This window comes from Capricornis sumatraensis, chromosome 2, assembly GCF_032405125.1.
Source record: "Capricornis sumatraensis isolate serow.1 chromosome 2, serow.2, whole genome shotgun sequence".
Classification (NCBI taxonomy): domain Eukaryota; kingdom Metazoa; phylum Chordata; class Mammalia; order Artiodactyla; family Bovidae; genus Capricornis; species Capricornis sumatraensis.
In genome coordinates, this window is record NC_091070.1 from 131609159 (window position 1) to 131681247 (window position 72089).

The following is a 72089-nucleotide window of genomic DNA, read 5'->3' on the forward strand; positions in this document are numbered from 1 at the left end:
CCGTCATCTTATATAAATACAAAATTAAAGAAATAGGAAAAAAATGATTTCTTTGTGATGAAACTCTTAGGATTACTCTCATAAGAACTTTCATATATAAATAAAGCAGTGTTAATTATATTTACCATTTTGTACATTACATCCCTAGTACTTATAATTGGAAGTTTGTTCCTTTTGACTGCCTTTGTCTAACTGCCTCTTCTCCAAACACCCTGCCTCTGGTAACTGTAAATCTGATCTCTTTTTCTGAGTTCGTTTTTGAAGTATAATTGACCTAAAACACTATCTTAGTTCCTGTTCTACCACATAGTGATTCAATATTTCTGTACATTTCAAAATAGTCACATGATAAATCTAGTTACTACCTGTCATCATATACAAATACTACATTATTATTGACAATATTTCCCACTCTGTACATTTCATCTCCATGACTCATTTTATTTTGCAGCTGGAAGTTGGTACCTCTTAATCTCCCTCATCTACTTCTCTCCTCCCCACTGGGAACCACATATTTGTTCTTTAAATTTATGTCTCTGTTTCTGTTATGTTTATTTTTTTTAGTTCCACATATAAAAGAAATCATACAGTATCTGTCTTTTTCTGATTTGTTTTACTTGGCATAAGACCCTCTAGGTTTATCTATGTTGTCACAAATGGCGTTATTTCATTCTTCTTTATGACTGGGTAATATTCCATTGTGTGTATACAGTAAGACTCAGTTGTTTTTGAAGATCAAAAATCGCCAAAATTATGGTCCCAGATCAAAGCTTCAATTAATGTTCTGTCTTTTACAGTTTTCCTTTTATCTATCCACAAATAATTTTATAATTATGTTTCACTTTTTAAATCCCAAACCTACCAGTAAATAATTTCAAGACCTTATCCTGAAGCACCTTTTCCATTAACATTTTAATAATGAAATACTCTTAAGGAGACATTAAGACTTCATTAATTTTTTGCATTGAACAGTAATAAATTTTAAACATTGGTAAGCTGGGCTGGAAGAAGCACAAGCTGGAATCAAGATTGCCAGGAGAAACATCAATAACCTCAAATATGCAGATGACACCACCCTTATGGCAGAAAGTGAAGAGGAACTAAATAGCCTCTTGATGAAAGTGAAAGAGGAGAGTGAAAAAGTTAGCTTAAAGCTCAACATTCAGAAAACGAAGATCATGGCATCTGGTCTTATCACTTCATGGGAAATAGATGGGGAAACAGTGGAAACAGTGTCAGACTTTATTTTTTTGGGCTCCAGAATCACTGCAGATGGTGATTGCAGCCATGAAATTAAAAGAGGCTTACTCCTTGGAAGAAAAGTTATGACCAACCTAGACAGCATATTCAAAAGCAGAGACATTACTTTGCCAACAAAGGTCCGTCTAGTCAAGGCTATGGTTTTTCCTGTGGTCATGTATGGATGTGAGAGTTGGACTGTGAAGAAGGCTGAGCACTGAAGAATTGATGCTTTTGAACTGTGGTGTTGGAGAAGACTCTTGAGAGTCCCTTGGACTGCAAGGAGATCCAACCAGTCCATTCTGAAGGAGATCAGCCCTGGGATTTCTTTGGAAGGAATGATACTGAAGCTGAAACTCCAGTACTTTGGCCACCTCATGCGAAGAGTTGACTTATTGGAAAAGACCCTGATGCTGGGAGGGATTGCGGGCAGGAGGAGAAGGGGATGACAGAGGATGAGATGGCTGGATGGCATCACTGACTCGATGGACGTGAGTCTGAGTGAACTCCAGGAGTTGGTGATGGACAGGGAGGCCTGGTGGGCTGCGATTCATGGGGTTGCAAAGAGTTGTGCACGACTGAGCAAATGAACTGAATTGAACTGAACTGAAGCCAATACTGGATCAACTAGAAGAATACACATTGCAGGTGTTCAATTTTTAAATGTACAGCCTCCTAGACTAGATCAAAATTATGATGGCAGAACAGAAATATTACATTCAGGTATTTGACAATATGACTCATTTTATGTGAGTGGATTGGCTACGTAAATAGAAATATAAACACCTTGGAAGTGGCTCCCATCTAGCCATTTCATTAGAACTTTTTGAAAGACAAAACAAAAGGCTTTCAGTGGTCCTGACAAATGTGATGCTCTCTTAGACGCCTCAGAAAAAACACTAAGCTAGAAACAATGGAAACCCACAGAACCCCCTTAGCTGGACTCTGACTTACTGGCCGAGCAGGTTATTGTTGATAGTTTATCATTCCAAAGAACAACCTGTAACACCATGTACAGAATCACAAAGCACATCTTTACATCGTTTATTGCCCTTTTACCTTTTTCTGAGCCTATATAGGTTCTTTCCTGAGCATATATCTACTCTTATTCTCTTTCTTCTTAATTTTTTTGGTTGTTGTTTCATGTGTATATTTATAATTTATTTTTTAAAAAAGGTAGAGGTTTGCGATAATTTTTTGATTCTGTAATAAACAGCACCCTGTTAACTTAAGGAAATCAGTTCAAGGTCTTTTCTGGAGCTTTTTTGGGGGGCTGTGTCGGGTCTTAGTTGTGGCATGTGAGATCTTGCATTGTGATACATGGACTCTCTAGTAGTTGTGGAGCGAGGGCTTGGCTGCTCTGTGGCATGCGGGATCTGAGTTCCCCGACCAGGGATAGAACCCATGTCTTGCATTGCAAAGTGGTTTCTTAGACACTGGAACACCAGGAAGTAATTTCTACTTCCTTATGTTTTTACTATAACTTTAATATTGAAATGTGTTGGTCATAATATTGCATTGAATTTAATGTGCCCAAAGAACAATAAATCTTATACATTAGAAATTGTTAAATGAAAAAAGGAGAAGTGCAGAATAGTATATTACATTATGCTACCATAATATGCATATATTAAAAAAACTATGGGACTTCCCTAGTAGGAATTCAATAAATATGGAGTGAATAAATGGATGAATTAAGTACAGTGAATGTCTTAAACATGCACTTGGATTACTAAAGCTTTGTGGAATCTGTAAGTATAGCAGCGGTATTGCTAAAATGAATGTGCCTAAATGGTAGCAAACTTTCTGTAAACGTCTTCAGAAACAACAGAAGTGTGGAACAGCTAGAAAAAGTGCTTTGGTTAATAGAAGAACAACATTTTTATAATTGGTTCTAGGCTAGTTCTTTAAACATTCCTAAGTAAACAAAGCTAGATTATCTTCCATCCGCCTAAATCTATGAAATTACTACTCATTGGAAAAAACACCTCTTGTGATCTAGAAGAAGATGCATTAACTCTACTATTAAAAAGTCAGGTCCCAAGCTTATCTAATGGCAGTTTTATCAAACTTCCTGTCACTGCTAAATGATGAAATTTCATAACTGCATGAAAACTAAATGGCTTTTTAAGAAGAAAAACAAAGACATTCTGAATTGAAGGAAAAAACTATTGTCATCTTGCTAGATTCTAAATTGAACCAACCCATTACTCTTTATTACAAGTGATAGGGAACTTTTATGTATATAAATATATCAGTTCAGTTCAGTTCAGTTGTGTCCGACTCTTTGCGACCCCATGAATCACAGCATGCCAGGCCTCCCTGTCCATCACCAACTCCCGGAGTTCACTCAAACTCATGTCCATCGAGTCGGTGATGCCATCCAGCCATCTCATCCTCTGTTGTCCCCTTCTCCTCCTGCCCGCAATCCCTCCCAGCATCAGGGTCTTTTCCAATGAGTCAACTCTTCGCATGAGGTGGCCAAAGTATTGGAGTTTCAGCTTCAGCATCAGTCTTTCCAATGAACACCCAGGACTGATCTCCTTTAGGGTGGACTGGTTGGATCTCCTTGCAGTCCAAGGGACTCTCAAGAGTATTCTCAAACACTAGAGTTCAAAAGCATCAATTCTTTGCGCTAAGCTTTCTTCACAGTCCAACTCTCACAACCATACATGACTACTGGAAAAACCATAGTCTTGACTAGACGGACCTTTGTTGGCAAACTAATATCTCTGCTTTTCAATATACTATCTAGGTTGGTCATAACTTTCCTTCCAAGGAGTCAGTGTCTTTTAATTTCATGGCTGCAATCACCATCTGCAGTGATTTTGGAGCCCCCCAAAATAAAGTCTGACACTGTTTCCACTGTTTCCCCATCTATTTCTCATAAAGTGATGGGACCAGATGCCATGGATGGAATTCCAGTTGAGCTATTTCAAATCCTAAAAGATGATGCTGTGAAAGTGCTGCACTCAATATGCCAGCAAATTTGGAAAACTCCGCAGTGGCCACAGGACTGGAAAAGGTCAGTTTTCATTCCAATCCCTAAGAAAGGCAATGCCAAAGAATGCTCAAACTACTGCACAATTGTACTCATCTCATACGCTAGTAAAGTAATACTCAAACTTCTCCAAGCCAGGCTTCAGCAATATGTGAACCATGAACTTCCAGATATTCAAGCTGGTTTTAGAAAAGGCAGAGGAACCAGAGATCAAATTGCCAACATCCGCTGGATCATGGAAAAAGCAAGAGAGTTCCAGAAAAACATCTATTTCTGCTTTATTGACTGTGCCAAAGCCTTTGACTGTCTGGATCACAATACACTGTGGAAAATTCTGAAAGAGATGGGAATACCAGACCACCTGACCTGCCTCTTGAGAAACCTGTATGCAGGTCAGGAAGCAACAGTTAGAACTGGACATGGAACAACACACTGGTTCCAAATAGGAAAAGGAGTAAGTCAAGGCTGTATATTGTCACCCTGCTTATTTAACTTATACACAGAGTACATCATGAGAAATGCTGGGCTGGGTGAAGCACAAGCTGGAATCAAGATTGCCAGGAGAAATATCAATGTCAATATCAATATATAATATACATATCATAGAGCCACAGCTATTGAGCCTGTGTTCTAGCGCCGGTAAAGCCTCTGCCTGCAACACGGGAGACTCGGGTTTGATCCCTGGGTCAGGAAGATCCCCCGGAGAAGGAAATGTCAATTCACTCCAGTACTCTTGCCTGGAAAATTCCATGGGCTACAATCCATGGGGTCGCCAAGAGTCCGAGATGACTGAGCGATGTCACTTTCACTTTGTCATATATATATGGCATATATTTATTGTCCTGGCCAGTATTTTTCCAAAAAATTATCCAAGGTAGAGCAAGCAAAATTCAAATCAACATTTTCATAGTATCTCTTACACAGTGAAACTAATCAAGGATTTATACCAAATACAAAGTTACTTAAGGCTCTGTTTGCCGCTTTATATAGGATAACCTACTGTATTGTGCTATCACTCAGTCATGTCCAACTCTTTCTGACCCCATGGGCCCAGGGCCCTCTGTCCATGGGATTTCCCAGACAGTGGGGTTACCCACTAGAGTGGGTAACCATTCCTTTCTCCAGGGGATCTTCCCAACCTACGGATCAAATCCAGGTCTCCTTCATTCCAGGCAGATTCTTTATCATCTGAGCCAACAGGGAAGCCCAGTTGCATACTCAGGTCAAGTCTTGAGGGCGAGCATGGATCTAAAAAGTGACAGCTTATTGGAGTCAAAATAATAAAGAGAAGACATTGGAATTCTAGTTATTCTTGTTGAGGGAGTGAAGGCTGAATTGTGGAATTTATGGGAACACAAATTTTTAAAGCATTTTACCGGAAAAATACAGTAAGACTCCTATGTATGAACTTTTAAGTCATGCATTTTCACAGATGTGAATCTGTCCAAAATGTTCACATGTCCAAAATAATGCAAATTAGTTCACGTGTCTGGCTTACATTGTCATTGTCACATGTGGACATCCTCTACAAGTGGTGTGCTTTTGTGTACTTTGCCGTACAGTATTGCATAGAGCACAACAGTACCGTAGTACAGTATCTTTTGGGCTTCCCAGGTGGAACCAGTGGTAAATAACCTGCTTGCCAATGCAAGAGACATAAGAGATGCGGGTTCGATCCCCAAGTTGGGAAGATCCCCTGGAGGAAGGCATGGCAACCCTCTCCAGTATTCCTGCCTAGAGAATCCCAATGGAGAGAGGAGCCTGGTGGGCTACAGTCCATAGGGTTTCAAAGAGTCAGAAACGACTGAAGCGACTTAATACACATGCACAGTATCTTTATTTCAAAGCCCAGGATGTTTGGAAGCAAGCATAAAAGCAGCAGGGATATAGCTGATACTACTGTACTTTTCAAGGTATTGTAAGATTTTTAAATGTTTTATTTTTTGAGTTTGTCTTTTATGTATTATTTGTGTGGGAAGTATTATAAATGCATTACAATACAGTACTATATGGTTGAATTGATTGCATTAGTTGAGGACCTAGGCTAACAAACTGGATTTACAAACTCGCTCTCAGAATGGAACTCATTTGTATACCATAAAGACAATCAGATAAAAGTAGTTTTACATTAAGCAACTCTACACAATATGCTAACAACAGTACCTGGCACAGAGGCTGTGTTGTATAAATGTTAGCTGCTTTTACCATCTGACACCACTTTGAAATATCAACCAATCTGTATTAGCCATATACATATAGGTTTATATAAAGCAATCTGTGTGATACCAAGAGAAGAAACAGTCCCTGTTGGGAGAAGTTTATAGAGATACACTATGAAGGAGAAAAGAAAATTAAATTGTTTAAGAAAAAACAATTTCTTTGAGGTAATGTCCTTTGCCAGTTCAGCTTGAGTTCTGCATCAAAGGCTGAGAAAAGTTCATAGCCTATTCTTTCCCAAACAAGCTTAAAACAGAGATTACTGATATTTAAAATAAACAGAAATAAATTATACAGTAATAACGTATTGCTTTTTGACAATTCTCATGTCATAAAACTTAACTGAATCAAAACTCCATAAATAATTTGAATATAAGAATAAAAAATTCACTTTTTGGGATCTTCCCAGCCCAACATTGAACTCATATCTCTTGCACTGGCAGGCGGATTCTTTACTACTGAGCCACAAGGGAAGCCACAGGCTCTCTTAACCTACCTTAAAACATAACCTTTCCTTTCCTCCCCTCAGCTTTGAAACTTAATTTGCTTTGCTGACCTGAGGAAAAGCATTCTATATTAAAAAAAATGTATAAATTACATCACAAAATGTTCATATGGCTATCTAATACTCTCAAGATATTTCCTGAATCCTGCGACTTTTGCATTCTTAATCATAGATAACACATTAGAAGTTTGGAATGCCTGAATTTTAAAGTATAAAGACTGCATGCATTTTTGTTTGAAGTCCTTAAAATTTCAGGAGGGCCACTTACAGCCTAGAAGAGTCCTTCCGTTGGATAGGCAAAGCCTATAAATATGTAATGTTTTAAAGAGAGAGCAGAGCTCTAAGTCTTCCAGAGGAGGGAGAGCAAGATACGGAACCTAATTATCAAGTCAAAGCTTTTTCCAAGATAATCATGTGCCCCTGGGAAGAAAATAGGAAATGAAACATTACACTTAATTTGGATTTGGAGGTGGCCTTCCTAAGCAATTTATTAAAGTGTAAACAATAATTATGTACAAAGAACCTGGTGAATAAATATAATTACGAGACTTATTAATTCACATTAATTAGTGGGGCAGCTAAACTGGATTACATCGAGGTTTGAGTTATATAATAGAAATACTAAAACTAAAAACTCCCTTGTTAGTCTATCTGCTTTTCTTTCATCTCCATGTTACTCTGTATACAGCTCACCTGCTACGTGGCGGAAGCGCTTTCCATGAAGAAACAGCATGTACAATGGCTAAGGCTCAGGGTTGGGACTATAAAACAGCCATCTAGTCCCATCCTGCCTCTTACCTTCCTCATCCCCATCCCTCCCTATGACCTCAAAACTTTAGATAAATGAAATAGTCCAGCACTTAAGAGCACAAAGCTATGAATTAGACTAAGGTTTACATCTCAGCCTTATAGTAATTATTACTATAAAATTACTCACTTTCTGACGAAGCATAAGAATAGCTTAATAACATACATGTAAGTTTGGGGGAATAGGATAAGATTTTCCTAGATTATTGGTGGAAGGTCTTTGTTAAGCTTAGTTGCAGCCAACAAGAACTCTTCCAGTAAGTCCCAGAGTCCTTTACCTCACTTAACCCACCAGATTCCATAAGTGAGCCTGGTAATCAACATAGTCTGCATTATATATTCCCATGTTATGGCTAAAGCATATTTGGGTTGTATTTCATGCATATGTCTCATTTGGGCTGGTCAATGAAATGACTAGCAAACCAGAGGGGACACATATGAAGTTGGAAGGCTCCAAGATTAATTTATCTTTTCATTGGAAACAGGAGCAAAAAACTCATTATTGTAACTTCTTCAGATCCTGGTTCCTGGTGATGTGGTTATGGCAAGCATCCCTGAGACAAAACAATGACGGAGTGGTGGAAAAACAAAACAAAATAGCTGCAGTAGAATGGCATACTCTGAGCTTGGTAAGAGTTAGTGTACTTCTGGTTTGGGGACACTTAGTAGACCAGCTATCCTGGAGGTAGGTATCATGGAACAAAGGATATTCCACTACAAGATATTCCAGTTTCTTTTTTGCTACTAGATTAGAAGTGGTAAACAGTAAGAGGCATTATGTTTATGAAGACTTTTAGGGGGCTCTCTAAAAGCAAGATAAAATTAAAATCCTCAGCCTGAGACCATGAGTTTGAGACACTAGGGAGAAAATAACTCATCTTTAAGCAGTTGGTTTGGACTACAGGGCTGAAGGCTGTCCACTGCAAAGAATGAAACAGACCATTTCAGTTACTGTGGCCATGGTGACTAGGAGAAAACTGTGGATGAAGTTATAAGGCAATCCACAGGGTCTCTTAAACTTGAAGCCTGATCTGCCAAAGATCATAATGGAAGGAGATTCTTCTCATAAGGAAGGGACTGTCAAACCTTTGTCATGAAAACTTTTGTTCTAAGATTTTCCTTGAAGATCTTTCTTAAGTCATCACTGACACCATGGGGAGGATCTTGGGGGCGTGGAAGGAACACTCCCCCTTTTGCCTGCTTCTTAAATACTTCAGCAGAGACCAGGCTGGAACAGACTATCCTGCTGCAATATTTGTTTGCCCTATTCCCCATCTGCCTACCCATTACTTACTTTCTAATCCCCTCCACACACACAATTTTGTTTTCCACTTATTATTAAAAATAGTTTGGAATTTAAAGAATTCTATTTTCTTTGAATTACTGAATAACGTTATGTAGAAATGTCAGGTAAACTTGTACTGTTAGTGCTATATGGGAAAATGTTTCATTCGAAAAACATGAACTCGGATGTCTAGATGGATATGAACTCTTTCTCCATGCTGCTCACCATTTTTCACTATCTTGGTGGTGGCGGTGGTGGTTTAGCTGCTTCAGTTGTGTCCGACTCTTGAGACCCCATGGACTGTAGCCTGCCAGGCTCCTCTGTCCATGGGATTTCCCAGGCAAGAATACTGGAGTGGGTAGCCATTTCCTTCGCCAGGGGATCTTCCCAACCTAAAGGATGGAACCCGGATCTCCTGCATTGCAGGCAGTCTTCACCAGATGAGTTACCCAGGAAAGTCTTTACTATCTTACAGTGAGCTGATTACCTTTTCTTAGTTCTTGAGGGCTTTTCGATTTGAATATGATTTAGATGAAACATGACTGAAGTTCAAGGGTAAGTACAGTGATGTTTCAATAAGCAGACTAACAAAACATGAATATTTACCTTCATTTTGGGGTCTCCAGGAAAACCTCTTTGCCTGATTAATACTAGGAAGCTCCATGGCAGAGGCCATTTCCCCAGCATCAGTGAGGTGGATCCTCAACATTTCTTAACTCCTCTAAGTCCAAACCCTAAGAAGGTAAATCCAGAAGTGCCACCTCACCTGTTCCATGTTCCAGGTTTTCCTTTTTTTTTTTTTTTTCCAGGTTTTCCTGTGTGAGAATTCTCTTCTTCTTTGAGCAACTGATGATGGAAATCATTTACCTTATTTAGGAAAACCTTTATACCCTATCCAAAGGAGTATGGCCTTATTCTACAACCTCAAAAAATAGGCCTGTCGGGGTAAAATACGATAGGCATGACATCTGAACTGGGTGCGGAGAGGCTTCACTTTATTAATACACAGCTCAGAAGTAGTGTTGGTAGCCCCCGGACTTCACCTGGGCACAGGTGTCAGAGGAACTGTATGGTGCAGGGCACTGTGGAAGATTCAGGGTTCTCAGAGGTCACCACAGATTGATTTCTGTGCTTTATTCAAGCCTCATCTTGTTCACCAGTGCAGCAGTATCAAGGTCCAGTTAGAACAACCAGGCCTTGCTCCCCAGCCAAGTGGATACATAAAGCTGATCACTATGACCTAAGAGGCTTCCCTCTCCTTCATGCAACCCTCTCCTGACTCACACTAGGTCTGAGGTACAGATGTTCAGGAGTTCCAACTGCCTGCTGCTGCTGTTGGATGAAGGCTATAAGAAGAGTCCAAGTACTCTTACTGAAGGATCTCACAGCATGGAATGTACGTGCCAGGACACCTAGAACTTTCTGGAATACAGGTGATCTTAAAATTTAGCTGTTCAAAACGATATCCCAACATCTCCACCCCCAATTTAGCTGCCCAGAGAGTCACAACTATTCCAGATTCAGATAAGCAGGGGTTGGTTCTCTTTGAACTTTCTAGCTTCAAAGGCAGCTTTTATGGCCAACAGATTTTTGGTAATGATTGTTTAGCTGAGGTAGAAGCAACTTAGAACATGGTCTTCCTAAGATGACCTTCAAAGTCTATTGATTAGTCTTCTATGGTATTAATAAGTAGCAAATGACCATTTCTACTCATGTATTTATAGCCTAGGCTAAGTCGCTTCAGTCATGTCTGACTCTTTGCAACCCTATGAACCTTAACCTGCTAGGCTCCTAGGTCCATGGGATTCTCCAGGCAAGAATATCGGAGTGGGTTGCTGTGCCCTCCTCCAGGGGATCTTCCCAACCCAGGGGTTGAAACTGCATCTATTTCTCTCCTGCATTAGCAGATGGGTATACTGAGAACCAAATAATAACTATTTTCTGTTAACTCCAGACAATGTTAATTGTGTGACTTTGGGTTACTTAACTTCTCTGTATCTGTTACCTCTGTAACTTTGAAAGTGTTTTATCACTCAGTCGTGTCCAACTCTTTGCAAATCCACGGACTATAGCCTGCCAGGCTCCTCTGTCCATGGGATTTTCCAGGCAAGAATATTGGCATGGATTGCTATTTCCTTCTCCAGGGCATCTTTCCAACCCCAGGATCGAACCCGGGTTTCTTGCATTGCAGGCAGAGTCTTTACCATCTGAGCCACCGGGTCTGTAAAATGGGGATTATAATAGTACCCAGTCCATAGCATTTTTATGAGGAGTAAATGAGTTAATATGAGTAAAGTGCTTAGATCAATCAATGCCTGGCATATAACAAATATCCCCTAAATCATAGCTATCATCACCAATATCATTAATTGGTATTATTATTCCCCTACTCTCAGCTTACCTGCCTAGAAGAGGGAAGGGAGGGAGGGAGAGAGGATAGAAGAAGGGACAGAAGGAGAGAGGAAAAAAGAAGGAAAGAGCAAGCTCAGGGTCAGCCAAGATCAAGAAAGTAGATAGGGCTGGTAAATACGTAGGACCATGCCTAAAACAAATGCTTGCTAGGAAAGATCATAATCAGTGATGGAGATTATGAGGTACATCAGCCCAAATCAGCCTGTGCTGGCAGAGGCAAGAAGGAGACAAGTCACATCAGACCTCTGAATGGGATGACGATATGGGAAAAGGACTTTGGAAAAAAGAGCCTCACCCAATTTGGCTGAAATCAAATTGAATTAAGAGGACAAACAGGTCAAAAAGGAATATTCTTATTCCCCATTTGGATAGTTCTGTAAATTTCTCTTCCTATATTCCCAATTGAAATACTATAAATTTTAAATGGGGGAACGTTTTTAATCTATTAAGTATTCTTGTGTTTTAAAAGAATGCTTTCCTGTTATTTCCTATCTCACAGAAATGATGGAATAACTGAGGGAATGGAAGTGAAGTATGCAGCTGAATTCCAGAAAAAACATGGTAATTTTATTCTTCTTTTCCAGATAAAAAAATTGAGTAGCTTTCTCAGTCTGAATAGTAACTAGTTGTTTTGAACCTTCAAAATTTGCGTTTTCTCATTCTATTACTAATTTGTGAAGTTATAACTCTTACCTTGAAATCTTCAGAGGTTTTGCTCACTTATTAACAAGCTTGCAAACAGTCCATCAACATTTAAGATAGAAAAGTCTACCTGGAAAATTTTGTGATAGTCAAAAGCCACTAGAGAGCACCATACCTTCCTTCTCTGATTTTGCAAGACCCTGTGATGAAATGCTTTTATCTTAAAAATTCCTTGGTACAATAACTTTGAGCCTAGATATCTGGTTCTTCTGATCATGCCATTTATTAGATGGGTGGCCTCGGAAAAGTCTTTTAGCTTCCCTGGACCTTAATTTCCTTTTCTGTAAAATTAGGGAGTTATGCTAAATGATCTTAAACCTCCTCTCAGCTCTAAATTTCTGATCTTACACTTACTAGTTTACCTCTTCAATGTCTCATGGATTAATCAGGAAGAAAACCTGGCAGAAAAGCAAGAATTTAACCTGTATCATTTCATCACTTTTGCCAGCTCACCCACCTGTTTTTACTTTTTCAGCTAAGAATCTTGGAATTGCTTTTTTTTTTAATTGGAGGATAATTGCTTTACACTGTTTTGTTAGTTTCTGCTGTTCAACAATGTGAGTCAGCTGTACGTATACATATCTCTCTCCCTCTAGAACCTCCCTCTCTCTCCCTCCATCCTGCACCTCTAGGTCATCACAGAGCACCAAGCTGAGCTTGCTGTGTTATATAGCAGCTTCCCACTATCTGTTTTACACATGGTAGTGTATATATGTCAATGGAGTTGCTTTTTATCTTTGCCTCTTATAAACTTTGTGGAAAAATTATAATATTAATTCATAAACATTTATAGGGCGCTTTTGAAGTTCCACCAATCACTTTTGCAAATACTATCTTACCTGACTGTCACAACAATTCAGATTGATGGATACTATCTTCAAATTACCTGGTTAAAAAAAACAGGCCCAGAATAGGTCAGTGAATTAATTGCCCAAAGTAACAGGGATAAGTTTTGGGAACAAGTCTTTTGATTCCAAAGCCTGTATTCTTTTCACAACATTAGAAAGCCTACTAGGGGCAGATCCAGATTTTATGGGGCTTGTGGTATATATATTTTTGGTGGACATCTTCAAGAAAAGGAATACAAAAGTACAATCTATCACTAAGTATGATCCTGTGACTACATTGTTAGGACCAAGTGAGGGACCTTTAGAGTTAATCTTCAGCATTCAATTTCACAGTTTCCCCTAGCTATACACTTATTTAGTTCTTACTATATGCCAGACACTAAAGTAAATATTAATTTTATTATTATAACAACCTTATGAGGAAGGTACTGTCCCTGTTTTACAAAGCAGAGAATGAATGAGGCTCAGAGCGTGGGGTGGTGGGGTGGTGGGGGTTATGATTTTACCTAAGGACAAAGACGTGGAAAGTGCCAAGTATTCAAGCTGGAATTCAGATCTGATCCTGGGTCCATATTGTGAATCTACCACACTATGCTCCTCCTACATTCCACTGTTCAGGTCCTGACAGTTCATATCTGAACCAGTCCTAGTCTGTCTTCCTAACACTCCTACCATCTACCCTGAATGCTGCTTATTATACCCATCACAGTCCTGAAGTGCTGCTGAAGTCCTGACCAACTGAAGGACCTGAAGAGCCTTCCTTCTCTGTATTTATCAAAGGTAAAAAACAATTATTGCTCATAAGTGGCACTTGGGTTTAGATTCCATGCTGTTTTCTAACGTGTTGAACTGTTAACTGAAAACTTTTCCTTGCTTGAAACAGAGGCGGAGTGGGTGAGAGGGAGAAAGTATTTGGAAACTTTCAGAATCTTATCCCTCAGGGCCCATTCCACTACAATCTAGGTTCTTCATTTGCAAAACAAAAAGCTGACCACTCGGGATTGTAAAGAGAATTAAGTAAGGAGGGGTCAGGGGAGGAGAGGAGCGCAGGCTTCCAGTGCTGGTCAGTGTTGGTTTGTCTCCATCTGACTCGACCTCCCCCCTAAATCTTTAAGTCAGGCGCCTTGACCCATACATTTTCGGTACTTCTCAAAAGTCTCGGACATCAGAGGCACTCCATGTTTATTCAGTTTGATCACTTCAACATCATAGGGTCCTGAGGATAGTTCAGGTGAACTGCTAAGTATATAATCGGCCCTTCAGAACCGTTAGCTATAATTATATTTTGTCACAAACCCTCAGCGTCCATAAAGATTTGGCCTCTCTGCAGTCTCATTTCTTCATCTTTCCGACACACAGATCCTCTCTTGGGACCAGTGTCGCCACCGTCTGACCAGCTCTTTTATCCTGACTTCTGTGTCCATACCCACCATTCATCAAATGTAAAAAAGTTCCATAAATTCTCTCATCAAAATCACCAAAAGCCCTTATGAGGTGGCCTGTATTACTGTTTCCATTTCAGAGAGCAGGAAGCAGGCCCTGAGGATCTGAGTGACTTCCCCGAGGTCACTGATCTCAAGTAGCGAGGCCGCAGCCCGCGCTCTAAAGTGCCGGCTTTCGGCCTCTTCCCGGGTCCGAGATGCACCCGCATCCATTCAAACCCCGCCCAATCCCTCACTTCCAGTCATTTCCCAGCTTCTCCGCGCACCGTCGCCCCCCACACCTGAGTCAGGCCCCAGGCAGCTCGCCCAATCCATCCTTGGCGGTTTTCCCCTTTTCTCCACCAGAGACTAAGGGTGAGATCGACGTTGGTGTCCCAGATGCGAGTAGATCACCCCGAGGTCCTCCGACGGCGGGCCGAAGGGGAGACTCCGCAGAGGAGCGCGGCTACAAGGTCCCTGCCGCATAGCGGGGGCGCCGCGCGCGGGTCTTGCCGGGCCGCGGGTCACGTGGCGGGGAGGGGGGCGGCAGCGCGCGCCAGCGAGAGAAAGCGAGTGAGCGGGCGCGCGCCTGAGAGCTGTGGAGGCGCGAGTCGCGGTTCGGGTGTAAGTGTAGGGGGGAGGGGGCGGTGGCCGTGAGGGCCAACTCCACCCCTGTGCGCATGCTCCGGCCCTGGGTTATAAGGCAGCCTCGCGGGCCGGGCCCGACAAAGTGCTGGCGAGCTGCTACGTGACTAGCCGGGCGCGTGGGTGCCCGGACGAGCGAACTAGGCAGCCGGCAAAGGACGCGACCTGGACCGTGGGCCCAGCGAAAACTCCAGCCGCGCCGCCGCGTCACGCTCACGCTAGGCGCCGCGAGCCGCGCATAACGGTTAGTTGGTAACGGCCGGTTGCGTGCTTGGCGGAGACCCTGCGGTGTCCTTGCTTCCTCCGCGTGTTTGGAGGGAGGCGTGGGGGAGTGGAGGGCTTGGTCTCCGAGGGAGGGGCGACGGCCGGGCCGGGGCTTAGGACCGCAGCAGCCACGTGGCCTCGGAGCGCAGTGTTGCTGAAGGAGACCTTGAAGCGCTGGGGACAGCGCCTCTCAGCAGAGCTGCGGCCCCGTTGTCAGGTGCGGGCCACCGGCCTGGCCGAGGAGTTGGGTCGTGGTGCCGGTGACCTTGGGAAAGTCGCTTCCCCTCTAGTCTTAAGTAGACTCTTCAGGAGATGCTTTTGATCTAGGAAAGGGACGACGTGAGGTTGACTCACGTGGTGCCTTCAAGCTACTGGCCGCGTTCTCCGAGGGTAGGGATTCAGGGCGGGAGTTATTTTGGACTCGTGGCACGCCCGCCCCAACCTCTTCGGCCAGCCAATCCTTGTCCCACCTGGTGACTTGCGGCAGTGGCTCTGGGGAGCTGCAGTCCCCGTAGCCAAGACGTGACTGCAGGGTTTGAGTGGACTTTGCCGAGGGAACATTGCAGCTGGCAGACTCCCGGAGTGGTGCTGACGGGAACTCTTTGTCATTCAACCTGTGGCTGCGGAACGTCCGCCGCAGCGCCCTCACCCTGGGACTTTAAGGCGGCCCTGAGGAGAGGAGTCTGAAGCATAGCGTTACACTTGGTATGATGCTCGCTTTTTGTTCCAGATACGTACTTTCTCCCCACGTGCGTTTTAACATTTCATTTCTTTGTCACGACTCAAATGCGACAGGCAGTTGCCAAAATTAGTTTGTAATTAATCTTAACCCCTAAAAAAGTACTACTTGAGTCATATTCCTAGTGTGCTATACTTGGCATCTGCTCTGTCATAACTAGTTTTGAAACTTGTTTTTCCAAAAATTATTCTGGTTTTGAAATAAAATGTGGACACCTCAGTGCCCTGATAAATGTGGGTATAGTTACTAGGGGAATATGATACAGTGAACTCTGAATTGTGAGTTTTTTCGAGTGTAAGTAGGAATTAGCCATTAATAAGCAATTTTGATGGCTGTTACCAGCCCAGTGAGGTGATGCAGAGAATATGTATTTTAGTGTAGTTTTTTAGTTAGGCACTAAAAATATCCTTAAGACCAAGTTTTATGCCTTAGGGTACAATTTTGCCTTCAGGTTGCCATAGAGAAAATATATAGTTTAAGACATTTAGCCCTTAAAACAGGTATTGGGTATTATTTAAACACAAGTTGAACTTTAGTAATTAATTCAGGGATTGGATGCTGTTCTTTCATTGGACTGCATTGACCCTTGTTAAAAATGCAAGTTAATGGTCTGGGGATATTTTTAGAGCTGAATAGGTTTAAAGGTTTAGTTGTAAGCTTGACATGATAGGCTATAACATACCTAAACAGATTAAAAAGTAAAAAGATTCATGTTACCATAGGATGAACCAACTGATCAGTGTTTAAATAGTTTACATATCTTTTGGCCTTTTAAATGTTAATTCATATAACTCCGGAGAAGATCTTACTGACCAGCTAGTCAGTTTTCCTTATTTTATAGATTAGGAAACTGTTAGGGAGGTTAAGTGACTTCTGATCTTAGTTCTGAAAACTTTAATGGTTAGGTGAGAATTATGTAACTTTTGACTCCCATTTAATGAGTTCAGCACTCCTGAACTTTCTTTAAAAATTATAAATATAGGTATGAAATGTGTGTGTGTGCGAGAGAGAATCACTCAGTCGTGTCTGACTCTTTGCAACCCCATGGACTGTAGCCCACCAGGCATCTCTGTGGAATTCTCCAGGCCCATTTTCTTCTCCAGGGGACCTTCTCGACCCAGGGATTAGACCCCAGTCTTCTGCATTTCAGGCAGATTCTTTACCATCTGAGCTACCAGGGAAGCCCTAGATATGAATTATCTTATGCCAAAAAAGTTATTTTGAATAATTAGTAACTTCCCAACTTATACCTTCATTCTCACTGTGTTTTCCATCCACTTCATAATATGCCTTCCTATGAAGGATTTAGGTCCCTGCAGATGTCTACATGGCATTTTGTTAGAGAAGAGGATTAGGAAGATGGGACCTGATTTGTTGGCTACCAGCCATTAGGATTCAGAGACACCTAGGATTCAGCAAGAACAAGTTCTAGCCCTGGAACTCCCCTGGTGGTCCAGTAGTTAAGACTCCATGCTTCCAATGCAGGGGGCCCCGGTTCAATCCTTGGTCATGGAACTAGATCCCACATTCTGCAACTACGAGTTATCATGCCACAACTAAGACCTGGTGCAGCCAAATAAATAAAAGTTAAAAAAAAAAAAAAGACACTGTACTCCCAATACAGGAGGCCCAGGTTTGATAAGTTCTAGCCCTATCATTCCTGGAGTTTATAGTCTAACTGGAAAGCATAATATATATTGACATAAATACCAGAACATGTACTCTTTATAAACAATTATTGAGTACGTAATAGAGGAAGTCGAGGTTCCTATGGGAACAAATACTGTATTATGTAGGTGTGAGACAACTCCCAGCTTAGTATAGAAGCAGAGGTAGTCCTCTCTGAGGAAATGCTGTTTAACTTGAGACTTGAAGGATGAATAGGAGTTAGCTAAAGCCAGAGAGTAATAGTGAAAAGAGCATTCCAGATCTGAGTACTGAAGCTACAGTCAGAATACAGGGTACATTAGAAAAACTTAAAAGAGTTTTGCTAAAGCATAAAAATAGAGCACAGAGAACATGGAAAGATAGGAGTTGGAGAGATGGGCAATATCAGATAATGAAAGCCCTTAATTAGTCATTTTAAGGAGTAGAAAAGGGACTAAGTAAAAAGATTTAAGGAAGTGCTCTTGAAGCTAAATGAATCAAGTTCAGTGGTTATAAATGGGGTTGGGAATGGCACGATCAGATTGAATTTTAGAAATAACACTCTGATTACAAAGTGGAGAACAGGTTGGAGGCTTTTGGAATTTTGTGAGATCACAGTGATGGACAAGATGGACAGTAGGGGGAAGATGGAAGAGAGAGGGAAACAGACAGGATTCAATGATAGACCATATGTCGGAGACTGGGAAAGCCAGAGAAGTTAAAAATATTTCCCAGGTTTCTAGCTTGAACAAATAAGAGGTTTTTTTTTTTTTTTTCTCCATCTACCCAATGTGGACATTAAGAGGTTATGCGACTAGCCCAGGGCTGTTCAGCTTGTAAAGACTGGAAATGTCTTTTTGCAGTTATTGATAGTGATTTTTTCCCCTTCTATACAATTTATTATGGCAACTTTCAAAACCCAATTGAAGTTTCAAACAGCCATTAATGTTTCATCTGTACTCCTACCTACTTCTCTCTGCCCCTTTTTAGATTATTGTGAAGCAAAACAGATACAGTAAATATTTCAGTATAATAATATGTAAATATTTCAGTATATCCCTAGAAGATATAACTCTTGGGCTTCCCTGGTAGCTCCGTGATGAATTTGCCTGCCAATGCAGGAGACACAGGTTTGATCCCTGATCTCGGAAGATCCCACGTGCCACAGAGCAGTTAAGTTCTTGTACCACAACTATTGAGCCTGTGCTCTAGAGTCTGGGAGCCGCAACTACTGAAGCAGTTAGGCTCTAGACCAGGTGCTCTGCAACAAGAGAAGCCCCCACAATGAAAAGCCCGAGCACCCAACTAGACAGTAGCCTCTGCCTGCCACAACTAGAGAAAACCGTGGAGCATTGAAGACTCAACACAACAAAAAATAAATTAAAAAAAATTTAAAGTAACTCTTCCTTAAAAAAAAAAACAAGATGATGCTTTAAAGAAACAACCATAACCATTGTTCTGCCTTTAAATATTAACATCACCAAATAACCAAGCAGTATTCACATTTTCCTAAACTGTTTCAAAATAATTGATCAGTTTGATTTGAGATCCAAATAAGGTCACACATTACTTTTGGTTGGTATGTCCTCCTTTTTTTCTTATTTTCCTCTTAAGTTATTTGTTGAAGGTACCATGTCATTTTTATGCAGTTTCCCTCATTCTGGATTTTGTTGAATGTGTCCCGCTGGTATAGATTTAACATGTCCTAGTTTAACATATTTTATTGTATTTTCTGTAAACTGGTAGCTAGATTGAGGTTTGATTTCTGAGAGGAGGTATGGTGCGGTGGAAAGGGCAAATATAATTCATAGGTGATGGTGTGTATTTCCATTGGGGGGCATATGATGTTTGTCCTTCATACTGCTATCTTGATGGCCTAATTCTGTTATTTCATTGATGGTTTGCAAATGGCAGTTTAATTCTAACATTACTTATTAATTAAAAGAAATATACTTATTTATTTATTTGGCTGTGTTGAGTCTTAGTTGTGGCACTTGGGCTTTCTAGTTGTGGCATGCAGGCTCAATTGCTCTGAGGCATGTAGGATCTTTATTCTCTGACCAGGGATCAAATCCATGTCCCCTGCATTGCAAGGTAGATTCTTAACCACTGGACCACAGGGAAGTCCCTTTGTCTTGAGTAGCTAGAATACCTCTATAAAAAAGAGTTAGTTTGAATAGGAAGGGCAAGTTAAAAATTTATGTGCTTAATATAATATCATGAGTGAGAGTGAAGTCGCTCAGTCATGTCCGACTTTTTGTGACCCCGTGGACTGTAGCCTACTAGGGTCCTCCATCCATGGATTTTCCAGGCAAGAGTACTGGAGTGAGTTGCCATTTCCTTCTTCAGGGGATCTTCCCGACCCAGGACTTGAACCCAGGTCTCCTGCATTAGCAGGGAGATTCTTTACCGACTGAGCTACGAGGGAAGCACAATATCATATCATATATCATATGTGATTGCAACACTGTCTTTTTGGAGAAATGTATTTAAATGTACCAAGATACATTTTCTTTGAAAGCCAGTACATATTTTATTAGAATGTTTTTTAGCATTTGTCCTTAATGTTTCAAATGGCTTTTAGTATTAGGAACATTTAGAATTTCTTTTCTTAAATTGGCAGGGATTCTTTTGGTCTTTGTTCTTTCTTGCAGAGCTTATCTGTTACCATAGGTTTGAAGGAATTTCTGGTAGAATCACTTACTACCAAATCTAAACCTCTAGCTGTAACCAGATTACAGGTTTTAAATTCCTTGAGGACAGGGATTGATTACTCCAGGTAGCCAGGCTTAAAATCTGAGTCATTTTAATACTTCTCTAGTGGGTTCCTTCCCTACCAAATGCATTTAAGTGCCAACCCCTTCTTCCCTTGGTTATCTCTTACGTCCACTTTTTCTCATCCCACCCCACCCCTAGTTTAGGCTGTTGTCATTATTAGATTAGTACCATGACCTTTTAAGTTGTATGTTATTCATCTTTTAATTTGCCCTGACAAATTTTTCTCCATTCTTTTTCCCTCTGTAATTTCTTCTCCTCCTCCTCCTTCTCCCTCTTCTTATGCCTCTTCCCCTTCTGCTTCCCCTCTTTCTTTTTGGTTGTAGGATCTATTTCATAATGGATTTATGGCAGAAAGACTAGAATAGGTGACTTGTGAGCTGTGGTGTCTTACAGAGAAGTGATTAAAAGAGCAGTTAGAATCCTATTGAAATGGTGATTTCTCTTCTAGGGGTACATTATGCACAATAACTATATGAGTTCACATCCACAAGTGTTATTGGTTGCATGGGCTGAGTCACTGAAGAGTGCTACTGACCATTTATGCAGAAACAGTGGGATCTAGCCCCTCTGGTTGTCCACACTGCCCTATTGCTGATTACAACTGCTCATAACATTGAATCTGATTTGATTACAGCGATTTAGCCTTCATATAAAGGAGAAATTCCTCAAAATATATAGGCAGTGTAAGCTTCATATTTGATCATTCATTGAAAAATAGTTCTTCCCTCTGATTTTGCTCTTTTTATATAAATCTTCTGAAGATTATTAAATGAATGAAGACCTGATGACACTGTTTTAGTGTGTTGTTTTGGATAATAACAGAGCTTTTGTAAATTTTGAGAACCAAAGCTTTTTACTTTATTAACTTTCTCTTATATTCCCCAATCAGAGCTTTTAACCTGAGATATGCAGGTTGATACTCCATGTTGGATGGAATTCAAGGAGGCTATGAACTTGGTTGGGGAAAAACTTTTCATTGACCTCTATGTAAAATTTAGAATTTAATTTGTGGCACCAAAAAAGCTAAGAACTCCTGCTCCTAACTCCTGTACTTCTGATGTGAGAATGAAGTTAGCCAGAACCTGTGATGCAACACAGCACACAACTCATGGTGTCAGTTAAGTAAATTTTTTGGCCACTGACTTCTGTGTACTAAATCATAAATCCTGACCTCACAAATGAGAAGGGATCAAAGGAGGACTGCAGCTATGAAATTAAAAGACGCTTGCTTCTTGGAAGAAAAGCTCTGACCAACCTAGACAGTGGATCAAAAAGCAGAGACATCACTTTGCCCAAAGAAGGCTGAGTGCCAAAGAATTGATGCTTTTGAATTGTTGTTCTGGAGAAGACTCTTGAGAGTCCCTTGGACTGCAAGGAGATCAAGCTAGTCAATCTAAAAGAAATCAGTCCTGAATATTCATTGGAATATGAATTCCAATTGGAGCTGAAGCTCCAATACTTAGGCACCTGATGTGAAGAGCCGACACATGGAAAAGACCCTGATGCTGGGAAAGATTGAGGGCAAGAAGAGAAGGGGATGACAGGATGAGATGACTGGATGGCATCACTGACTCAATGGACATGAGATTGATCACATTCCTGGAGATCGTGGAGGACAAGGAAGGCTGGCATGCTGCAATCCATGGGGTCACAAAGAGTCGGACATGACTTAAACAACAACAGCTATGCTAAGGGAGAACAAAATGACTTTCACAAATTGAGACAGAATAATTTTCCCTTGTATTCAGGAAGCATATTTTTAAAATTACTGTCTCCATCTCCTAGAGGTACATCTACTTGATGTAGCAGAGGGCAGAGAAATGGCCTAACAATTACCTGTTTCTGGGAAAATAAAACACTCACTTGAAAATTAGGTATTTCTAATAAAGGAACTTATTATTATCTTTTTAATTGTCAGCAATTAAAAAGGCTATTTAAGTTTAATTATAGTATATTTTGAGGTAATAATGCTAACTTTTTTGATACATCTTTAGTGTCTAGTCTTAAAAAGCTTTGTAAACAAACATTTGAGAATGGTGGATAATGCTTTAATGCCAAAGAGTACTCAGTTTTAATACTCTTATGTAGTTTGACAGTACTAATAAGACAAGTAAGAAAATTAAACTTGGTTCTTTGAGATAATGAGGGTCAAAGGTAGCACGTAATGAAGTTCAGACTCAATTCAAAGGATATTTACTAAATAAATATGTATACAAGAACTTACTAAAAGATGAAGAAATACATGTTTTAAAATATGGCTTGAAACTTTCAGGATGAAAATAAAAGCTATGAAATGAAATGTCCACATATTACTTTGTTGCTTCTAAGTTTCAAAACTTTTTTTTTTAATGTGAAACTAAGTATAGTGTTAATTATCACTGTGAGTGAGAAGTTCAACTCAGCCTTTCGAAAGAAAAGGAAAAGCTTTCTTTGCTGTTTATCTGTTAATAATTTGTAATTTTCCCCAGTAAGCTTCAGAATACTGGTAGTGAAGTAGAGTCTAACAGAAATACCATTAATTGTATTCAAATATTCATTTGTATTCAAAGTGTAACATAAATGACACTGTTTCGACAGTATGTCTAATTATAATTTTAATTCAGTCTTTAGATTTTGGAACAAGGTAGGTCATATAATAAACTGAAATGGCCCACTTAGATATTGACTTGTTGAATATGTATTTGTAGTGCTGTAGAAAACAACATATAAAGGTATTCCAAAATATAGCCTGAAATTCTGCCAAGCAAAACCTGCCTTTGGAGGACACAGCCTCCAACTTTCTTAATCTGCTGGAATCAAGTGAAAATGAAGCATTAAAGAAGAGAAAATCTGCTGTAGTAATAACTCAGGAAAGTGAGACTGATCAGGTAAGCTCTATGTGCTGAAGCAAAATACCTTTCTGCCTGTGTTTCTTAACACAGAAAGCATAACAGAAAGCATAACATCACTGGAGGGTTCTTTGTTTCATATTTTTCCCCCACCGTCAAAAACTGGGAAAGTCACGTTCTTTGAATCCTAACATCATTTGATCCTGGTAGAGAGATTAGTTGGCATTTTTTGTTTTGTTTGTTTTGCTTTGCACCCAGCTTAGTTCTCTGACTAGGAACCAAACCCTGTCCCCTGGCACTGAAAAGCATGGAATCCTAACCACTGGACTGCCAGAGAGTTCCTTAGCTTTTTTATAAGTTGAAACAATAGCTTCTGTCTTGAAGATCTAGAAGCACACACTTAAGCTAATGAGGGAAATAGTTACTTACAAAGAAAGAAACAAATATGGGAATTATTCTATTAGTTTTTTCCAGCATGCTATGGCCACCCACTCCAGTATTCTTGCCTGGAGAATCCCAGGGACAGAGGAGCCTGGTGGGCTGCCGTCTGTGGGGTTGCACAGAGTCGGACATGACTGATTGACTTAGCAGCAGCAGCAGCCAAGAAGCATTAAGATAAGATGTCACAGAGGCCATTAATTTCATGTGGCAAGGTATATTCAGAAAAACAGTAATGATATTAGTGGACTGAAATAGAATTTTAGCATTAAATAAACTTATGGTATTGTTAATGAAAAATAATTTCATTTTTGAAAATTACTAAATACTTCTGTCACATCAGTATGTGGATTTGGAACACAATTATACTCCTGTCTTTGCTTTTGTTTCTGAATTGATCTTTAAGGTATCCTAAAGCATTGGTGCCTCTTGTGACTATCAATTTTAATTGTGTCTTAATGAAAAATTGATTTTATTAACTTAAAGCTTTGAAATATCCATGAGTTCTTTTTTGTTTTTTAATGAGCAAATAACTGCCACAGCAGTTAAAGCAGTGAAAGCGCAGCATCCTCACTACTGGGCCGCCAGGGTATTCCCCCAGAGAAGTTATTTTCTAATCTTTGGACATCTTTATTTGCCTCCTTAACCCCATATGTAAGCCCCAGTGTTAGCGTATTTAAATTAACTTGATCTCATGGTTTTTTGTTTATTTAATTATGCTGCTATTTTCTAAAATACTTATATTACAGACGTATAGTACTTTAGCATCTCTGTGGTGACATTTGAGGGTAGCCCAGATGCCCAGCCACACTGAGGTGGGATAATGTTCTGCAAGTTAGGAATTTGCAGTGAAAAGTAAAAAATGAATTTGTCGGACTTCCCTGGTGATCCGTTGGTTAAGAATTTGCCTGCCAGCGCAGGGGACACAAGTTTGATTCCTGGTCCAGGAAGATCCCACATGCCGTGCGTGGGGCAGCTCAGCCTGTGCACTGCAACTACTGAGACCATACTCTCGAGCCCATGACCTGCAACAAGAGAAGCACCGAAATGAGAAGCCCTTGAACCCTCGCTCTGCAACTGGAGAGTGCCTGCAACTAGAGAAAGCAAGCCTGCAAGCATCTGAAGACAGGGCACAGCCAAAAATAAATATTTTTTAAAAAGTGAATTTGCTACTTCTTGGAGTAGATGTCCACCTTTACCCAAAGATTTTAATTCATGCTCAGCCCTAAATTAATCCACAGACTTTTATATTGGAGAGAAAAATGTTATTGTCTGTCTAAAGTAAGCCTTACCATTTTTGAGATACTGTTCTCAGAGTTCTGAATATTAGTGTGATTCATAGTTTAAAATGCTTTTGCCACAAAATACAATGAAAGTGAAAAATAGGCTCCTTTTATTTTTTACAATATGAATTAAAAACCTTAGAATTTTGTAGAAGTTCCATGTAACAATCTATGTGTTCAACAATAGGTGATTTTTTAAAAGTGTGGTACATCTACAGAATAGAATAACACTATTTTAAAAAAAATGTTAGAGGGAATTCCTTGGCAGCCCTGTGGTTAGGACTCCATGCTTCCATTGCAGGAGCATGGGTTCAATCTCTAATCAGGGAACTAAGACCTCGCATGCTGCATAGTGCAGCCAAAAAAGTTACAGAACTAGGCACGTATCAAAAAATGCTTCAGATATTGAATAGGAAAAGCAGGCCATAAAGCATGAAATGCAGTCTCACGTTTATTTTTATGCTTATGCATGACTATCCTAGAAAGAAGTTTAGAATTTACATTGCATGTAATTAACTTACACGAGGGCTTACACCAGGGCTTCCCTGGTGGCTCAGCTGGTAAAGAATCTGCCTGCAATGCGAGAGACCTGAGTTCAGTCCCTGGGTTGGGAAGATCCCCTGGAGAAAGGAAAGGCTACCCACTCAGTATTCTGGACTGGAGAATTCCATGAACTATAATGGGATTGCAAAGAGTCAGACACTACTGAGCAACTTTCACTTTTCAGTACATGAGGATGATAGAATGACAGGTACATTTAATGTTTCTAGTCACGTAAGCACATATAACTTTGTCATCTTTTAAAACTTCGCTGCTTTCTGTTTTCTTTATTATAAAGCAATGTATGTTAGTTGGAACAAGTCAAACAAGATGTGGAAAGAGGATGTTATCTCCCCTTCCCAACCTCCAGCCGTTGTAAAGTTTTATATATACTTAGAACATATTTCAGAGAAGGCAATGGCACCCCACTCCAGTACTCTTGCCTGGAAAATCCCATGGACGGAGAAGCCTGGTAGGCTGCAGTCCATGGGGCTGAAGAGTCGGACATGACTGAGCGACTTCACTTTCACTTTTCACTTTCATGCATTGGAGAAGGAAATGGCAACCCACTCCAGTATTCTTGCCTGGAAAATCCCATGGGCAGAGGAGCCTGGTGGGCTGCCGTCTTTGGGGTTGCACAGAGTCGGACACTACTGAAGCAACTTAGCAGCAGCTGCAGAACATATTTATTTAGTTTACTTAATTTGTTTACCTGTTTGTTTTCTTTCTTCCTTGGAATCTAAATCTCTACAACGGCAGGGACCATGCCTGTCTTGTTTACTGCTTTTCACTGGGGGCACTCAGATTTTATTATATGAAAGCAAAAACGTGGTGGGTATCCTAATATAACTTTTAAATGATTATACAGTCCTGTGATTCATAATTTTGCAAGTCTTAATTGCAATAACAATCAGATGAAATTTGATGATTTAGCATATTGACAGTTGATCCTCTTGGGATCTAATGACCCTAAAATCCTGCCTTTGAAAGAATCTTGATTAACAAAGTATGTTTTTTTTATTGCACTAATAAAAACTAACCCTTGTTCTTTGGGATGATATAGTTCATAAAGTTATACCACAGTTTGTATTTGGATAGTGGCAAGAGTGAAATGGGCAAGAAATACAGCATGGCACACAGGAAATTGTTATAGACGAGGGTTTAATCTGCTACTATAGATTACTTTTCATCTTGGATGGTATATTTAATAGCTAAATGAACTTCATGTTTTTCTTTTTGAAGTCAGTATCTACATACTATAAATATACACACGTAAATATATTCATTCCCTTTAAGTTTGCATGTTTGACCATTTGCAGATATGATCAGCTTCATCAGTTTTCTATACTACTTATAAAGCTTTTATCCTCATTTCTAAAAGAAGATAAAAGAAAATTCAGATTCACTTTGGTAAAATGGGGTCACTTTAGCAATATCAAAGAGCTACTGTAGAGAATTAATATTAAACACTGTTGTTTTCAAAGAACTGATGCTTTTGAACTGTGGTGTTGGAGAAGACTCTTGAAGAGTGTCTTGCACTGCAAGGAGATCCAACCAGTTCATCCTAAAGGAGATCAGTCCTGGGTGTTCCATGGAAGGACTGATGTTGAAACTGAAACTCCAATACTTTAGCCACCTGATGTGAAGAACTGACTCACTGGAAAAGACCCTGATGCTGGGAAAGATTGAAGGCAGGAGGAGAAGGGGACGAGGATGAGATGGTTGGATGGCATCATGGACTCAATGGACGAAAGATTGAGCTAGCTCCGGAAACTGGTAATGGACAGAGAAGGCTGGCATGCTGCAGTCCATGGGGTTGAAAAGAGTTGGACACACTGAGCAACTGAACTGAACTGTTTCTTGACTGATCCTGGTTTCTTCATTTTCTCCCTTTCCTGATTAGCAACTGTTTGAACCTGCACTTGGGAAGTCAGGGGAGGTCTCAAAGAGGCATCACTTCTCAACTTTGGGTAACATATCAGAGAATATGCACAATCATCTGAAGAAGCTGACCACTAAACTCTCTTTTCCAACAACATATCTGCTTAAAATTGCTTTAGATCAAAAACCCTATTTGTAGGATGATCTGATCATGTAAATGATTTTTAAATCCGTAAATAGTTACGAATGTTGACATTTTGGGAATTATAAATATGTGTTAAACTAAAAATAAGATTTAGAATCAATTTTCATGTATACTGAAGTATTCTGGTTAGGAAATAGTTCATTTCTCTTCAAGGGTGTTATGTATAATTTCTTATAATATTGATTGGGTTTACCTTGAATGATAAGGGAGATTAAGTTCTTTATATGCCATTTGATCAAAAATCACGCATTTCAAAACTGCTGAGTGTTGGCCTAACCCGTTACAGTAGTATTTATCCTTTTGAAACTGCACACCTCGAACACATACATACCTCTCAGACGGGACTTGAACACACAAACTCTGGTTTAGAACTATAAAGAAAGCTGAGTGCCGAAGAATTGATGCTTTTGAACTGTGGTGTTGGAGAAGACTCTTGAGAGTCCGTTGGACTCCAAGGAGACCCAACCAGTCCAAACTAAAGGAAATCAGTCCTGAATATTCATCGGAAGGACTGATGTTGAAGCTGAAACTCCAATACTTTGGCCACCTGATGCAAAGAGCTGACTCGTTTGAAAAGACCCTGATGCTGGGAAAGATTGAAGGCGGGAGAAGGGGACGACAGATGGTTGGATGGTATCACCAACTCAATGGGCATGAGTTTGAGTAAGCTCCAAGAGTTGGTGATGGACAGGGAGGCCTGGTGTGCTGCAGTCCATGGGATCACAAAGAGTCGGACACAACTGAGCAACTGAACTGAACAAATCCACAGTCTCTCAGCTGAAACCACACACTTGGTCTCAGGACACAATGAAACTCAGGTTCTTTTATGTCTCAGTGCAGAAGGAATTCAGCAAGAGGCAAAGCAATTGACAAGAAATAGATTTAAGTATAGGATGCTTGGAAGGATACAAGCGGGTTAGGCAAGAGGCTCTGGCCCAGAACTAAGTGGGAAAACAGTTTTATTTAAGATGAAGTGAAAGCTGCTCAGTAGTGTCCAACACTTTGCGACCCCATGGACTATATAGTCCATGGAATTTCCCAGGCCAGAATACTGGAGTGGGTAGCCTTTCCCTTCTCCAGGGGATCTTCCCATCCCAGGGATTGAACCAGGGTCTCCTGATAAAGAATCTTGCCAGATTCTTTATCAACTGAGCTATCAGGGAAGCCCTTTAAGGAGATAAACACTCCATAGACAAAGTATGTGCCATCTCAGAAGGTGAGATGCCCTGGGAGACACACACCCCATAGATAGAATGTGGTCCATCTCAAAAGGCAAGAGCAGCCCTGGGAGATAACACTCCATAAGTGTGGGCTGTATCAGAATGTGAGAGTGGCCCCAGGGGATGGGGTGTTAGTTTTTATGGGCTGGCTAGTTTCACTATGGGGGAGGATTATTCCATTTTTTTGTGGGGAAGGAGCAGAGATTTTTAGAAATTGGGCCACCACCGACTCTTTGGTCTTTAATGGTTGACCTTAGAACTGTCATAGCACGTATGGGTGTGTTCATGTGTATGCTAATATGTAACAATGAATCTGTAAGGATGCTCAAGGTCCATGAAGTTGAAACTAACACCATCTTGACCTGATCTGTTCTAACCAGTTTTTGTCCTGAACAGCTATGACCTTCTTTAAAAGTTGTATCCTGGGAATTCTCTGGCAGTCCAGTGGGTAGGGCTTGATGCTTTCCTGACCAGGGAACTAAGATCTTGCAGGGGGCGGAAAAAAGCTTATGCCCTGTCCCCTTCCTTCCTGCTCATTTTCTTCGGTGCCTTCTGCTTGTTTGTAGTATTTTAAAAAAAGTTTGTTTTGGTTTTCTTCATTGTATTCTATTTCAAAATAGAAAAGGCAAAGTAGGTTTCGTAGACCTTGAATCTTGCGATCTACCTTGGGGCTAGTGGTTCTGAAAGCCGTGAAGCTGGACTGGGAGAGCAGTAGATTGGCTACTTCAGCATCAATAGCTTCAGTTAATCAGCCTTTCTGGATGTGAATGTTTGTATGTGAATTTGATATGTAAAACTGGTCTACACTTAGTAACATTCTTTTCAATAATTGGTTTTAGGTACTTTCTGCTCTTTTAAGTTCACATACAGGCCATTATCATTTTAGGAAATGACAATGGCTTTGTTTTAAATGTTGATGGAAAAAGTGTAGAGAACATAATACTATTTGCAGGGGCTTTTGTAACTCTTCTAGAGTAGGGGCAGAGCATGAGGGGTAGGAAGCTCAACTTTGAATTTCCAAATGTTTACTTGCACAATTCCTGAGAGTTACGAAAAAAGGAGAGAAATCAGAAAATCTAGAAGGTGGTTCTTGTCACCACCATCATTGCTAAGAAAAGTTAGGATTATTTACTGTTTCCTGTTCTTTCCAAGTCAATTGATGAAGAACTTTCTCATTATCTTATCACTTAAAAAAAAAATCTTTCTATCACTATCAGGCAACTACTGGAGAGGCATAAACTAATAGCTATGCTAATAGGAAGGCTACTGTGCACACTGTAAGGATTAAAATATAAACTTTAATCTCTTTTAGCCTCTGGACTTGCGCATTCCCTCTTCTCACTGGGGCTCTGAATACTGTACAAGGAGGCCTGCTCACATATTTTACTTTTTGAATGAACCCTTTTGTTTATAGCTCAAGTTTGGTCAGTTTGGAAGAAAATAGTTTGTTTAGATGATATTACACACTTTCTATTATGTACTGTCAGAATTTTTAAGGTAGGAAGGACAACCATTTTTTGGGTGGTGGCAGAACTGTTGAATCCATGTCTGGGTTTTGAAGTGTTCTTTCTTTCAAAATTTGGTTACTCTTATTTCTTATACTTATTCCTAATGAATCTTTTTAAAGCTTCAAGTTTTAAATCTTAATTTTTACACAATGGAATAAGATATTATTAACTTGATGAGGCAAGTCTTAGTGACTAAAAATTGTAACTGCTATAACTAACTGGGACAAATCATAGCTGGCAGCTAAGCTCAAAGTTTAATCACGTCCAGCACGAATTAGCTGTTCGAGTCAGAGCTTGATGTGTTAAGTGACTCTGCTGTCTGTGTGTGGGTGTCTCTGTGTGTAAACATTCTGAGGCAAATTAATCTTTTTAGTGCTTCTTTGATTGAAAAAATTCAAGTGCTTTTTTTTCATAATTAGATGAAGAAAGTGAAGTGAAAGTCACTCAGTCATGTGCGACTCTTTGCGACCCCTTGGACTTAGTCCGTGGAATTCTCCAGGCCAGAATACTGAAGTGGGTAGCCTTTCCCTTCTCCAGGGGATGTCTCCCTACCCAGCTCTCCCACATTTCAGGTGGATTCTTTACCAGCTGAGCCACAAGGGAAGACCAATGAGATGAAAGGAAAACTCGAAATTGGCTTAACGAGTTGATTTCAATTTATTGGTCTTATATCCTGAGATCTATCTAATTAAGTTAATTTTTAGTTCTAATACTTTTTTTTATTCCTTAGCATTATGCACATAGATAATTTTTCATCTGTGAAAGAAGACAGGTTTACTTCTTCCTTTCTAGTCTTTATGCCTGTAATTCCTTTCTCTTGCCTGCACAAGCTGGCTTAGAACCTTTAGTGCAATGTGGTAGAAGTGGTGAAACCTATATCCTTGCCTTTACAGAAACCTTCCTTTGGGACTGTCTTCTTCCTTACCCTACAATGTCCAGTGTCTTAAATCAGATTGGAAGTGTTCAGATGGATTGGAAAGAACAGTATTTAGGAGATAACCAATATACTGCTCCTACAGTGTGAAGTTAGGGATTTGTGTTTTAGACTAACGAATGCTGCAGCCAAGAGTGAGCTTGTCATCTATGACCTATATTTATTGTAGTAATACAGTCTGAGTGAAGATAATTTGAAGTGGACATACTCACATACTGTTGTAGGATGAGTTAAACATAGGGTGGAAGCTGGCTTTAAATAAATTAAAAGAGACCTTCATGAGAAAACAGGTAAGCCTACTGTCGAACAGCCACTCCCATCTTTTCCAAAACTATTCAAAATCTAACAGTCTAAACCTTGCTAAATACTAGTATTGGGTAGCTTCAGGAAAAAGGGATAATCTTTTATTTGAAACTACTGTCTTTTGACTTTATAGTTCAACTTGTGTGTTGTTTAGGAATTTAACCAAAGAAATTGGATAGATAAAAGGAAACTTTTTGAAATTATTTTCCAGCTCATTAAATGCAATTCTTATGTGTTCAGAATGATCTTGTATTTTGCAAATTGCTATGTATCTAGTAAGTCAGGTGCCTACTTCCTATTACTTTTAAGTCAGCATATTAATAAGAGAAAGTAAGTATTTAAGAATACACAAGAAAGGGGAAAAGCTTACAAAGCCTGTATTAAAACCTAGAACTTTCATAGATTATTGAAAAATAGTTCTGTTCGGTGTAAAGTGTACTTTGCTGTTGGGAGTACTAGATGGGAGTGCTTTATTGCTGACATTGCATTTAAATTTTGTATTGTGTAGATACTTGGATTTGAACTGCATTTTGGAATTTATCAACATTTACAATGCCACCAGCAGTTGGAGGTCCAGTTGGATACACCCCCCCAGATGGAGGCTGGGGGTGGGCAGTGGTAGTTGGAGCTTTCATTTCCATTGGCTTCTCTTATGCGTTTCCCAAATCTATTACTGTGTTCTTCAAAGAAATTGAAGGTATATTTAATGCCACCACCAGTGAAGTGTCATGGATATCTTCCATCATGTTGGCTGTCATGTACGGTGGAGGTGAGTACCCACTAAGGCCTGTTGTTTTGATTTTCACTAAGCAACCAGATTCTGTTTTAGGTAACTTTTTAAAAAATGTCTTATTCACTAGGTTTGAAATGATATTCCTTAAAGCTTTGTGTTTAAAATAATCACATTTTTTATTTTAATTAACAATGACAACTCTTGCTTTGCTTGTTGCACTATAGTATTCCAAAAACTGAAATAAGAAATTGTTAGGTCATTGCACTTAAAGCTCTTAGAAAAATTTCATGTGCACAACTGATTTTGCTTATTGCTTCCACTAGATTCTTGATATAAATGTAAATAAAGATTCTTTTTAATTGATGTTGGGAGGATTAAAGTAAATCAGGCTAACTTGAATATCATAATTCAAAGTCTCATGTAAAATCTTTTCATGGTGTTAGAATTAAAGAACTGGATAAAAATCCCCTCCTTGTTTTGTTCCTTGTGATGTAATTAGTTCTGAAGCATTTCAGCTGCATCTTAACTTAAGTTTTATCATTTTTTACCCTTCTGTTTTCTTCGACATGTTGTAAAGGAGTGAAGGAAATGTGGAGAGTAACTTGCTTACCTTAGCATCATTTAAAATAACTGGGGTTATTTGTTTGCCTTGGAACATCAAATCACAATTTAACATATAAAAGTCAAAACCTCTCATAATAATAAAATAAGTAGTTGCTTAGTTAGCAGAGATTCTAAAGTTAAGTCTATTTATTTACTGGGATTGACAGTTCATATGTTGATTATGTAGCCAACCTTTCACTTTTTATTTAATGATAATTTAGTACCTCAGAGGAACTTCCCTAATAGCTCAGTTGGTAAAGAATCCACCTGCAATGCAGGAGACCCCAGTTGATTCCTGGGTCGGAAAGATCCACTAGAGAAGGGCTAGGCTGCTGCTGCTGCTGCTGCTGCTAAGTCGCTTCAGTCGTGTCCGACTCTGTGCGACCCCATAGATGGCAGCCCACCAGGCTCCTCCGTCCCTGGGATTCTCCAGGCAAGAACACTGGAGTGGGTTGCCATTTCCTTCTCCAGTGCATGAAAGTGAAAAGTGAAAGTGAAGTCGCTCAGTCATGTCCCACTCTTCGTGACCCCATGGACTGCAGCCCACCAGGCTTCTCCATCCGTGGGATTTTCCAGGCAAGAGTACTGGAGTGGGGTGCCATTGTCTTCTCCAAGGCTAGGCTAACCACTCCAATATTGTTGGGGCTTCCCTTGTGGCTCAGCTGGTAAAAAATCCACCTGCAATGCGGGAGACCTGGGTTTGATCCCTGGGTTAGGAAGATTCCCTGGAGAGAAGGGAAAGGCTACCCACTCCAGTATTCGGGCCTGGAGAATTCTATGGACTGTATTAGTCCACAGGGTCACAAAGAGTCAGACATGACTGAGCGACTTTCACTAGTACCTCAAATTATTTTCACATAAGGCCTTTAAAGAGATTCTGTATTTCATCTGTAAAACCTTAGCCTTAGGCTTCTAAACTGGTGGCAGACTCAACCAATATACATATGTATTTTTAAACCCATATTTATCAAGCTGTACATACATATTCCTCACTAGGCTAGGTCTAAGTTATAGAGGACACTGATCTTACAGACTGCCCTTGAGAAGTCTGTAATCCTGTTGAGACAATAATGTAAACAACTCATGAAACAGGAATAAGTATTTGAAGTCATAATTCAGTTCAGTGCTTAATCTCATTGCACAGAAAAAGGGTAAGCTGGCTGCCTTAAGGGGAGATAAAGTGGGAATGGAGATGGAAGATTTATTTTTTTTTCCACCGAATGTTTCTTTGTGCTTTTTAAATTTTGAATGCATGCCTGTATTGTCTGTTGTAAGTACTTTTTTTTTTTTTTTAAGATTTTTTTGATGTGGGCCTTTTTTAAAGTCTGTTGAATTTCTTAAAACATTGCTTCTGTTTTTTGGCCACAAAGCATGTGGAATCTTTGCTCCCTGTCCAGGGATTGAACTCACACCCCCTGGAAGGGGAAGTCTTAATCACTGGGCCTACAGGAAAAATACCTAAAATTAAGTACTTTTAAAGAGACCAGAAGTTCTAAATTATATTACTTGTTTTTCATGAGTCCAGAGAAATTAAAAGGGATTTTGGACATTTTCTAGCTTCTGAGAACCATTCATTTTGGAGGCTCTGAACTCCATCTGCTAGGATTTCTAATCAGATTTTGACTCTGATGGCTTGAAGAAATTGCTATTATCTAGTTACTCCAGGTGTTCAGAGTATTTTTAAGCTGACTACAAACAACAGGTTCACATGATGTAATTCTGAGAGCAAAAGCTTGAAAGCTGTTTGCATTTTGCATCAGAAGTAAGTGATGTCAGTAGTGCTGATTGCACATGACACTTTTCTTTTGGGAGAACAGTTTCTTCTTTTGTTCTCACCCAGAGATAACTAGCACATTTCTTTGAATTTGTGTTATAACAGGCCTATAAACTGTACCCTTCTCTATTTTTAATGATAGCTAATTGGGGTCATCCTTCCTGAAATAACTCTGAAAGACGAATTGCATATCAAGAACCCTGTGGCATAATTTTTTACCAAATTGTTATTTTGTTTTGTTTGGCTCCTAGGTGAAACTGCCTTAACCTTTAACTTGTGCATTTGGGCCACTCCCTCAACCCTAATCATTTTGCTTTAGGAGTGGTTTAGGGTTCATGCCTGCCTGCCTTCCTCCTTCCTTCCTTTTCTCTTCTTAATTTCTTTTTTGTGTGCTTTGGTTCACAGATACATACTGGTTCTTGTTAAATTATATTTTTAAAGGAGAGGATCTTAGTTACCTACTCTTGGATTGCTGGGGTTTCCCCCCCCCCTTTTTTAACATGAAAGTATGAATTTACATATTTTTAGTTCCACAGTAATGTCATCTTAACATTCCTAACTTAAAATACTTCAAACTTGACAGCATTTTACTTTTACTTCACAGCATCAACAATGTGGCAGTCTTTGTGGGCTTTGTAACTCTGACTATACAAAAATCTGTTTAATGACTAATATTTTTTCAATATTTAATTCTTTCATCATATATAAACTATAAATTCAAATTATTTCCAAACCAGCTGTGGCCTAATATTTTCATGAAGTGTCTTAGAAGTTTGATGAAAACGTCTTTAGACACATCCCTGGTTGAGGCTGAAGTCTCTCTTGCAGCCATCTCTTGACCCAGCCTTTTAAAGAGAATTGGTCCTCTGAAATACTAGGATATCAAAAGCTTTAATTACTTCTTGTGTGTTTATTGTATGTATGTATACATATATAGGGCTTCCTAGGTGGCACAGTGGTAAAGAATCTGCCTGCCAGTGCATGAAATGCAAGAGACTGGGTTTGATCTCTGGGTTGGGAAGATCCCCTGGAGAAGGAAATGACAACCCACTCCAGTATTTTTGCCTGGGAAATCCCACAGAGGAGTCTGGCAGGCTACAGTCCATGGGGTCCCACAGAGTCAAACACGACTGAACGTACACACATATACATATGGTATAGGGAAAAGAAAGTGAAGTCGCTCAGTCGTGTCCGACTCTTCGCAACTCCGTGGACTGCAGCCCACCAGGCTCCTCCATCCATGGGATTCTCCAGGCAAGAATACTGGAGTGGGTTGCCATTTCCTTCTCCAAGGGGTCTTCCCGACCCAGGGATCGAACTCGGGTCTCCCGCATTGCAGGCAGACGCTTTACCATCTGAGCCACCAAGGAAGCCCCATACATATGGTATATACATACGATATTCAGAATATGTGTATTCTGTTTTTAAAAATAGACTTACTATCTTCTAGGGAGCTAAGATAGAATAAACAGAATAATGTAAGAATTTACTGTGCTAATGGAAGAAAAATTTGAATTTGTATGTCTTCTGCTTTGTAACTCTGAAACCATAGTTCCAGAAACACTATGTAATGGAGAAAAAACGGGATAGTTTTGAAACTTGGTTCTTGCTAGCTTTGTGATGTTGCAAGTTCAAATATCAGTTCTCCTTGTGTCCCCTTCCCTGATGACCCTTGCAGTGACCCTTTCTTTTTGCAGTCATCTGCCTTAACCAGGTGTCATGTAAACAAAGTTGTCATGTCCAGAGCCACGAAGTAGGGATGTAAGTATTCTTGTAAATAAATGAAACAGTGAATGTGAAATGTCATTCAAGTTTGTAATCAACAAATATTGTTAGTCTACTTAAAAGTTGTGTAACAGCTTTTGAAATGTTTGCTTTGGATAAGACACATAATTAAGACTTAAAAGAGGGAATTACAGTTTCAAGTAGAGAGAGGCCATTTGATTTTTTTGTATTTGAAAAATATGTGAAATGCACAAAATCTTTTTGTGATCCTTAGAACACTACACATTTATTTGGTTTCTTCTCTCATGTTAAAGAAAAACTGATTTTTTGGTATGCATAAAGTGTCTGTCTACAATGCAGGAGACCCAGGTTTGAGCCCTGGGTTGGGAAGATCCCTTGGAGAAGGAAATGGCAATCCACTCCAATACTATTGCCTGGAAAATCCCATGGACAGAGGAGCCTGGTAGGCTACAGGCCATGGGGTCGCAAAGAGTCGGACACGACTGAGCGACTTCACGTTCATGTTCATCTTTAGCTGAGAAAATTTAATCTTGTTTGCATTGTTAGACCTGATGATGTTTTGACCATTATCTGACTAAATCTTCTATGAACATTTTTTCATAGTTTTGATACCACAAAATATAAGCACAGAACCAGGTTGACAGGCATTCCATTCAATTCAGTACCTGAGATATATAGGTGTAATTAGGAACAGTTTTGTTTTAAATTTAGATATCCTAATCACAAAACTACTGAACTTGGAAAAAATAATTAGTTTTGCCTTTGCTTTTTCTTGTTTTTAAAAAATATGACACAAACCACATTATCTCATCAGACTGTCTGTCCAAAAATATAGACCAAACTTACCTAATATGTGTTGATCATATCCTTGATAAATCAAGAAGCCTATGAACATGTTATCAAAGTGTTTTCAGCCTATTCTGCCTTATAAGAGAAAGATTAAGGATAGACTAGAGTCTTATATTTTAGTAAAATTCCATCCAATGTTTCAAGTCAGAGAAGGTACAGAGTTAATGATTCCTTTACCATCTTTATTTTCCAGCACACATACCTATAAGGCTATGAAATAATTATAGGTAGCAATATTCTTATCATTGCCTTTGTGTATCTGCTAATTTTGGAGGACTTGTCATTTAATGCAATGATCAGTGCCTGTGTACTACTGAACGTTTGGTTATCTTTTAGGTCCTATCAGCAGTGTCCTAGTGAATAAATATGGCAGTCGTCCAGTCATGATTGTTGGTGGCATCTTATCAGGCAGTGGCTTGATTGCTGCTTCCTTCTGTAACACTGTGCAGGAACTTTACTTTTCTGTTGGAGTCATTGGAGGTGAGTTGATTCATTGTCAAGTATTGATATATTGCTGGTTATTTGGTATTCACCTACACTGGTCTTTCAGATCTTTTGAATGAAAGTCCCTCATAGAAATTAGCTGATTATCATTTTGACAAGCTGTAAATTTAAGAGCAATAGAAAGTCTAATTTTTAAAGAAATTACTGTCATACAGTAGGTATACATTGTTGAATAAATGAATGAATTGAAAGAAATCATTGTATCTCTTGTCCTAAGAATAGTCAATGGTTGTAGATAAAATGTGTTCCGCAGTTTGTTGCAAGAGTGGTCACTGGTTACTATTGTATTACCTACTCCTCTTACGAGGCAATAGACATCTATTGGAGCACCAGAGAGCATTAAACATAAAGCAGGAATTATCTGGTACAACATCCAGGTTGTTCTCTATGAGTCTGTTTTTTTCTTGTTATATTTGCTAGTTTGTATTGTTTAGATTCCATGTATAACTGGTAACATGCAGTATTTGCCTTATTCTGTCTGACTTATTTCACAGCATAATGCCCTCCAAGTCCACCCATGTTGTTGAAAATAGCAAATTTTTTGTGTTCTTTTTTATGGCTGAGTAGTATTCAGTTGCATATATTTATCAATTGGGCTTCCCCAGTGGTTCAGCTGTCAAGAATCTGCTTGCAGTGCAGGAGATAAAGGAGACGCATGTTTGATCCCTGGGTGGGGAAGATCCCCAGAGGAAGAATAATGCTGTGATGAACAGTGGGTCTCTTGAGGTTTCATATATATTTTAGAATGTTTTTGTTCTATTTCTGTGGAAAATGTCCTTGGGATTTTGATAGGGATTGCACTGAACATGTAGGTTGCTTTAGGTAATAAGGAGATTTTGACAATGTTGATTCTTCCAGTCCATGAGCACAGAATATCTTTCCATTTTATTTGTATCTTTTTGAATTATATACCTCTTATTGTAATTTCTTTGTCTGGTTAAGTAATGCAAAATATGTCTCTGACATTTATTGTAATATATGATTCTTTTTTCTCTTCTCCCCAGGTCTTGGGCTTGCCTTCAACTTAAATCCAGCTTTGACCATGATTGGCAAATATTTCTATAAGAGACGACCGCTGGCAAATGGACTAGCCATGGCAGGCAGCCCTGTGTTCCTCTCTACCCTGGCCCCCCTCAACCAGGCTTTCTTTATGATCTACGGCTGGAGAGGAAGCTTCCTAATTCTCGGGGGCTTACTATTAAACTGCTGTGTGGCTGGAGCTCTGATGAGACCAATAGGGCCAAAGCCAACCACTGTAGAGAAAGGGAAGTCTAAAGGATCCCTTCAGGAAGCTGGAAAATATGAGATAAAAAAGGGGGCAAGTGATGCAAATACAGATCTCATTGGAGGAAACCCCAAAGAAGAGAAAAAATCAATCTTCCAAACACTTAATACATTCCTGGACTTAAGCCTATTCAAGCACAGAGGCTTTTTGTTATATCTGTCTGGAAATGTGCTCATGTTTTTTGGACTATTTACACCACTGGTCTTTCTTAGCAATTATGGCAAGAGTAAGCATTACTCTAGTGAGAAGGCTGCCTTCCTCCTTTCCATTCTGGCTTTTGTTGACATGGTAGCCAGACCTTCTATGGGACTTGTAGCCAACACAAAGTGGATAAGACCTCGAGTTCAATATTTTTTTGCTGCATCTATTATTGCAAATGGACTGTGTCATCTGGCAGCACCTTTATCCTCTACCTATATAGAGCTCTGTATCTATGCAGGATTCTTTGGATTTGCTTTTGGGTGGCTCAGCTCAGTATTGTTTGAAACACTGATGGACCTTGTTGGACCCCAGAGATTCTCCAGTGCTGTGGGATTGGTGACCATTGTGGAGTGCTGTCCTGTACTCCTGGGGCCACCAGTTTTAGGTACAGTATGTCTCCCAATTTCTATGGTTCTATTAACATAAAACAGGCAGAGAAGATTGGGAAGGTGATGGAAAGCAGAAGTCAGTGAGCTGCTTGATAGTCCTCATTTCTGTATCCTCAGGGCTGACACGGTGTTTATCATATCATAATGGCTCAAATACTTGAATTAAGGTGAATCATCAAATTGAAAGAAGAATAAAAATGACTTCAAACACATATTTATTAAAATAATAATAACAGTAGGTGCCATAGGTACAGTAGGTGAGGGCTCACAGTATACCAGGAACTGTGCTACTAGTCATTTTCTATATTCTGTCATATATTACAAGTCTATGATGTCAGACTATTACTGTCCTCATTTTATAAACCAAGAAATAGAGGCTTCTGAAAGTGAAATTACTTGCTTGCCCAGGATCACACAGCTCGTGAGTGACTATAAAACCTGATGTATTATTCTCTCAAGAATGCTAACCAGTTTACATTTAAAAATTATCATTAATACAAAACAACAATAATGTTGACTTCTGGATGTAACTCATGCTTTTCGGATTGTACAGTATAAAGTCAGGAAGGATGCATAATAGAAGACCCATTACTGACCCATCAAAACTTTTCTACCCTCTCTCCTCCCTATTCCTAAGTGAAGTCACTCAGTGAGTGTCTGACTCTTGGCGACCCCATGGACTGTAGTCCACCAGGCTTCTCCGTCCATGGGATTTTCCAGGCAAGAGTACTGGAGTGGGTTGCCATTTCCTTCTCCAGAGGATCTTCCCAACCCAGGGATCAAACCCAGGTCTCCCACATTGTAGGCAGACACTTTACCATCTGAGCCACTAGGGAAGCCCTCCCTATACCTAAGGAGACTCTAAATCCTGTCCATTTTTGCTTCCTAAATCTCTATCTAATCTGCCCATTTTTCCTCCATCAGAACTACTGCTCTTATCCATATCATCTTGTAGTCTTCTAACTTTACCCATATTTGCTCTAGCTGTTCTCCAGTCTCTTAGGACACTCCAGTTGCTTCCTGCGTTCTTAGGGTGAAGATCAAATTCCCTACTGTGGCTCCTGGTTCCTGCATGGCCTGGCCCACCTTCTCCAGCTTCATTTCCTACCACCCAGTTTGCTCTCTGGGCTTCCCCTCTCACGTGGTGCTTCCTCCTACCACCTGCCTTTGCACCAGCTGTTCTCTGCCCAGATTCTTTTCCCATCTCCTTTCTCCTAGATTAACTCTTATCCTGTAAGTCTTGGTTAAGTTTACACTTTAAGAAAAGCCTTCCTGGGACTTCCTGGTGGTCCGGTGACTAAGTCTCTTTGCTCCCAGTGCAGGGGCCCTGGGTTTAATCCCTGGTTGGGGAACTAGATCCCACATGCTACAACTAAGAGTTTGCATGCCGCAACCAAAGATCCTGTGTGCCACAACTAAGACCTGGTGCAGTCAAATAAATTTTTTTTTTTTAAGATAAAAACCTTCCTGGTACTGAGTTTCACACTGGGGTAAACTTTTGTTAGCATGTTTTCAGGCTTTAACAGAAAACGGCAAGCAATAAAATAATAACCTGTTATCCTACCACACACAAACCATTGCTGGTAGCTAATTTGCTATTTGGGGGAACAGATAAAAGCACATATTCTTTCAAAGAAAATGTGTGCAGTGTCATAAATGACCTTTTGGAACCTCTTTGCACTGATTACATTTCAATCAATTTCCTTAAAGAGAAAAAATATTTTTAATGCCTGCTTATTATAGAGCTGTACCCTGCAAGGCTCCTCTATCCATGGGATTTCCCAGGCAAGAATACTGGGATGGGTTGCCATTTTCTCCTCCAGGGGATGTTCCCGATGCAGGGATCAAACCCATGTCTCCTGCATTGGAAGGTGGATTTTTCACCAGCAAAAGCCACCAGGGAAGCCCTCTCCTTAATAGAGTTTTAACCAACCCCCAGCATTTTTTTTTAATAAACTTTTTTTCCCATTTAATAAATATTTACCAAGAAAAGAAAAGCCTTCCTGACCCTTCTTACTTGCCCAAACCTCCTATTTTCTGCCTTCAAACATTTCTGTAGCACTTGTCACAGTCTGTGTGGTTATTAGATTAACATTTCTCTTCTCTGCTGAACTATGGACGTTATCTCGTTTACTTACTCTTAACTCAGGGCTTAGCAGACCCAGGGCTGTATTGATATACAGAAACTAAGTATTGCTGAATGAGTGATGCCCTCCATTGGAAAACCATATGGAATCATATTTGAATTGGTTATTATATCCTTTATATGTGTAGAGTTTTCCAAAGTTTCTTTAAATAAGTTTCTTTAATATCAGACCTCATAAAAATGTGAATAGAAAAGACTATGGTGTGTCATTTTCAAATTTACTAGACTATGGAAACATGAGGGAGGTAGCCTGAAGCACAGAGGTTATGGGTGCGTGCCTCAGAGTCAGACTCGCTGGGGTTAAAGCCAGCCTGTTGCACTTAAAGCTTTGTGACCTTCCTTAAAGTTTCTGTACTTCAGCTTTTATGTTATACAGTGGAAATGATGATAGAATCTTCCTGGTGTGAGGTTAGAATGGTGGAAAGTACTGCTGTTAGTTAATGTTTTAGCAGAGGATGAGTGTCCCCAGGAATGCTCTTTGGGAAATGCTGATGTCAGAAAAAGTGCACTGGCCTGTGGCCTTGGGCAAGACTCTTAAACCTCTTTTGAGCAAATTTTTCCATTGTATATTGAGAAAACTGATTTTACATGATCTCAAGTGTTAGTCACTCAGCCGTATGCAACTCTTTGGACTGTAACCTGCTAAGCTTCTCTGTTCATGGGATTCTCCAGGCAAGAATATTAGGGTGGGTTGCTATTCCCTTCTCCAGGGGATCTTCTTGACCCAGGGATCAAATACAGGTTTCCTGCATTGCACGCAGATTCTTTACTGTCTGATCCACTAGAGAGCCCCAGGTGACCTCAAGGACTTTGCAATTCAAGATTACCACGATTTAATAATTTTCAAGTTGCTAAAGATAACAATGGGCGGGGACACCCCAAATCAGTGTGACATCACAGACAAAAGATCAAATACTTTTGAGCAGTTTCTTTTTACACTAATTTGGCATTTATGAGCTCTTTGAATGGATCCTTAAACTTTATTTGGGAAAAGGTATAATTGTTTGCCCTCATAACTTTTTTTTTTTTACATTCCTCAGGTCGTCTCAATGACATATATGGAGACTATAAATACACATACTGGGCATGTGGCATAATCCTTATTGTCGCAGGCATCTATCTTTTCATTGGCATGGGGATCAATTACCGACTTCTTGAAAAAGAACAGAAAGCTGAGAAGCAGCAGAAAAAGGAAAGTAAAGACGAGGAGACCAATGTAGATGTTGCTGAGAAGCCAAAAGAAGTCACCGATGCAGCAGAATCTCCAGAACAAAAAGCCACAGAAGGAGACCTCAGAGAGGCGGAGAGTCCAGTTTGAACCTGTGGGACTGAAGGGTAAATGGTGCAACTCATGACCCAAAATATTCTATTGGCCTGTGATCTACCAGTGGTGCTCAATGCAAATACTGGACATTTCTGTGGGAATCATACCAGGGGTTTATTGATGGAATTTTTGTTTCACTCCTTACCAGTAGCCTGGATTAAAAATGCCTAGCCTTGGGAAGGGAGTGGTTGAAAAAGAATGAGAAAAGGAAGTCAGTTTCTATGTTTGTTTCTTTGTTTAAATCTTTGCATTTAACAGTGTCATGAAGATTATAATACGTGCCTTAAGTTTTAGTCTTTAGGGAGCCTTAAACTATTAAAACTGTTCTGCTTAACTCATCCATTTTCAGTGTTCCGTTACAAATAAAAATAACTGCTTTGAGGCAAATCTAAAATTTTAAATAAATTTTGTTTCATATTGTCACTAGAAGATTTGAAAGTTGGTGGTTTTATAAAACCCTGACTAAAATATTTTCCTAGCATCAGTAGTTGCTTGGCATATGTGCCTGCTAGATATGTATTTAGGAAATTTAAGGCATGAAGCTTTGAAAACATCTTGGCTTTTCAGGATGCATTGTACTTACTCATCATCAACCCTCCAGTATCTTTTCTTGAGTTGCTTATTAGAAGTCAAGTGGTTGAGAGTTGATTTCATTAAATTACTATTTTTGTTCCCCTTTCCAAAGATACATTTTGTGTAGTCATAGATAATTGCCCTTTTTGAGATTACATACTATTTTTTTCAATGTAAAAATTAGTATTAAAATACACAACTATGTATTAGTGCCTCCTCACTAAATTAAATGTAGAAAGCTATTTCATACAGCAGCTGAATTCAGCTTAAACTTTTCCAAAACATCAATTAAACTGTGAGACTTGGAATCTTTTTTGGTTGCTGTTTTCCTGGAATTTTACCCCTTTGATTCCTAGTGGTTTCATTTATATCCATATCTAGCTTAGCACTGAGTGTGAGACACTCAGGTCTGTGTAGTGTTTGCTAATTAAAGAGAACCATAGAAATGTGGCCCACAGAAACCAATAGGGATAGGATAGGGAGAGAAGTTGCTATTTTGGCTTATCAACACATAACTCCTTTTCTTTTCCTGATAAGGCCTTAAAGGAAATTAGGTTTTGCTTAGAATTATTGGACATATTCTTATTCTTCACACAACCCTAAAGATTTTGTGACCCTTTTTCACTTTATCTGAAATGTAAAGAAATGGGTTTAGTATATAGATAGGGAGGGGGACAAACCAGAATGAAAACTGTAAATTTTTTTTTAACCTAGTATCTTTTAAATTGCAGCAGGAAGATAATGTTAGACATTCAATGAATTATATTCAATGCATTTAAAAATATTGCGGTTGACAGTGTGAAAGTATAGACATAAAACCTTATTTAACAGGCTGGCTTTTTAAAATAAAAAAATTTTTTTTTTTTTTTTTAAGAAATGTTTCTTCTTCCAAATGTTTATTTTCTTGAGGAAAATATTGTGTGTCTTCATTTTCATTATCAAGATTCAATCTGGCCCTTGCTAATGTTAAATAATTCAGCACATGTGCATTGGAATTTGTGTATATGGCTTATTTTGATTTTTCTCCTTAACGTCTTCTTCCAGGCAAGCAGGAGAGAAATTTTTTAAAACTACTTCTCTGAAAGCATTTTGAAAACAGAGCAGTTAATCTTAAGGACACAATGAAAACTCCCTTTCTGTGCTCAGGTATCATGGCAGATGGAGGAGGAATTTTAGGGGAGAAGCCTGCTGTGATTGTTGACAGGCTTGGCTCCAGTTTGGGCTCGGCCATTTTCCACAGACCTAACCTCTGTATGCCTCTTTCCCTTTCTATAATAGTGAGGATCATCCTGAGTAAGTAAAAAATGTGGGGTGGGGAAGTAAACCAGGAGTATAAGATTATTTTCCCCCATCCCAGTTGTTAAGCGACATCCATACATAAGACGCTGCCTAGTTTTTTTCCACTAACTGAAACTTGTTAGTGAAGTGATGAAATTTTGGTGCAGAATGATCACCATTTATTAGGAGGAAGAGTTCTCAAGTTGCTGTATTCAGAAGCAAAAGGTTAAAAACTGGCTCAAAGCTGGACTAAACAAAACCTTTTACCACCCAATCCAACTCTGACTTTTTCCCACTGAAGACACAGGCTTAAGGGATTTATTCAGGATCAGTTTTGGTAACAGAGCCAACACTAAAGCCCAATATAGGCCTACTCTGCCATCTAGTCCTTGCTAACAATCAACTAATCCTCTCGTGTTGCAGTGCTGTTTTCAACACTGGATGCAGCTGAGCTTTCTGACTGGGCAGTCTGTTGTCCCTTGCTCCATGTGAGGCCTGACTAGACTTCTTAAGTTTTATTTCAGTTGACAGAGTTTCAGTGGCTGCTTTGGGAAAATAGAGTACCTGCCTATCCTTGCTTCCCTCTGTCCCACACTCTGCTAAGTCATGAAACATATAGCTCTCTAGATTGTTGTGCCCAAAGAGGCTGGGGACTGGTCAAGAGTATGCTCTGAAATAGTCTCAGTTCAAAGCTGAAAAATTGGTTTAAGAAACTGGTAGACTGGACAGTTGCAGATGGTCATGGCAGCAAGACCATATTGTCACATTATAGTCATTTTTTGAGAACTGAAATCGTCTTGACCTATTCAAAATAATTTCTACAGAAAGTACTCAGAAAAGGATGATGCTACAACAAACTATAGAAAATTCAGGGAGGTATTTTTATCCCTGGTTTAATCACACTAATGAATAATCTTATTCTGGTTTTATTGTATTGAATTTCAGATTGATAAATTCAGAATTGGTTTATATGAAAAACCTCAATGTCCAGGTTTTACATCTTCCCTAGGAAATGGTTCATAGTAGATATATTTATCAGGTGTGCGTCACTCGTCCCACCCCACCACACCCCCCGCCCCCTTGTCGTTGGAAAGATGAGAAAAGGTGAACAGTGTACGTCTACCTTTGCAACATGGCTTGTTTTAATGATCAGATCAGGTACTTGAAGAAAGAGGTTAATGACAGACTTCGGCTACTATGAAAACTTGTGAGGAAGTGATGGCCCAAGCTTGCCGTTTACCCAAATGTGAGCAATTAAGCCAAGTTGCTTCAGATTAGAAGCAACTAAGGCGGTTTCAAATACATCATTCCTGAAATGTGTTTTAGCTTTAGGATTTCAGATTTCAGTCATCCTTTCCCCACTTAGTCTGGGCTGTTGTGACAGTCATTCAGTAGAATATCTCTTCTTGGCTATACAGCACTGATTTACTTTCTGCTGGCTTTTTACTGTGACTTGCTAGAAGACACTGGAATAGCTAGCAAAGAAATCACAGCCTACTGGTATGTTTACCAGTATAGACTGCCAGGGTTCAAACAAAGGCTATGTGACCTCAAACCTAAGCATCAGGTGTTTTCTTCTGTAAAGGTGTTAATAATTAATGCCATTTGTTGCCCCAGGGCTGTAATGAAGTTTAGTTGATATGTGACAGCTTGTATTAGGCAAGGGTTTAATAAATGTAAGCACCTATTTAAAATATATATATATCAAAGATATGTAGTACTTGGGGAAAAATTGAGCTGTTCTAATTCCCAAGGTGGGTGGAGCCTCACAGAGGATAGTTTGGGAGTGACTCTTAAAGGTAAGACTATTAGCTAAATGATCAAACTCCTTTTAGACCTATCCTTCTTTTACTCTTACAAATGTAATGGTCCCTGTTTGGTAATGAGTGGAAACTAACACCGCATGAGAGTGGTGCTCTTTAAGTAGGCAGTTTTGGATCCCAAAGCCCTTGGTCTTTGTTCACTGCCCCTACAAGGAAGAGCCACCTGATTAATAAAAACAGCAGAAATATAATGAGAAGCCAGTCATGATTGAAGTCCTCTCTACCTAGTTCTTAAATGTAAATGTTCTTAATGTAAACTGAAAGATTGATGAGCTTTGAATTTTTCCCTACTACATTGATAACATGATTTAAATAATAAATTGTCATCAGTTGGTGGCTGAATAAATTGGTACAACATATTGCAAAGTTTTGCTGCTTTTATTGACTACACAAAAGCCTTTAACTGTGTGGATCACAACAAACTGGAAAATTCTTAAAGAGATGAGAATAACAGATCACCTGACCTGCCTCCTGAGAAATCTATATGCAGGTCAAGAAGCAACAGTTAGAACAGGACATGGGAAAATTGACTGGTTCCAAATTGAGAAATGAGTACATCAAGGCTGTATATTGTCACCCTGCTTATTTAACTTACATGCAGCGTATGTCATGTGAAATGCCAGGCTGGATGAAGCACAAGCTGAAACCAAGATTGCTGGAAGAAATATCAATAACCTCAGATATGCAGATGACACCACCCTTATGGCAGAAAGCAAAGAAGAACTAAAGAGCCTCTTGATGAAAGTGAAAGAGGAGAGTAAAAAAGCTGGCTTAAAATTCAAGATTCAGAAAACTAAGATCTTGGCATCTGGTCCCATCACTTCATGGCAAATAGATGGGGAAACAATGGAAACAGTGACAGACTTTATTTCCTTGGGCCCTAAAATCACTGCAGGTAGTGACTGCAGCCATGAAATTAAAAGACGATTGCTCTTTGGAAGGAAAACTATGACAAACCTAGACAGAAAGCCGAGCGCTGAAGAAGTGATGCTTTTGAACTGTGTTGTGGGAGAAGACTCTTGATAGTGCCCTGGACTGCAAGACCAAACCAGTCCATCCTAAAGGAAATCAGTCCTGAATATTCATTGGAAGGACTGATGCTGAAGCTAAAATTCCAATACTTTGGCTACCTGATGTGAAGAACTGACTCGTTGGAAAAGACCCTGATGCTGGGAAAGATTGAAGGTGGGAGGAGAAGGGGATGACAGAGGATGAGATGGTCGGATGGCATCACCGACTCAATGGATATGAGTTTGAGCAAACTCCAGGAGTTGGTGATGGACAGGGAGGCCTGGTGTGCTGTGGTCCATGGGGTCGCAGAGTCGGACACGACTGAGCGACTTAACTGAACTACTAGTTCCCAAGCATTGTTCAAAGTTTTGAGAATCCAGCCATAAACGTAATAATGTCTTTACATGCTACTTTGTAGTAAGGGAAAACAGACAGTGAAGAGCAAGTTAAAAGGAAAACAGGAATATGTATATGAGATAAAACCTTCATTAATTCATTCACCTAAATAGTATTTTTGGAGTGCTATCTATGTGCCTGTCTGGTTTCTAGATAGAAGGGATAATAATGATCAGGGTTCCTGGCACCCACAGCTTCTGTTCCAGAGGGAAGACTGCATAGTAAGTGCTGTGACAGGACATCACATGGAGAAGTCTCAACCCAATCTCAGGAGGGCCTAAAGAGGACAAAAAAGTATATACCCTTGAGCAAGTTAATTTGTCTAAGCCTCTTTGGTAAATTAAACATAATTATTGTGAGGATTGTGAATGTACACTGCATGCAGTTGAATGAACAGTAGTATTAGTTGAGCTCATAGTAGTTTTAAAAATTAAACAGTGTCAGTTGTCATCAACTTGAACAGTCACTGGAGTACACAAAGGCCTTTCCAGTATATCATCTGATTCATGCAATATCCTAGGGTGTGTGTTGTGTGTGTGCTCAGTCACTGAGTCATGTCCCATTCTTTGTGACCCCATGAACTGTAGCTTGCCAAGCTCCTCTGTCCATAGGATTTCCCAGGGAAGAATGCAGGAGTGGGTTGCCGTTTCCTACTCCAGGGGATCTTCCCGACCCAGGAATTGAACCACTGTCTCTTGCATCTCCTGCATTGGCAGGTGGTAGATTCTTTACCACTGTACCACCAGTGGGTATAAGTGAAAAATACCCTTTAACTGGGTTTTACCACTCTCTCCAGCCCCTGCATACAGCTCAGCTGCTGGAGCTGAAGGTTGTACTGCATGGAAGTTTGGAAACACAAGAATGAGAAAGGTTGTATCCTGGGTAATCTTGAAGGATGAATAGAGACCAATCACTTGGACTCTGCACCAATGGTCCTAACCCCAATGAATTCACAATCTGACTTACAGTCATTTTCCTTGGCCTCGGAATTCATAATGTGATTTCTTTACTTGTGAGATTTCCTTTCCTAATGTGCTTTACTGATTCCAGAATTAAAAGTTTGCATTTCCGGAGCTTACTCTGGCCAGGTCCCAAGAGGAAGTGGCTAGCAGCCATTAAGTAGCCAGGAGGTGATTAAAAATCACCTGGTATGCTGACAATCTGTACATCCATAGCTATCAAGAGAACGTTTGTAATAGTTCTTGTCATTGTGGTCTATCTTTCCATATCTTATTTTTTTTTCCTTTGAAACCAAAACAAAAATGTGTGCCTGCTAAGTCACTGCAGTCGTGTCTGACTCTGCAACTCATGGTCTCCCCAGGCTCATCTGTCCATGGGATTCTTCAGGCAAGAACACTGACTGGAGTGGGTTGCCATTTCCTTCTCCAGGAGATCTTTCCCACCAGAGATCGAACCCATGTCTCTTGGATCTCTTGCATTGGCAAGTGGGTTCTTTATCACTAGTGCCACCTGGGTGCTTTCGTGTTATGCTGTGCTTACTCGTTCAGTCGTGTCCAACTCTGACCCCATGGACTGTAGTCCGCCAGGCTCCATTGTCCATCGGATTCTCCAGGCAAGAATACTGGAGTGGGTTGCTGTGCCCTCTTCCAGGGATCTTCCCAACCCATGGATCGAACCCAGGTCTCCTCCATTGCAGGCAGATTGTTTACCGTCAGAGCCACCAGGGAAGCCCAGGAATGCTGGAGTGGGCATCCTGAGCCTCCTCCAGGGCATCTTCCTGACCCAGGAATGAAACCAGGGTCTGCTTTTGTGTTAGGCCTTATTTATATATACTTTTCAGCATGGGAACTTTAGAGACTTTTTGGTAACAACCTTTTAAGTTCCCAGTGCTATCTTGTTTCTCAGATGCTAAGAATGAGCATAAACAAGGACCACCTTGCAATGCAGGGGATGCAGGGATAGGTTTGATCCCTGGCTGGGGAACTAACATGCCACATGCATGGAGCAACTAAACCAAAAGAAAAAAAAAACAACCCTTGGGAGTCCTTGCCAAGATCCCCCATGATGCAATGAACATCTCGTGTGCCACAATTAAGACCTGATACAGCCAAATAAATCAGTTAACTTTAAAAAATGAGCATAAACAGGCCTGCAGTAGACAGAGCTGTGAGCTTAAACTACCTGTGCCCCAGCCCCTTCCACACCTCTCCCCATTCCCAGCCCCACATTCCTCTATGGTTGCCCAAATGTTTATACTTTACTTACTGTTTCTCCTTACAGTGCCCTCTTCCCTGCCATAGGCTTCATTTTTAACAGCCTCCCTATCAGTTCTCTCCACCTTCAATCCAGCCTCAGCACTGCTGCTAAAAGACTTTTCTAAAAAGGCCAGATTTTCAGCTGCCTTTATAACCTCAAAGCAATAAAGATAAAACTCATTAATCACTCACTCTGCTTTAAATCCTGTAATTTGAGAATAAAGTCCAAAGTCCTTAGCAGGACCCATAGGGCCCTTCTTAATTAGCTTCTGCATCAGATCAGTCCTCAGCCCACACCCTGCTCCCCAGCCCAACTGAATTACTTAGTTCGTTAACTAAGACCTTGTTTCAGACCCCTGCCTTCCTAAATGCTAATGCCTAGAAGCCCCTCCGGAGAAGGCAATGGCACCCCAGTCCAGCACTCTTGCCTGGAAAATCCCATGGATGGAGGAGCCTGGTGGGCTGCAGTCCATGGGGTCGCTAAGAGTCAGGCACGACTGAGCGACTTCACTTTCACTTTTCACTTTCATGCATTGGAGAGGGAAATGGCAACCCACTCCGGTGTTCTTGCCTGGAGAATCCCAGGGATGGGGGAGCCTGGTGGGCTGCCGCCTATGGGGTCACACAGAGTCGGACACGACTGAAGCGACTTAGCAGCAACAGCAGAAGCCCCTCCCTCCTTTCTCCTCAGCACCGACTCCTGTCTGACTTTTGAAACTTGGTTGATCCCTGCTTTTACAGGGGGCCTTATCTGAGTCCCCAGATCGTTTTCGCTGTCCTGCTGATCTGTTTATTTTTTTTAAATGAATGAAGGATTCTTTAAATTCTGTAGTGTGTTGTTGTTCAGTTGCAAAGGCATATATCTACTAGCGACCCCACAGACTGCTGCATGCCAGGCTTCCCTGTCCTTCACTATCTCCTAGAGTTTGCTCAAATTCATTGTGTCAATAATGCCATCCAACAGTCTCATCCTCCTGTCAACCGCTTCTCCTGTCTTCAATCTTTCCCAGCATCAGGGTCTTTTCCAGTGAGTCAGCTCTTTGCATCAGGTGGCCAAAGCTGAAGCTTCAGCATCAGTCCTTTCAATGAATATTTAGGGTTGATTTCCTTTAGGATGGACTGATTTGATCTCCTTGCAGTCCAAGGGACTCTAAATCAGCGCCACAATTATGGCGACAGTCAGCATTCACAGTGATTCTGGAGCCCAGGAAAATAAAATTTGTCACTGTTTCCACTTTTTCTCCATCTATTCGGCATGAAGTAATGGGACCGGAGTTTTTTGAATGTTGAGTTTTAAGTCAGCTTTTTCACTCTCCTCTTTCACCCTCATCAAGAGGCTCTTCAGTTCCTCTTTGCTTTCTGCCATTATAGTGGTATGTCATCTGTATATCTGAGGTTGTTGCTGTTTTTCCCGGCAGTCTTGATTCCAGCTTGTGATTCATCCAACCCAGCATTTTGCATGATATACTTTGCATAGAAGTTAAATAAGTAGGGTGACAAACTTGGCAAACTCCTGTCTCAATTTTGAACCATTCTGTTGTTCCATGTCTGGTTCTGACTGTTGCTTCTTGACCTGCATAGGGGTTTCTCAGGAGGCAGGTAAGGTGGTCTGGTATTTCCATCCCTTTAAGAATTTTCCACAGTTTGTTGTGATCCACACAGTCAAAGGCCTTAGCATAGTCAATGAAGCAGAAGTAGACATTTTTCTGGAATTCCTTGCTTTCTCTATGATCCAGTGGATGTTGGCAGTTTGATCTCTGGTTCCTCTGCCTTTTCTAAATCCAACTGGTACATCTGTAAGTTCTCAGTTCACATACTGTTGAAGCCTAGCTTGAAGGATTTTGACTATTACCTTGTGAGCATGTGAAATGAACACAATTTACAGTAGTTAGAACATTCTTTGGCATTGCCCCTTTTTGGGTCTGGAATGAAAACTGACCTTTTCCAGTCCTGTGGCCACTGCTGAGTTTTCCAAATTTGCTGAAGTATTCAGTGCAGCATTTTAATAGCATCATCGTTTAGGATTTGAAATAGCTGAGCAGGAATTCCATCACCTCCATTAGCTTTGTTTGTAGTAATGCTTCCTAAGGCCCACTTGACTTCACACTCCAGGATGTCTGGCTCTAGGTGTGTGACCTCACCATCATGGTTATCCAAGTCATTATGACCTTTTATGTATAGTTCTTCTGTGTATTCTTGCCACCTTTTCTTAATCTCTTCTACTTCTGTTAGGTCCTTGCTGTCTCTCTCCTTTATTGTGCCCATCCTTGTATGAAATATTCCCTTGATGTCCCCAGTTTTCTTGAAGAGATCTCTAGTCTTTCCCATTCAGTTGTTTTCCTCTATTTTTTTGCATTGTTCACACAAGAATGCTTTCTTATCTCGCATTGCTATTCTCTGGAACTCTGCATTCATTTGGGTATATTTCCCCCTTTCTCCTTTGCCTTTCATGTGTCTTAACTATCCTTAAGGCCTCCTCAGACAACCACTTTGCCTTCTTGCATTTCTTTTTCTTTGGGATAGTTTTGGTCACTTCCTCCTCTACAATGCTATGAACCTTCATCCATAGTTCTTCAAGCACTCTGTCTACCAGATCTAGCCCCTCGAATTTATTCACCTCCTCCAGTGTATAATCATAAGGGATTTGATTTAGGCCAAACCTGAATGGCCTAGTGGTTTTCCCTACTTTCTTCAATTTAAGCCTGAATTTTGCAAAGGAAGCTCACAATCTGAGCCACAGTCAGCACCAGGTCTTATTTTTCCTGACTGTATAGAGCTTCTCCATCTTTGGCTGCAAAGAATATAAAAGATGGAGAAACTCTGTACAATCTGATTTCATTATTGACCGTCTGGTGATGTCCATGTGCAGAGTTGTTTCTTGTGTTACTGGAAGAGGGTGTTTGCTATGACCAGCATGTTCTCTTGACAAAGCTCTGTTAGCCTTTGCCCTGCTTCATTTTGTACTCCAAGGCAAAACTTGCCTGTTACTCCAGGTGTCTCCTGCGTTTCTCCTTTTGCATTCCAGTCCCCTATTTTAAAAAGGACACCTCTTTTGAGTGTTAGTCTAGACAGTCTAGAAGTTTGTCTTCAGACTCTTTGGCACTAGTGGTTGGGGCACAGACTTGGATTAGTGTGACTTTGAATGGTTTGCCTTGGAAATGAACAGATCATTCTGTTGTTTTTGTGGCTGCGCCCAAGTACTGCATTTTGGACTCTTTTGTTGACTATGAGGGTTACTCCGTTTCTTCTAAGGGATCCTTGCCCACAGTAGTAGATATAATGCTCATCTGAATTAAATTTGCCCATTCCCATCCATGTTAGTTCACTGATTCCTAAAATGTTGATGTTCACTCTTGCCATCTTCTGCTTGACCACCTCCAATTTACCGTGACTCATGGACCTAACATTTCAGGTTTCTATGCAATATTGTTCTTTATAACATCAGACTTGACTTTACTGTCAGACACATCCACAGCTGAGCCTTGTCTCTACTTTGGCACAGCTCTATTTCTGGAGCTATTTCTCTGCTCCTGCCCAGTAGCATACTGGATGCCTACTGACCTGGGGGCGAGGGGCTCAACTTCCAGGGTCATATCTTTTTGCCTTTTCATACTGTTCATGGCATTCTTGAGGCAAGAATACTAGAGTGATTTGTCATTCCCTTTTCCAGTGGGCCACGTTTTGTCATAGCTTCATTGAGTTACACGGGCCCCTTTGCCACGACAAGTCATCCACGTGATCATTTTGGTTAGCCTTGTGTGATTGTGGTTTTCATTCTGGAGGCTGTGGCATTGTAGTTCTTGCTTCTTCTGTCTGCCCTCTGATGGATGAGGATAAGAGGCTTTTGTGCAAGGTGTCTGATGGGAGGGACTTGCTATGGGGAAATCTGGGTCGGCAGAGCCATGCTCAGTAAGTCTTTAATCCAATTGTCTGCTGAAGAGTGGGGCTGAGCTCCCTCCCGGTTGCTTGTCCTGAGGCAACCCAGTCCTGGAGTCCGCAGGCTCTGTTGTAGGGCTGCTGGTGACCTCCAAGGGGACTTAGGCCAACTGGTGTCTCCCAGGACAGATGCCGCTAGGACCCCTGCCCCTGCGGCAGGCCACACTTGACCCACACCTCTGCAGAAGACCCTCAGACATTCACAGGCAGGTCTGGCTTAGGCTACTGTGGGGCCACTGCTCCTTTCCCCTGGGTCCCAGTGTCCACAAGGCTGTGTCTGTGTCCCCCAAGAGTCTTCTGTTTCCCCCAGTCCTGTGGAAGTTCTGTAATCATATCTCACTGGCCTTCAAAGTCAGATTCCTGGGGGATTCCCAGTCCCTTTGCTGGATCCCCAAGCTGGGAAGCCTGACATGAGGCTAGGGACTGTCACAACAGTGGGAGACTTGCTTCGGTATTACTGTTCTCCAGTTTGTGGATCGCCCGTCTGACAGGTCTAGGATTGGATTTTATCATGCCTGCACCCCTCCCACTGTCTCTTCGTTGTCTTTGGGAGTGGGTTCCAGCCATCCTCCTTTTGATGGTTCTTCAACAGCTAGTTGCGATTTCGGTGCTCTCTCAGGAGGAGATGAGCGCATTACAATCTTCAAAAGTTTCACACATGTGATTTCATAGAATCCCTTCTTGATAGCACATTTTTTCCTCCTGCCCCTATATTGCCCCTCCCTCCCCACTGGTAGCGGGACTAGGTTGTTCTCTATGTCTGTGAGTCTGCTTCTTTGTTTTATTCACAGGTTTACTGTAATTTTAAGATTCCACATTACAAATGGTAACATATAGGATGTCTTTGACTTAATTCACTTAGTGTAACACCCTCCAAGTCCGTCCATGTTGCTGCAGATGGGAAGTTTTCATCCTTTTTTATGACTGAATAGTGTTCCCCTGTGGGCTTCCCAGGTGGCTCAGTGGTATAGAATCCACCTGCCAATGCCAGACGTGCAGGTTCAATCCCTGGGTCCAGAAGATCCCCTGGAGGAAGAATTGGCAACGCACTCCAGTATTCTTGCTTGGATAATCCCATGGACAGAGGAGCCTGTCAGGCTATAGACTGTGGGGTTGCAAAGAGCCAGACAGGACTTAGTGACTGACAGCAGGACCACCCATGAGTATTCCACTGTGTGTGTGTGTGTGTGTGTGTGTGTGTGTATGTATGTATGTATACGTATGTATACCCACTTCTTTATCCGTTCATCTGTTGATAGACACTTAGGTTGCTTCCGTATCCTTTCTTTTTTTAGTTTTTTGGCGACTCCATATGGCATGTAGGATCTTAGTTCCCTGATTAGGGATCGAAATCTCACCCCCTGCAGTGGAAACTCAAAGTCTCAGCCACTAGACTGCCTGGGAAGTTACCATATCTTAACAGTTGCAAATAATGCTATTATTATATACACTGGGATGCATGTATCTTTTCAAATTAGTGCTTTTTTTTTCAGACATATAGCCAGGAGTGGAATTGCTGGGTCATGTGGTAGCTCTATTGTTGTTTTTCTGAGAAACCTCCATATTGCTTTCCGCAGTGGCTGCCCCAATTTGTTTTTGAGTGTCTTTCTGTCTACAGTGCAGTTAGAACATGAATCTTAGTGTCAAATCCCAGGTCTCTGGGTTCAAAGTGCAGACAGACCACTGATCATCTCTTGGTCTTTAAGCAAGTTACTTAACCTCTAGGCTTCAGTTCCTATATCTATAAAATGGGGCTAATAAATAGAACTTACCTTATAGGGCTGCTATGAGAATTAAATACAATAACTATAAAACCTGACACAGAATAAATACTCAGTACCTATTGTCACTGCCTCTGTCACAAACAGTGACCACTGAAGCATAATTTTCAAAGTGGTAAAATCAAGCCTCTCATAGAGAAATAATAAAATTAACATGTTTATATAACTCATTAATTAAGGAAAGAATCAGTAAGATCTTACAACTTTTAAATGAGAACTGGACTCACAGAGACTTATCTCTCCTGAGGGTCCCTTGGACTGCAAGGAGATCAACCCTGAATATTCACTAGAAGGTCTGATGCTGAAACTCCAATACTTTGGCCACCTGATGCAAAGAGCCAACTCCCTGATGTTGGGAAAGACTGAAGGCAAAAGTAGGGGAGGGCGACTGAGGATGAGGTGGTTGGATAGCATCACTGACTCAATGGACAGGAATTTGAGCAAACTCTTGGAGACAGTGGAGGGAAGAGGCGTGCTACAGTCCATGGGGTCGCAAAGAAACAGACATGACTCGTGACTGAACAACAACAGACTCTGTACTGGACAAAACTCATTTGCATTGCCTTGAACAGAAACAGTTTGTATCGCACATCAGACAGGAAGCATGTGCACCATCATCAGCCCTCTACAAGTTAATTTCCATCACTGCAGAGTTATACACTGGCCCAGCAAAAGACAATCAAATGTGCAGTTAGTCCCCTAGAGGATCAGACAGCCTGGAATCCTAGACAACTCAGAGCATTCCACTGAAAGAACATCCAGTGAGCCTGTGCCCATTTCAAAGTCTGTCATAGTTTTTCCTGGAACTGCACCGCATGGCACATGTCAGTTTGCTTTGCTAAACCTGAACCAGACTGTGAGCTCCTTGAGATAGAGGGGATAACATGCAAAGTTGTTGAGCCCTTTTGATTTGAGCTGGGTAGAGAAAGAGAAAGCAACATTTCTCCCGGAGGAAAGCATCCAGAGAGACCTGTGTTGGCACCAAGGTAGAAACGACTGGCAAGCAAGTGTGAGACGCAGACCATGCACAAGGCCCTGGGTTAGACTAGGAACACAGTCTCTGTCTGATGAGGGCAACCACAGAAAACCAGTGCTTACAATACAGTGTGATGAGGACCCTAAAAACCCAGAAGGTGGCCTTCAGGAGCTCAAGTGAATTACCAGCAACATTTTCCAAGCCCAGGTCTGATAAAGGGACAAACACAGGAGATCCTGTGAAGCCTATTCACAGCCTCAGAGAAGTGAATGAAAAACCATCTGTGTTCTACACCCATTGTTAGGCTCCCTCCCCTCCCTTCCTACCTTTTGGCTGAACTTCTGCTGGCAGACCTGTGGCTGTGGAGAATCAACATCCGAGTTATCTCAGATCTCTAGGAATAAGTCCTCATTACAGGCATAGGCAATCCAGCAGCACTCCCCACGTCTCACAGGCAACTAGCACGCTTGGAGTCATTGCTGAGAAATTGGTGTCCACCTGAGGAAAGAGGGGATGTTGAAAGGGGACTAACCAACAACGAAATGTAGAAGACTTGTTTCCCCCTGGAACATCTCTGTGAGGCATGGGAGATCTGATTATGATAGCACTTATTTGTTGAATCTATAAAAGAATGAATGAATAAATGAGTGAAGACTCCAGAGGAAGATCTGTCCAGAGAGAGGGGCTAGCCCACTGGCTGCCCGCACATGTCGTCAGCAAGACTGGTGTCCTTTAAATACTAAAGGAATTAGTATTTAAGTGTCAACCAACTGCTTTGATTTACTTTTCTTCTCACAGGACAATCCTTTGGCGTCCTCTATACTCTTAGCTGCCTAACAGGAGAGGGTATGCTGGCAGGAGGGCTTTCCTGATGCCTCAGTGGTAAAGAATCCACCTGCCAAAGCAGTAGATGCAGGTTCCATCTGGGTCAAGAAGTTCCCATGGAGAAGGAAATGACAACCTACTCCAGTATTCTTGCCTGGAGAATACCATGGGCAGAAGAGCCTGGTGGGCTAACAGCTCGGAGCTCAGGAATATCAATCTCGAGCTTGGCCCTACCACTCACTGGCTGTGTAGCTCTGGGAAGACCACTTTGCTTTCCTGTGCCTCGGTCTTCCCATCTGTAAAATATGGATGACAACAGTCATATCGGCCGGAGTTCACTGCAGGAAATAGGAACCACTCGAGGTGTTTTGAACAGAGTGACGAGACGGACGGGGCTAGATGCTTATGGGATGGTTGGATGGAGGAGGGGAAGAGGTAAGGCTGAGTCTCTGGAGATCTGCTCCCTAGTCCCGGGCAGGAGAGGAAGGTGGGCAAATGGAAGTTGCCACTGGCAACCTGAGTTCTCAGTTCAGGATACACTGACTTGGCTGTGATCCCGGGAGCAGGCAGCGGCTCCACTGCTGCCGCTAGGAGTGGGGACCGCACGCTGGACATGCTGCCAGAAGGGGTGGGGACCACACGCTGGACACGCTGCCAGAAATGATGCCCATCTGTGTGACCCTGCTTGCCAGAAGGGAGCAGCCAAAGCAGCAGGAAGGCGGTCTCTGGTTCCCTTCCACCCTCCAAATCCCATGTGAGGGTTTCTCAGTGTGCACCCACCACTCCTGGAGAAGTGAGTCTGGGAGGTGAGGCTTTAGCTTTCCGCTTCTAAGGACAGGAAACAGGTGGGGATGGATTCTGGGTGCTACTTAACCATGTGAGGATTAACTGCATTTATGCCAGGAGGCACCCTCCCAGGTCCTGGGCTCTGGCAAATGTTACAGTGGGTATGGCTACATGCCTGCCACGTGCAAGCGCTGGGCCAGGGCCTGGAGATACAGCAGTGAACAAGGCAGGGCCAGATCCTGAAGTAGCGAGGAGAGTGCAGGGGAGCAAACGCTGGGATCACGAAGGCAAGGAGTTGATGCGCGAGTGTTCTGTGAAGGCCTGGGAGCACAGAGCGGGCACCCAGGCCCACACTGGTGGGGCAGGGAGGGGACAGAGGCAAGCGCCAGGTCCCAGTAGCAGCGGAGTCTAATATGAGGCTTGAGGGAGGGCTAGAAATTAACCAGACTAAGCAGGAGGAAATAGGGTGTGTGTTTGTGTGTGTGTCTATGCTAATTTCCACCTTGAGGAAGCATAGACATATACAAAGCCCTGGAAGATAAAAAAGAGTGCTTGGCATTCCCCACTAGTGGACAGTTAAGTCTGCCCGGTGCCCGGAATGGGGGTGGGGTGGGGCGTGTATAAGAAAGGAGAAGAAAGCAGGAGCATGGAGCTTTACATGAAGAATTTGAGCTTTATCTTGTAGGCAATGGGGATGCCCGCTGTTGTTTAGTTGCTGTGTCCAGCTCTTTCATGACCCACAGACTGTAGCCCACCAGGCTCCTCTGTCCGTGGCATTTCCCAGGCCAGAATACTGGACTGGGTTGTCATTTCCCTCTCCAGGGGATCTTCCTGACCTGGGGATCAAGCCCACATCTCCTGCATTGGCAGGCAAGCCACCAGGGAAGTGCAGTGGGTACACATAGCAGAGTTTAAGCAGGGAGAAGGAGCTCCCATTCTGGTTTCAGTAATATCACTTCGATGTGTTTTGTGCAGTCAGTTGGAAGCGGGGGTTTCAGGTATGGTGTTACAGTAGTCTGGGCTGGAAATAGGGTTGCCAAGAAGAGGACAACAGAAAAGGCTGAGCAGATTCAATCGAGTTTACAAGGCGGAGTGGACAGAGTAAGGTGGGAGTGGGAACAGGGAGAAACCCAGCGTGGCTGCCAGGTTTCAGCAGCAGGCACACTTGGAAGGGCGGGGCCCCCATCAACTCCTGGCACTTGATCCTGGGTGGTGCCCACCTACAGGCTCCTGCCTGTAGACTGAACTCACATAAAGCCCCTTCCCTCCCATCAACCTTAGTGGCTGTATGCAATTCAGTTCCAGCAACATTTATTAACCAACTATTTATGTGCTATGAACCAGGGAGGCATCTCCCTACCTCACCTAAGGGAGTTTTAACTGGATGTCTGAGAGACTCCAGAGCAGAGAGTAGGGGAAAGCTATACATACAAGTTACAATTTAGCAAAGCCTAAGTTCAGGCCATTTTCTCTTCCTCCTCCAGCCAAAGGGTCTTGACCCCTGACCTCTGACCCTCATGATAGGAAAGGTACGAGGGACATCAGCACAGCCTTACACAGAGCTCCTGGGCTCCCAGCTTCTACTGGGGCAGGCAGTGGAGACAGACGCCACCCCTGGTCTCCTTCTGTGAAAGCTCTATGTCCCTTCTGCTGTGAGATTCTTGATGAAAGGACAGGCCCACCATCCAACAGACTTAGCCTTTGGAATCAAGGCATTTCCCCAGAGGCTCTTTTCAACAGACAGACATGAATCCCCCCAGAGGCTCTTTTCAACAGAGAGACATGAATCCACCCCTGTCATAACATAGCATCTTCTTAGCGATTCACTGTCACAGTAGGGTAGTGCAGGCAAATTACAGGCTGGCTTTGGTCAGAGCCTAGAAGAGAGGCCTGGAGCCATCCATCCTACGTGGGTCTGGGCATTGGAAAATAATGACAGTGTTACCGAACTGAACTTGGGTCTGCTTGCTCATGGCATAGCAAAGCCAACTTACTAACTCCAAGTTGTGATGAAGGCAGGTACAGCGTTTACTGCAGGGCCCAGCAAGGCGGAGAGGCGGCTTGAACCCTCGAAAGATCCAAACTCCCAGCTGGCTTTCACGGCAGTGTTTTTAAAGGCAACATTTGGGGTGAAGGGCTGCAGGGTGCGTGACTTTCTTCTGACTGGCTGGCGATGAGGTAACAGGGTGATAATTCAGGAATCTTAATCACCAGCCTTCTGGTTCCTACCTCTGGATCTGTGTGCTTGTGCTCAGCTTGACCTCCACCTGAGTAGGGGTCTCAGTTCCTGCAGAACAACTCAAAGATATATGTCAGATTGCTATATCTCAGGACTCTGATTTATCACTCAACTATTGTCCTTTATTTCAGCATTCCCTCACTTGCCTAGTCAGTAACTGCTTGAATCTACTCAGGCCTAGAAGACTAAGGCCTTTTCCTACAAACAAATGGAAAGGCTTTTTGTAGTTGGGAGACCCCTGCTAGGTTTCAATTCACTCTTTTCTTTGATAATCCTCAATCCTGAAGGGAACACATGTGGGACAAGAAAGGGAATAAAGTTTTGCATAGAGAGATTAAGCATAAACTCAGCAGAAGAACTCAGTTTTTTTTGTTTTTTTTTTTTGGTGGGGGGTCAGTTTCAATAGGAAAAGGCAATGGCACCCCACTCCAGTACTCTTGCCTGGAAAATCCCATGGATGGAGCAGCCTGGTGGGCTGCAGTCCATGGGGTCGCTGAGAGTTGGACGCGACTCAGTGACTTCACTTTCACTTTTCACTTTCATGCATTGGAGAAGGAAATGGCAACCCACTCCAGTGTTCTTGCCTGGAGAATCCCAGGGACGGTGGAGCCTGGTGGGCTGCTGTCTATGGGGTCGCACAGAGTCGGATACTACTGAAGTGACTTAGCAGCAGCAGCAGCAGCAGCAGTTTCAATAGTAACAGCATTTACTATTGATTCAGCATTCTACACTCCTAATTTCTAAATCTTAATAATTCTGCAATGTGATTATTGTCCCCATTTTGCAGATGATGGAACTGAAATTAAGTAATCTGCTCATTTAAGTTCACATGGCTACTAGGTGGCTGAGTGGAATTTCAACCAACCCAGGACTGATGCTAATGCCTTTTTTTTTTTTTTTTAAGATTTATTTATTTATGGCTGTGCTGAGTCTTGATGCTATGCTGGGACTTCTCCGGTTTCAGCAAGTGGGTGCTGCTCTCTAGCAGTTTGCAGGCTTCTGATTGCAGCGCCTTCTCTGTTTGTCTTCCTGGGCTCTAGAGCGAGGGCTTAGTCACTGTGGTGCCTGGGCTCAGCCGTCCCGTGGCAGGTGGTGTCTTCCCAGCCCAGGGATCAGGTCCACGTCCCCTACACTAGAGCAGGCAGATTCTTTACCACTGGGCCACCAAGGAAGCCCACTAATGCCTTCTTAATGACTACATGGTCATTAAGCCTTGCTCCCTGAACCAGCCAGGTTTCCGCTACTCCCCAGGGTGGTCCCATCCCAGAAGGATGCTGTTCTCTCACATCTTCCTCATGGTTGTTTGGCTGGACCTAGAAATGAGGCACCTAGAAAGATGAGGTGTACAGAGCCAGGGCCCCGCACCTGGGGAGACGTCTGGAGCCTCGCTCTTGTTCTCCCTCCCCCATAGGGTGTCTCCTGGCACCTCAAAGTCCTGCTCATCCAGAGGACACCTGTGACTTCCTATCCCTCCTCTTCCTTTGACTGAGAAGTTGCAGGACTTTCTCCTCTGCTCTGGGACACTGCCCGGGGCCTCAGCTTACTGGCCAGAGGCTCCCACCCTGGGCTTAATTTCCACTATAATGCTCTCAAATTCTGGGCTGAGGCTCCAGGATACAGCCCACAGAGCACTTTTACATGCAGTAGCTGTGACTGGTGGGATGGGGAGGAGCCTCCAGGTCCCCCTAGCTGTGCCCCCAACCCCCTTCACCCCCATCCCCCATAGGGGAGGAAAAATAACTTTCCTCAATTCTTCTGAGCTCTCGACTGAGACCTCTGTAAACAAAAAGATAAATAAGAAAGAAACCGAAGTTTATTCACATATACTTGTACACCAGGGAGATACCCAGGAGAAAAAAATTAACTCTCCCAAGGGGCCTAAGCTAGCAGTTTAAACACTACCTTCTGCCAAAAACAGAGGAAGCAAAGGTGAGAGCGGGTCAGGGAGGAAGCCAGTTCTGGGAGATTACCAGGAAAAGCAGAGTAAACAAGGGGAAGGATTGTTATGTAGATTTAAGGAAACGCCCTTTCCACAGATTTTTATAATTCTGTGATTTATAGTCAACTTCTCCACCCACTGGGGGAGACACCCTCGCAAATGGAGATTTCTTTTATAAATGCACATCTCTCTCAAAAGAGTCATTTCTACTGTTTTTCAGAAGCTTCCTTTGTCTGTAGTTTCTGAAAATAATCAGCTCAAAATAATCCTTCTGCCCTGGAGGCGGATTTGAGATGGCCTATTCTCCCACTCTTCATACCCTCCTCAAACCTGGGCTCCCTGCCACTGGTTTTAGGAGAAAAAAAATGTTCTGGCCTAAAGTGAGGTCAGCGGGGTTTCTTAGGTCACTGACCTCTGCTGGGCTATGCCCTGGGGCACAAGTTAGTAACACCAAGTCCCTGAGCAGCAGGAAGAGGCAGGATCCAGGGTCTGGCAGCGCTGTGACATGCCAGCATTGGGTGCTGAGCCACCACTAGAAGGCTTGGTGGGGAAGGGGGTGTCTGCAGACCCACGAGGAAGGCCCCAGTCCTGCTGGGCCAGACTGAGGGAGGTGTCCTCCACAGGCCAGCAGCCAGGCTCCTCCCTCCTCTTTCACACTCGGGGCTCCTGAGGGGGAAAAGTTCTGAGTCCTCAGCAGCTGGATCTTGCTGCAGGTTCCTCTTCCTGTTTGTGCCAGCCTCAGACCCTAGGGAAGCAGGAACAGCCCCTCTCCGCGCCCTGCTCCCACTCTCCACTATATTCCTGGGGAAAACACACACCCACACCCTCTAACCTAGATAGTCACTCCCAACGCAGCACAGGCATACCACACACCCCTCAATAAACAGCAAACGCCCACCCCGCCCCCCACAGGCAGCCTTGATGGAGACTCCCATGAGTTCCTCCCAGCCTGAAAGCCGGCTCTGTTCCCATTCGAATCTCACACCGACTGTCTTCAAGGTTTGACCACACAAGAAACCTGAGGGGCCAGTCTGTAGGTGGACAGGATGCTCTCCTCCACCCTGCTTTCCCCAGAAGGCCTCTCCCGGGCTACTCTCCTTTCCTGTCCCCAGCCCATCCTGGCACGCCCGGCCGCCACCGCCGCTTAGATGTAGCAGCGTGGGGCGCCCTCGTGTGGGCAAGGGCAGACCTGCGGCCCCACCGCCAGGGTCCCGGGCTGCCCTCTTCCTGCACCCCAACCGCCCTCCTCCGGGAGCCCCTCCCGGGCTGTCCCACAGATGTCAGGGCTCTGCACTGCCCACCTCCACTATTCCAACTGGCCTGCCTCCAAGCTACATTCCCTCCTTTTACCTCTGAATGTTTTCTCATTTATATTTTAAAATTCAAAATTCTACGCATTTTAAAACCTAGAAGTGAAGTGAAAGTTGCTCAGTTGTGTCCGACTCTCTGTGACTCCCATGGACTACACAGTCCATGGAATTCTCCAGGCCAGAATACCGGAGTAGGAAGCCTGGCATGCTGCAGTCTGTGGGCTCGCAAAGAGTTGGACATGACTGACTGAACAACAATGCATTTTAAAAGACATACGATAAGAAAGATACATAAGATACGAAACATAAGATACATCCATAAGATAAGAAAATATTATCTATAAAACATAATATGGTTAACACCCATGAGGCTGCAACCCAAGAGGTGAAATATCAACAACCTGCATCTTCCTTTGTGTGCTCTCCATCCCATTCCCTCTTTCTCCCCAAATGAGAAGTAACCACTGTCCTAAATTTCATATTTTCTCTTGCTTTTTTTTTTACCCCAATTTTCCTTTTAAAATTAGCCATTTGAAAGTGTATAGTTGGGGTTTCCCTGGTGGTTCAGTGGCTAAGAATCCACCTTGCAATCCGAGGGACACCAGCTCGATCCCTGGTCCAGGAAGATTCCACATGCCTAGGAGCAACTAAGCCCATGCTCCACAACCACTGAGCCTGAGCCTCTGCGCTAGAGCCGGCAAGTTGAAACTACAGAGCCTGCATGTCCCGGAGCCTGCACTCGGAAGCAAGAGAAGGCACCACAGCCAGAAGCCTGTGCACTGCAATGAAGAGTGGCACCCCCAGCCCCGCAACCGGAGAAAACTCTGGTGGAGCAGCGAAGACCCAGCACAGCCAGAAGGAAAAATAGATTGATAATTTTTTTTTTTTTTTAAGTTCTTGCGCTTAGGTTCTTGATGCATTTTCAGTTGGCATCTGTCAGGTTCTGCTAACGGGGAGCACTGAAGAAAAAGGGTGGAGGAGTGAAGAAAAGGCTCCCTTTATCTCCATCCCTGCTGGTTCCTTCCAGCGATTCTCCAGTGGTGGCGCTTAACCCCAGCCTCCAGTCCTTTCTTCATTCCCCTCAAACCTCTCACTTCCTCTCAGAAGCAGCAGTGGGTGGGGTCCTCGGAGGTCAGAGTTCCACTTCCTGAGAGCTCTTCCTCCGAGCTCCTGCGAAGTCTATATAACCCTCTCCTGACCCTTAGCTTCTCCACCCTTTGCTTCTCCAGAAAGCGGGGAGCTGGTTTCTGACTTTTATTAAGGGACGAGCTCAGCACTCCCTGTCTTCTTTCAGCCCTCCGGGGCATCTGCTAACAACACGCTGTATTAACTTCTCTAATTGAAAGTGTAACTTCTGCTTTCCAGACTGGGTCCCAGCTGATACAGTGACTATGCCATTATCTGTCCACCCATTCACCTTTTGATAGATGCTGGCACTGTTTCTAATCCTACTACTGTTTCTATGTTCTACTTCTATGATTTCACTTTGAACAATGATACCAAGACATTTTGTACATGTGTTCCGGTACACAGTCCTAACATTTCCCTATGTATATGTAAGAAATAAGATGCTGGGTATTAGGGTATACAAATGTCCCATTCAACAGGCAACTGTCAAATCTGTTTCTGGTGTACACTGTATTGTATGCAATAATATCCTGCTTATTCACGTATCCAGATTCCACATATGCCTCTGTGTGTGTGTGGAGGGGCCCACAAGCCTGGGAGGTGAAAGAGGCTTTCATGGACCCCAGTCCCTGGGGAAGCAAGAGACTAGCCCCACCTGAGGAAAGCTCACTGGTGCTCTGAATGGAGATACCTACCTTTGCACCCAGGTCTTGTGTTGATCAAAGGAGAATCACATATCTCCTCTTTATATGTTAAGAAAGGGGAACAGGTTCTGTGCAACTGGTAGCAATTTCATGAGAGCCCTTAACACAGAATCCTGCTGCATTTAACAAATGCTCACTAAATATTAGTTCCCTTTTTTTTCTTGTTCCTTTCCTGCACTGAAGCCACTTCTCGAGAAAGTGAAAGAAAATGAAAAACTCGCAAACAAATCATAATTCTGATCTCCATCATTATAAACAGAGCACTCATTAATTGCTTACCCCCACGCCCCCCAAAACAAGGAGACGGGATTTTAAGTTTTGCTTAGGGCCTCTGCATGGCGGGAGGTGCTCCATTCAGAGCACCAGTGAGCCCTCCTCAGGTGAGGCTGGTCTCTTGCTTCCCAGGGTTGCAAAGAGTCGGACACGACTGAGCGACTTGCACTGTTTTGCGTGGTGGGAACTAGAATGAGCTGGTTTCTCTTGGAGATAGTCTGACTCTGGATGCCCGGTCCTTACTCACTCCTTCTATGGGCCTCTCAGGGGAGGGCAGAGAGGAAGGGGTGGAGGAAACAGACCACCCCAATCAGGACCCTGGCTCCTATCTCTCAGGGACAGGTCAGCTGGGGTGACCCAGCGCAGTTAGAGGAACAGGGTTCTAATCGTCCAGGAGCAGTGATTTCAGAAACGCTGACCTGGATCCACTGCCCAAAAACTGCCTTCCTCAGCTATCACCTAAGGGCTCAGCGGAGGAACTTTACTTACTCAGGTATTAAACTGTGGTGGAAAGGAATTCATACTGAGCAACTGACAACTTACAGGAGTCACCTAGCCCAGCCTCCCTCCCAGCACAGCGACGTGGCTAGATCTGACCCGGCTGATGGGGCCCTGGTGGAACGCTGACCGTGAAGGGACATGTCATCTCAGAGTGGCCCTTCCAGTGCCTGGACAGTGGGGACTTCTTGACAGCTCTTCTCATACTGGTCAGCTCCTGCCACGCAGAGCCACAGCGCAAGGTTCTGTGTGGGGCCAGGATGGCCCAGGCTGTGAGGAAGACAGGATGTGTAGACCTTGCCCCCGCCCCTCAGCAGCCCTGAGGACGCGCGTGTGACCCACAGCCGAGGTGCCGAACTGCCCCCAGACAGCGGAGCCAATGCATAGTAAGACGGTCAGCCCATGGCCTGGACACCCCATGGCCTTCTGTAAGCAGCCCCGTCAGCCGCTGGCTCCAGTCAGACATTTCCAGGGCCCTTCTGAGGTCCTCCCTTCCAGTAGCCCAAGTGGGGTGTGTTCAGCTGAAGCTGTGGTGCCTCCCTAGTCAGGAGAGGCTGGGAATTAGCCAAGTGGTTCTCAAACTTACGGCTGCAACAACCAGGAAGGGCTGAAACACAGACACAGCCGTGAGCACCCGGGGCCCTTTCCTATCCTGGCTGGAGGTGACAAACTAACAGGGGGACAGAGAATAAGTGTAAATTGGGAATGCCCTCCTCGTACCAGGATAGGGTGGGAAGGGGCTGGAGGGGTCCCCGGGTCCTCCAGTCCTCCTCTGATGGGACAGGGAAGGATCAGAGAAGGTGGCCTCTGCACTGAGCTCAGAAGGAAGCGTCAGAGTTCACCAGACAGAGGAGATGGGGGAAGAACCCCGGGGGAGGTTGGGAAACAGGAGGGAACCATCCTTGAATCCCGGGGCCCACTTCCCACCCCTGCCACCCCAGTGCAGGGTCTGGGTGGCAGGTGAGGGCTAGCCTGGCTGTCTGGGGGACTGAGCACTGAGCAGGAACTCTGGTCCCAGGGACCCAGCCAAGCTGGACTGCCTGTCTTAGCTTTTCTATTGGTCAAATGGAGACTCAAGCTTCTGCAGCCCAGAGAGACAGATGCCCCACTCTTGACTAGCAAGTGAGGACATGGAGGTCCAGGGGAGCCACCCAGGAGAGCAGAGGACAGAGCTGAGATGAGAGCTCAGGACTCCTCTCCTGGTCTCAGCTGTGTGGGGTGCAGGGATCCCCAGAAGCTTCACTGGCCTCCCTGGGGCAGCAAGGGAGCTGAGGGTTGGCTGATGATGAAGCATGCCACACACAGTGTGGGCTTTGTCCCCTTCTGGGAGGGGGTCAGTGGGCCATGCTGGGAGCAAGAGGAGCTGGGCTCAGACCACCAGCTCTGACAAAGCCCCATGAGCTGGGGCAAACAGGAGGCTGCATTTGCTGGGAAGAAACTCCTTTGTCGAGAAAGTGAGAAGGGTACAGAGTTAAGCTGGATCAGGAGAGATTCAAGCCAGAGCCCTGAAAGAACATCCAGGCTGAGGGTGGTGAGACTGCAAGGGGACAGGTGTCCGCCAGCTTGGCAGCACCATCATCCAGCTCCCAGGACTGGTGAAGCCAACTCCCTACTTAGCACTCAGTTGGAGTCAATGACTCCGAGCCACAGCAAAGGGGAAAGATCAATCAGGGCAGACACAGCTTTCTTCAAGACCTTTCTGGCTTTGGGTTGAGAGTGTGGCAGGGTGGGAGAGAAATGTATTGATAGGTTCCCAAGCCTATTTAAAGTCTTGATATTTTAAAAGATCTGGGGCATGGATGAAGGCAAAGGAGGGCTAAATAATTTAGAAAGCAAGCGGCTGCTGCTGATGGGATTTGTGCCTTTTCGGTCCCAAAGCAACAACTGGTCTCCTGGGAGAAAGGGGGAGTGAGCACAAAGCCAGCCTTTATTGCCACTTGACTGGCTTTGTGCAGCTGTATCAGTTATCTACTGCTGTGGAACAAAGATCCCAAAGCTTAGTAGCTTAAGACAGCAAGCATTTGTATCTCACACAGTGTCTGAGGGTTAGAAATGTGGGAGCTGGGTTGTTGTGGCTCAGAGTCTCTCATGAAATTTCAATCGAATTCTTCTGGGGCTACAGTCACCTGAGGCTTGATTGGGATTGAAGTCTCTGCTTCTAAGACCAACATGGTTATTTAATGAGGCAAAGATGGCCCCTCACAGCCAGCTGAGACCATTGGCTGAAAAGCCTACTGGTGCCAAATTCAAATTTCTACACCCCCAGTTGTTTTAAATTTCTCTCTAGCCATTTGGACCCTGCCTGCTTTGCATCCCTCCCCACGCTGAACCCCATCTGCAAGCCCAGCAGTACAGTAAACTCTGGGGCTACTGACGATCCAAGCCACCGCTGCCCCTTGGGGCTCTCTCATCTTGAGACTCCCCATCACGTTGCTGGACACAGCATCTAGACATGAGGGGCCTCTCCATCTCCCTCTCCTCCAGGAGTCTCCTTGCCCTCCTCTTCTCGGTGCAGGCCCCAAGTGACTGACCATGGAAAGTCTCATGTTATAAAGGACTTGAAAGCCCTTTTACCTGTGTGAACCCAAATAAAGCTCATTGTCTGCTACTGCCAACCTCCTGGTTATCTTTTTCCTTGATCAGCCCTGAAATCTCTCCAACTGACTACATGTGGCTGTTGGCTGGAGGCCTCTGTTCCTCATGAGGGCCTCTCCTCCTGTCAGTATTCTCAAGACAGGGCAGCTGGCTTTTCCCCAAGAGAAACTCGAGACAGTTTAGCCAAGTGGGAGCCACCATGCTATTTCATGACCTAGTCACACACATAACACACCCTCACTTCTGCTCTACCCTGTCAGAACTGAGTCACATCTAACAAAATTCAGCCCACATGCAAGCAAGGGGAATGCGGCTCCATCTCTTGAAGAGAGGAGTATCAGAGAATACGTGGGTACATTTTAAAAAAATCATGAGAACTCTTTCGCAAGCACGCTTTCTCACCTCACCTCCTCTTTACCAGGGCTCTGTGCGGTAAGCAGGGCAGGTAATAAGACTGAGGGAGGCGGAATGACCTGGTTATGCTCACGTGCCTGGTAGGTGAGGCTGAAACCCAGGACCTGATGAGCCTCTTCTCCCCACCCCCACCCGTTGCACAAGAACCCCTCACCTCTTCACAGTAGCGTGTCTCACTTTTCACACCATTTTCTCTCTTCTACCTTCTGGCTCTTCAGACAATTCTGTGAGTTACATCAGGGATTACTGAACATAGATCAGTCAAAAGAACCTGCCTCTGGTCACGGCTTTGGCGCAAATAAGCTGTGTGATCCTGAGAACGTCCCATTCTCTCTCTGGACCTTCTTATGCTTCTCTGTAAGATGTTAAGAGGATACAGCTCTTACTCAGATACAAAATGCACCTGTGTCAAAAACTTAACTCATTATTAAATGAGGAAGCCCTGAGGTATTACAACCAAGTCCAAAGAATGCCAAAGGACTACAGATTTATGGTCAGATAAGGAATGTAAAAATGAATAAACAAATAGTTGGAAACTGGAGGAACTGGCAAAACTGGCCAATACCCATAGGAATCAATAGCATCCACTGTGGAATGGCCGGTTTGCATTTCTTTAGAAATGAATTAACTGCCCTACTATGAGGTGGCGCTAGTGGTAAAGAACCCGCCTACCAATGCAGGAGACTGAGAGGCGAGGATGTGGGCTCGATCGCTGGGTCGGGAAGATCCCCTGGAGGAGGGCATGGCAACCCATTCCAGTATTCTTGCCTGAAGAATCCCATGGACACAGAAGCCTGGCGGGCTACAGCCTATAGGATCGCAAAGATTCAGACACGACTGAAGTGACTAGGCATGCATGCATGCGTGTGTATTTAAACTTTTACCCCTACAGGTTATAAAATAGCCCAGTCAAAGACAAACCAGGCAGAGATTACCTGGATCTATGAGCTGTCCACGTCAGGACTCCCACTTAATTTCAAAATCTCACCTCTCTATTTTTCCTTGTTTTAGTTGCTAAGTTGTGTCCAACTCTTTTGCAAACCCATGGACTGTAACCTGCCAGGCTCCTCCACCCCTGGGATCTCCCAGGCAAGAACACTGGAGTGGGCTGCCATTTCCTTCTCTAGGGGATCTTCCTGACGCAGGGATCGAATCTGCATCTCTTACACTGGCAGGCAGATTCTTTACCACTGAGCCACCAGGGAAGCCTTTCGTCCTTACATGAATAAAAATGCAGGCAGGAATCCCTGATAAATTCCCTGATTGTAAGCCTCAATTCACAAATGAGAAAACTGAGGCTCAGCCTGTGGGTGCTGTCCCTTGCAGCTGTCCCCTCAAGCGTCTTCCGCCTGCTCTTCCTCTTCCCCCAGGAGCACAGCTATGAAGCTCCCTCTGGCTTCCCTGGACACCAAGGACCCCTTTTGAGAAAACTTTGAGTTTTCTGTCTCTGTTGCCCTGGCCCAGAAGCAGGGCCCTAATCCATACTGACTTGAAGTAGTTAATGAAAAGCACATGAGTCAAAACCAACCTATTATCAAAGGCACTTGTGTTAATGAATGCCTTTCAATCCATACAGGGAGCTTACACGCTCAAAATTAAAAGGGAATAAAAGCCATTACCTGGAGATGCCAGGGCTCCTACCTGAGCTGAGCCCTATGAAGTCATTATGGGTAATTATGGGCTATTAGTTGTTGTCATCTCAGCAAGACAACTGGCCCCAAATGTTACAGTTAATGCCTAGGGCAGCATGTGACCCCTCTGAGGCAGGGAAGTTAAAGGTAACTTTCTGTTTTTAGCTCCCTTCCATGCCACTTCCTGTGAGTGCCCCCACCAAGCCCTTCCATTCTATCATTCACTTTTTTCACCCAAATTTGTTATTCTAAAATTTCTTTTGTGACTGGGAGGTCTAAGGAGCCTCAGAGAGTTTTCCTGATTCTCCACTCAACTCATTCTGAGCTAACTTCTCAGGCTGTGAAAGGTGGGGAGAGCAGTGTGTATCTGAGAGGGAGGGCCAGGGAGGAAAAGTGGCATGCCCAGGATCACAGAGCGGATTCCCCTGGCGGCCCAGTGGTTGGGAGTCCACCTGCCAATACAGGGAACACAGCTTTGCTCCCTGGCCCAGGAAAATCCCACGTCTCAGGGCAAGTGAGCCGGTGGACCACAAGTACTCAGCCTGTGTGCTCC

General features: G+C 42.6%; 1 protein-coding gene across 1 annotated transcript; it reads left to right on the forward strand.

The window, feature by feature from the left end:
- The first annotated feature begins 15200 nt into the window (after positions 1–15200).
- Positions 15201–47214, forward strand: SLC16A1 (solute carrier family 16 member 1). Its single transcript, XM_068963749.1, has 5 exons — positions 15201–15326; positions 32159–32419; positions 37692–37835; positions 38864–39730; positions 42921–47214. The coding sequence occupies exons 2-5, from the start codon at positions 32203–32205 to the stop codon at positions 43196–43198; spliced, it is 1506 nt and encodes a 501-aa protein (XP_068819850.1). The 5' UTR covers positions 15201–15326; positions 32159–32202; the 3' UTR covers positions 43199–47214.
- The last annotated feature ends 24875 nt before the right edge of the window (positions 47215–72089 follow it).

Excerpts from the sequence above, each read along its gene's own strand:
- SLC16A1 (XM_068963749.1), top strand. The coding sequence starts at position 32,203 with ATGCCACCAGCAGTTGGAGGTCCAGTTGGATACACCCCCCCAGATGGA. Across the intron at positions 32,420-37,691 it reads GGCTGTCATGTACGGTGGAG|GTCCTATCAGCAGTGTCCTA; the intron begins GTGAGTACCCAC and ends GTTATCTTTTAG. Across the intron at positions 37,836-38,863 it reads TTCTGTTGGAGTCATTGGAG|GTCTTGGGCTTGCCTTCAAC; the intron begins GTGAGTTGATTC and ends TCTTCTCCCCAG.